Here is a 72,089-nt window from a genome sequence, read left to right as displayed (position 1 = left end):
TGCATTTTTTGATGAACCAACAGAGCAGCTTGATGAAGGGAATGCAGTGGATGTTGTTTATATGGATTTTAAGGAAGCGTTTGACAAGGTACCACATAAAAGGGTGGTTTACAAAATTGAGGTTCGTGGTATAGGAGGGTCAGTGTCCAATTGGATAGAAAATTGGTTGAAGGACAGAAAACAGCGAGTCTTATGAAATGATTCATTGTCAGCCTGGAGGATAGTCGACAGTGGTGTTCCCCAAGGGTCAGTGCTAGAACCACTGCTTTTTTTGCGAAAGATAAATGACTTGGATCTTGGAATATTGAGTAGAATCTCAAAATATCCCGATGACAACAAACTTGGAGGAGTGGCAAACAGTGAGGATGATATGAACTGCCTGCAACAGGACAATGATAGGCTAGCAGAATGGGCAGACAGGTGGCAGATGGAATTTAATAGTGACAATTGTGAGGTGATGTATTTTGGCATAAGGAAGAGGGAGAGGCAATATTTACTTAATGGCACAGTTCTAAAGTGTGTGTTGGAATAGAGGGACTTGGGGTTCATGTGCATCAATCTTTGAAGGTGGCAAGACATATTGCGAGAGTGGTTAGCAAAGCATATGGGATCTTGGGCTTTATAAATAGAGGCATTGAGTACAAAGCAGGGAAGTTATGCTGAACCATTATAAAGCTCTGGTTCGGCCCCAGTTGGAGTGTTGCTTCCAGTTTTGCTTACCACACTTGAGAAAGAATGTGAGGGTCCTTGAGAGGATGCAGAGGAAATTCACCAGAATGGATCCAGGGATGGAGGATTTTACTTACAAGGTTAGGTTGGAAAAGCTAGGGCTGTTCTACCTGTATCAAAGGAGAGTGAGGGGAGAATTGATAGATGTGTTTTCGGCTGTGACAGTTTTAACTAAGTTGGCAAGGAAACATTGTTCCCGTTAACTATTGGTACAAGGAATAGGGGACACAGATTGAAGGTTTTGGACAGGAGGTACAGGGGGAATGTGTGCAAGAACTTTTTTACACAGTGACTGGTGATGATCTGTCACTCGCTGCCCACGAGGGCGGTGGAAATGGAGATAATCGAGGATTACAAAAGAAATTTGAATGGGCACTTGAAGGAAATAATTTTACAGGGCTATGGAGATCGAGCAGACAAGTAATAACTCGTCTCCACTCCTAGTATTTCTAAATCCCACACATTCACTATAATGTGAACAATTATTTCCTGTTGTGTCTCTCTCAGATTTGTAAACTTCACTGTATTGGAGTGAAGTGACATCTACTGGCAAGAAACAAGAACTGCCGTGATGAGATCAGCCATGATTGTATTGAAAGGCAGAGCAGGCTCGAGTGGCTGACTTGCCGACTCCTGCTCCTAGTTCTTATGTTCATAGAATCATACAGCACAGAAGGAGGCCATTCAGCCCCATTGTGCCTCTGCTGACTCTCTCACAAAAAGATGCAATTAGTCCAACCCCCTGCCTATTTCCCCATAATCCTGGAGAATTTCACTTTGAAATATTTGTCCAATTCCTTTATGTCCTCTGGTTACTGACCCCCAGGAAATTGGAAACAGTTTCTTCCTCTCTACCCTATGAAAATCCTTCATGATTCTGAACACCTCCATTAAATCTTCCCTTAACCTTCTCTGCTCTGAAGAGAGCAATCCCAGCTTCACCAGCCTGTCCAGAGAACTGACACCCCGCATCTCTGGGATCATTCTAGTAAATCCCCTCTGAATTGTCTCAGAAGCTTTGATGTCCTTTCTAAAGCCTGGTGCTCAGAACTGGACACATTACTCGAGCTGAGATCGAGCCAGCGACGCCCACATCCCACGAACGAATAAAAAAACGCTCCCCAACCAGTCCCCAATTCTTAAGCAATTAAAGACGCTCCCTGACCAGTCCCCAAATTTTATTCATTTAGAGACGCTCCCTGCCCAGTCCCCAATTCTTATCCATTGATAGACGCGGTTTCGGGAAGCCTCACCGGGAAAAGCTTCACCGCCACCATCCGCAGGGATACAGATGGGATTGTTCCATCTTATTGTGGCCTTGAGGTCCTGCTCCAGCTGTGTGAGCCCGCAAAGGGCGCGGTCTTCCCGCACTTTGTGAATATCCCGCTCCAACTCCGAACCCGCAGCTCCAGATGCTGACAGAGCTGTCTCTACTGCGCCTGCGCGCCCCGCTCCTGTCACAGATCGGGCGGATTCTAGGCCGCTGAGCATTCTGGGTATCACACCTGTCATTAATGCTATTCTTTCAGCTGATCGGTTTTATTACGTACATTTCATGACCTGGTATCGTCGTGAGTGTTTTCGTTTGTACCTGTCAATGCCTGGGAGGATAGAGTCAGCTTCACTTTGTAGCCATCAGTTTCTGGTGTGAGAAAGTGGTGTTTAACTCAGTATATTTCAGTTTTTGGTCTGTGACTGTGGGTATTATTCAGTACCTGTTTGTTTCTGCTATTGCTATGTGAGTTTCACCACATATCTTTCAACAACTTGTATGTGAGCATCAGCTTTTGTCTATATCTATCAGTTTCTGAGAAGTGAGAAAGGGTTTGTTTCTATTCCTATCAGTTTCTGTTACATGCATGTGTCTTTAATCTGCACCTCCTCTGAGTGTGTCTTCTTCTCTGTACTTGTAGGTGAGTATGTGTTTTGCTTTGTATCGCTCAGTCTTTGAAGTGTGAGCCTGGGTTTGCACCTAATTTTCTTTGTACCTTGCAGCTGGGATATGAAAGAAAGATTTTTACACGTTACCTGCCAACTGCTGCAAAGTGACTGTGGGTTTCACACTGTATCTGTCAATTTCTTGTCTGGTAATGCGAAGTTTACTGTGCACCTGTCAGTTTCTAGTCTAGGACTGATTGGTTTTACTCTGTCCCTAGCATTCGCTGGTCTGTTAGTGTGGGGTTTACATTGTACCTGTCAGTTTCTTGTATGTGAGTGTTGATTTCACTCTGAAAAGAATCATAGATCATAGAATAGTTACAGAACAAAAGGAAGCCATTCAGCTCTTTGTGCTTGTGCTGCTTCTCTGCACGAGCAACTCAGCTCATGCCACAGACTCATGTATTCCATGAAAACATGCAATTTTTTTCACTTCAGATAATTATCTTATACCATTTTGAAAGCCATGGTTGAATCAGCCTCCATCACACTCTCAAACAGTGCATATCAGATCTTAACCACTCGCTGTGCAAAAGAAGTTTTTCCTCATGTTGCCTTTGGTTCCTTTGCCATTCACCTTAAATCGGTGTCCTCTGGTTACAGAGCCATGAATAATATTCCCCATTGCTTTCTCAGCACTGATGGATTGTGAAGCAGGAGACAGCCAGAAGTCCCACTGAGCCGCACTGACCCCGAGCTGGGAATGAAATGAGATGAAGTTCAATCTTTCACAGCGAGATGCTGCAGAGAGATAAGATTCCCGAATCAACGTGAGACTTTCTCATACTTTTGCTGAATTTCATTTCAAACACTCCTTGTACTCTCTGCTCATGATGCCGTAAAAAAGGGGAAAACAAAATGGCACTCCAACTCACCACCCTGAAATTAAAAGTTTCATGTTCGACTGACTGAACTGTCACTTCTACTCGGTCTCTTATTGGATGGATGCAACTGTATTCTTCAACGCAGGGGTGGCATTCAAAACCTCCCATGAGTCCACATGTCAGACTGAGTTCCATGTTGCAGACTCAAGCAAAGGAAATCTGCTCAGTTCCAAAACTATCCGTGAGTTGAAGCTCATTACGATCATCATCATCAGAGGTCAGAACTACCTGGTGAAAGAAAACACCCTGAAGAAGTATCCACAATTATTCAAAGGCATCAACAAAGTGAAAAACAAGAAAATTAATGAGTCAATGCAAGCCAAACAACAGAAATGGGAAAGGTTTCCTTTCCATACCAGAACCCAGTTCTGTTGTTTTTTGGAGCCAGGCTTCAGTTAAATTTACAACTTTATATTCCCACTTGGCTCTCTGTACATTTCATTCATTCCAATTTTGTCGACAAGCTCTTTGAATCCAGCCCTCTGGTCCTCAAGCAGGCTCCATATGGAAATCAATTCCGCCTTCTGCAAGGCTGAAACCAATCAATGACCTTAAACTAAAAATGCCAAAGAAGAAGGGCTTGTCCAGGATTTAAACCCAGGATCTCTCACACATTAATTAATCACTCACCCTAAGCAAGAATCATACCCCTAGATCAACATGCCACTGATATCAGAACTTCCTTTTAGCTCCTGTGGAATTTCACTGGCAGCCAAAGCCGATCATCCATTTTTTTTCAGAGCAAAGCAACATCCTGCAAATTCTGAAATTAAAACAGAAAGTGTTGGAAATGTTCAGAAACTCTGGCAGCATCTGTGCTGAGAGAAACACAGTTAACATTTCAGGGCACTCACCTTTTGTTTCAGCCATCCGTTCAGACTGCTTCTGTCCATCCAATCTCACTTTCTATTCTATCCACATTCTAACCATTCACTCCGTTACTACATTTTTCATGAATTCCTCATTTCTTTTATTAATGACAATTTTATATTTCTGGCCTTTGCTTTGGACTCCACCACAAGTGGAATCATGTCTCCATCAACCCAATCAAACCCATTCACTATTTCCTCACATTGCAATGTTTCTTTCACCCTGACAGATGATGGAGTTTATGCTGCTTGATTGCAGTTCTTGCTTCCTGCCAGTAGATGTCACCTCACTCCAGTGCAGTGAAGGTTGCAAATCTGAGAGCACACAACAAGAAGTAACTGTTCACGTGACAGTGAACAGGTCCCTCTATTCCTGCACACTCTTTGGAACTGTGCCATTAAGTATATATTGCCTCTCCCTATTCCTTCTGCTAAAATGCATCACCTCACACTAGTCACTACTAAAATCCATCTGCACCTGTCTGCCCATTCTGCTAGCCTATCACTGTCTTGTTGCAGGTGGTTCATTTCATCCTCACTGTTTGCCACTTCTCCAAGTTTAGTGTTATCGGCATATTTTGAGATTCTACTCTATATTCCAAGATCCAAGTCATTTATCTGTAGCAAATAAAAAGCAGTGGTTCCAGCAGTGACCCTTGGGGAACAGCACTGTCGACAACCTTCCAGTCTCAGAATGAACCATTTATTACGAATTGCTGTTTTCTGTCCTGAAGCCAATTTTCTATCCAATTGGACACTGACCCTCCTATTCCATGAACCTCAATGTTGTTAATCACCCTTTTATGTGTCGTTTCTTAAAATCCACATAAACAACATCCACTGCATGCCCTTCATAAACCTTCTCTGTTAGTTCATCAAAACATGCAGTTAGATTAGTCAAGCATGAACTCCCATGTATAAATCCATGCTCACGCTCCTTAATTAACTCAAACCTCTCCAAGTGACTGTTGATTTTTTTCCCTGATTGTTCTTTCTAAAACCTTACCCACCACTGCTGTTAATCTAACTGGCCTGTAGTTAGCCGGACTGTCCTTACACCCTTTCTTGAATAAGGGTGTCACATTTGCCACTGTTTAATCCTCTGACACCTCCCCCGTATCCAGGGAAGATTGGAAGATTATAGCAAGCCTTTCTGTTATCTGCATCCACATTTCCTTTCGCAATCTGGGATGAAAGCCATCCGGACCAGGTAATTTATCTTCCTGAAGCATAACCAGCCTTTTCAGTACCTCCCTCTCTCAATTTGTACCCTCTCCATTGCCTCTACACTCTCCACTTCTACTGATATTTTGTCAAATTCCACTTCCTTAGTGATCATTGATACAAGGTACTCATTAACTAGATTAACATTGCCCTGCAGCTCTAAGTATATATTACCCTCTTGGTCCCTCATGGGGCCCACTCCACCGCTTACTACCTGCTTATTATTTATAGACTGCTCGAGGATTTTTGGGTTCCCTTTCATGTTGACTGCCATTCTATTCTCGTAGAGATAGGGAATAAGCTAAATAGAGAAGATATAAATATTTCCCATCCTTGGGTGAGGTGGAATTTTTTTATGCTGTGAGTGGTAATGTCCTGACCCACGAGTGTGGTGGAAGTAGAGACAATCAATGATTTGAAAAGGAAATTGGATGGATACTTGAAGCAAAGGAACTTGCAGGAGGAAAGGGATCGAGCAGGTGAGTGGAACTGAGTAGCTGGCTCCGATAATTGCTGCAGTCACTGCGATCCCCCTTAATTTTGTACAAGGTGACAATGTTTGCATCACGCATGTTTTGAGCCCTTGTTGAGCTCGACTATGGTGGGCTCACTGTCCAGTTCCTCCATGACAGGGAAGTCTGGAATGGCACTGAGAGCTACTTCAATGACAATGTTCTCCGTTATGTAGAGTTCAAGGTAATGCTCCACTCACCTTTCCATCTGCTTGTTAGGTTCAGTGATGATCACCCCTGTCTTTGTCTTCAAAAGGTGCTGATTTAGTTACTACTGGGCCCATTGCTTTCTTCATTCCTTCATACATCCCTCTAGCATCCCCGGATTCAGCAGCAGAGTTTTAACCAGTATTGATTGGTGCAGTGCCGAGCAGTCTGCAGAGACTTTTCTCTGGCAGCTCTGAGAGCATCTAGATGTTGTTTGCTGGAGACTTGTTTGTAGTTCATGAGAGCTCTCCTCTTAGTTGCAGTAACTGACTCCATTTCAGTCCGATAAGCCTCAAACCAGTCAGCATTCCTCCCATCTCTTTTTCCATACACAGCGAGTGCAGAGTTATAGATGGTGGCGTGCAGATGATTCCACTTTGACACCACACTGAGACCTTGAGCATTGTTGTCTGAAAGAGCCTGATCGAGGATGTTGAGGAACTCCTGGGTCCTTTCTGGATCAGTGGTTCGGCAAGTGTTGATCAGAAGACGACCTTACTTCTTGGATGGATGAAGCTTCCTTGGCTGAAGCCTGACCTTGTTACACACCAGGGAGTGGTCAGTGTCACAGTCAGCGCTGTGATAGCTGTGAGTGATGAGGACACTGCTGAGGGTGGTATGTCTGGTGATGATAAGGTCTCGCTGGTGCCAATGGCATGATCTCAGATGTCTCCAGGACACCTTGTAGCACAGCTTGACCTGGAAGTAGCTGTTCATCACACAGAATCCATGGTGACAGCATAGCTCCAGCAATCTCTGTCCATTTTCGTTCATCTTGCCAATCCCCTGGTGCTCTATGCCCATTGGCAAAGCTGTGTAGTCAGTATCCAAGCTTGTGTTGAAGTCTCCTAGAAGGTACAGTCCCTCAGTGCTGGGAATTCTACTGATGGCAGTGTCAAGTGTCACATAGAATTGATCCTTGACATCTGGGGTGGAGGTGCGTGTCGGGACATAGATGCACATGAGATTAACTGGGCCCACACTTGTTGATAAGTGAAGAGTAAGAAGTCTCTCTGAGCCTACTGTGGGTGGTTCACTCATCTCAAGTAACGTGTATTTTACTTTGAAACCCACTCCATGCTCACGACTTGCCTCTTGGGCTTTCCCCTGCCAGAAGAAGGTGTAGTGTTTCTCTTTGAGGGATCCACTTTGAACGAGTCTAGTTTCTTGCAGCACAGCAATGTCCACATTGAGCCTTGTGAGTTACTTGTCGATCACAGCTGTCTTGTGTGTGTCATCTACCTGCAGAAGGTTGTCGGTAAGGCCAGGACACATGGTCCTTACATTCCAGCTTGTGATGCGAAGGACTGGTGTCTTCTTTGTTGAGTTTGTTTTTCTTGGTGCATTGATTATCAATCCGTCTGTTCAGAGATGATTCTCTAAGCTTCAAGCACCCATTGAAGTAAGCAGGTCGTGGCAGGACAGCACCTAACTGACTGGGGGCTGCCCAGCTTGGAGTGAATGGTAGCTATCCAATGAGACACTAAGAGCTCTCCCACTGTCCGAAGTAACCCCTGGCGCTCATACTCTGCACCAATTGAATGAGAGCTAACAATCAGTAACTGTTTATTCCCGGGTTGTGCTCATGTTTAACCACAAAGCTGGAGTGTCCTCTCCAGGGCACAGGCCTGGGCAAATAGGATGGAGCCCCTGAGCATCAGGAACGTCTGTCAGCATTGCTGGTATTGTCCAGAGGAAAGGAAAATACCAGTACTGTTTGTTACCAGATCTGATGTCGGAGTTGCTGGAAAGCTGCCTGATAAGTCACAGGTAACCGCCTCCAGGACTCCACTCCGGATTTACTGTCCAGGTTTACTCCCTCAGCCTTCTTATTTATTTATTTAGAGATACAGTACTGAAACAGGCCCTTCCAGCCCACCGAGTCTGTGCCGACCATCAACCACCCATTTATATTAATCCAACATTAATCCCATATTCCTACCACATCCCCTCAATTCCCCGACCACCTACATACACTAGGGGCAGTTTACAATGGCTAATTTACCTATCAATCTGCAAGTCTTTGGCTGTGGGAGAAAACCGGAGCACCCGGCAGAAACCCACGCAGTCACAGGGAGAACTTGCAAACTCTGCACAGGCAGTACCCAGAATCGAACGCGGGTCACTAGAGGTGTGAGGCTGCGGTGTTCACCACTGCGCCACTGTGTCTTCTCAAGATACTAATAGAGAAGTGAGACTTTTTGCCCATATCTGGGGCTCTGTTTCTTGGCATCAGGATGGAACCACACGCCAGTGGGCCTGTATGACATGCACAAGGATATCACACACTGCCCCATCCCTGGGACAGCTCAGAGAGATACCCTGATGATAATGCACCCCACAGGAACATCACAAACAGCACCCTCCCGAGGACAGCTCAGGGTCAGACACTGCACACACTGCAACAACAGTGACATTACTGTATTAGTCCCTCCATTCTGAAAAACAAGCATTCACCCTACTTTATGCTTTCTGCCCCTTATCCACGCTGCCACTGCCCCTTTAATTCCATCTGCTCCAATTTTGTTAACAAGTCTATTTTATGGTACTTTTTCAAACACATTTTTGAAGTCCAGACACACACCATCAACCCCACTACCCTGGTCAACTCTCTCTGAAACTTCATCAAAGAAATTAATTCATTAATTCAGACACAATCTTCTGTTAACCAATCTGTACTGGCTGTCATTTATTAGCCCATGTTCTACCATGTGACAGTTAATTTTCTCCTGGATAATTGTCTCTAAAAGTTTCCCCACCACCGACTTTAGACTAACTGGTCTGTAGTTCCTGGGTTTATCTCTCTTTTTAATCAGGGCTGTAAAATTAGCAACCCTTGCAGACTTATCTTTTAATTCTGGAAAGTCTATTGTGGACAATCTCTTTGGGCATGACTTTAACCAATTAAGGCAACAGGATACTTGATTAATAAGTCCAGAACTTTTATTGAGAGTAAAATAGTACTCAATAATTGAAAGTAAAATTATCTTGAACAAACTTGGGGAATATAACTTTACAGCTCCAGCAGGTGTGCGGACTGGTCGAGCTTGGTCTCAGAGTGTCACGGTCCTCTTTGTCCAGCCTAGATCCCTCATCAGGTGGAGAACTTGGTTGATGATCTGAGCCTTTACCCCTGAGCTCTTCTAGTGTTCCTGCATATTGAAAGCTTTCAAGATCCCTACTTTTAACCCCTGGATTGCCATCACACCACCTTGTAAAATAATAATTGGTCCGAGCATTTGCTAGGTACATTTAATTAGTTCTTAATAATGTCTTCCACTAACTGTCACCTGTCCTCAGAATCTCAGACATGAGTACAATGGAGTGGTTTCACACTGTCTCCCAATCTGATCTGAAACAAGTTTCCTCTTCATTAAATCTAGACTTTTGAAGGTCACGATGGAACATACCATGGGTTTTATCAGGGGTCCGAGAAAGGTCCATTGTTTGAATACATTTAGCTGAAACTGCCCTTTCCCACAAAGACACAGAAACTCACAGCAATTAGATTAAACTAACTTTAAATGAAAACCCATTCTCTCTAAAATGATTATTAATTCATTAATTATAACTCAATCAAGGTTCATTACTTTTAGAATTAGAATTAGAATTAGAACATTACAGCGCAGTACAGGCCCTTCGGCCCTCGATGTTGCGCTGACCTGTGAAACCATCTGACCTACACTATTCCATTTCCATCCATATGTCTATCCAATGACCACTTAAATGCCCTTAAAGTTGGCGAGTCTACTACTGTTGCAGGCAGGGCGTTCCACGCCCTTACTACTCTCTGAGTAAAGAAACTACCTCTGACATCTGTCCTATATCTATTACCCCTCAACTTAAAGCTATGTCCCCTCGTGTTTGCCATCACCATCCGAGGAAAAAGACTCTCACTATCCACCCTATCTAACCCTCTGATTATCTTATATGTCTCTATTAAGTCACCTCTCCTCCTCCTTCTCTCCAACAAAAACAACCTCAAGTCCCTCAGCCTTTTCTCGTAAGACCTTCCCTCCATACCAGGCAACATCCTAGTAAATCTCCTCTGCACCCTTTCCATAGCTTCCACAGCCTTCCTATAATGCGGTGACCAGAACTGCACGCAATACTCCAGGTGCGGTCTCACCAGAGTTTTGTACAGCTGCAGCATGACCTCGTGGCTCCGAAACTCGATCCCCCTACTAATAAAAGCTAACACACCATATGCCTTCTTAACAGCCCTATTAACCTGGGTAGCAACCTTCAGGGATTTATGCACCTGGACACCAAGATCTCTCTGTTCATCTACACTACCAAGAATCTTCTCATTAGCCCAGTACTGTGCATTCCTGTTACTCCTTCCAAAGTGAATCACCTCACACTTTTCCGCATTAAACTCCATTTGCCATCTCTCAGCCCAGCTCTGCAGCCTATCTATGTCCCTCTGTACCCTACAACATCCTTCGGCACTATCCACAACTCCACCGACCTTAGTGTCATCCGCAAATTTACTAACCCACCCTTCTACACCCTCTTCCAGGTCATTTATAAAAATGACAAACAGCAGTGGCCCCAAAACAGATCCTTGCGGTACACCACTAGTAACTAAACTCCAGGATGAACATTTGCCATCAACCACCACCCTCTGTCTTCTTTCAGCTAGCCAATTTCTGATTCAAAGCTCTAAATCACCTTCAACCCCATACTTCTGTATTTTCTGCAATAGCCTACCATGGGGAACCTTATCAAACGCCTTACTGAAATCCATATACACCACATCCACTGCTTTACCCTCATCCACCTGTTTGGTCACCTTCTCGAAAAACTCAATAAGGTTTGTGAGGCACGGCCTACCCGTCACAAAATCGTGCTGACTATTGCTAATGAATTTATTCTTTTCAAGATGATTATAAATCCTGTCTCTTATAACCTTTTCCAACATTTTACCCACAACCGAAGTAAGGCTCACAGTTCTATAATTACCAGGGCTGTCTCTACTCCCCTTCTTGAACAAGGGGACAACATTTGCTATCCTCCAGTCTTCCGGCACTATTCCTGTCGACAATGACGACATCAAGATCAAGGACAAAGGCTCTGCAATCTCCTCCCTAGCTTCCCAGAGAATCCTAGGATAAATCCCATCTGGCCCAGGGGACTTATCTATTTTCACACTTTCCAAAATTGATAACACCTCCTCCTTGTGAACTTCAATCCCATCTAGCCTAGTAGCCTGAATCTCAGTATTCTCCTCGACAACATTTTCTTTCTCTACTGTAAATACTGACGCAAAATATTCATTTAACACTTCCCCTACCTCCTCTGATTCCACACACAACTTCCCACTACTATCCTTGATTGGCCCTAATCTAACTCTAGTCATTCTTTTATTCCTGTTATACCTATAGAAAGCCTTAGGATTTTCCCTGATCCTATCCGCCAATGACTTCTCGTGTCCTCTCCTTGCTCTTCTTAGCTCTCCCTTTAGATCCTTCCTGGCTAGCTTGTAACTCTCAAGCGCCCTAACTGAGCCTTCACATCTCATCCTAACATAAGCCTTCTTCTTCCTCTTGACAAGCGCTTCAACTTCTTTCGTAAACCACGGCTCCCTCGCTCGACAACTACCTCCCTGCCTGACAGGTACATACTTATCAAGGACACGCAATAGCTGCACCTTGAAGAAGCTCCACATTTCGATTGTTCCCATCCTCTGCAGTTTCCTTCCCCATCCTACGCATCCTAAATCTTGCCTAGTCGCATCATAATTTCCTTTCCCCCAGCTATAATTTTTGCCCTGCGGTATATACCTGTCCCTGCCCATCGCTAATGTAAACCTAACCGAATTGTGATCACTATCACCAAAGTGCTCACCTACATCTAAATCTAACACCTGGCCAGGTTCATTACCCAGTACCAAATCCAATCTGGCATCGCCGCTGGTTTTACAATCATCTGTTTCATGATGGGTAGCTACTCATTAATTATACAGGATATAAACGTTAGTACTGAACACAAAATGGTTCCTTTGGTCATGTGTTGATTATAAAATGGCTTTCTTAACGTTGTTAGTTATTACAATGGATACATTATAAAAATGGTCAAGTTAAACTGATATCGAACTACCCAAGCTTACCTGCATCCTCCAGTCCTCTGGCAACATTCCCATATTCAAGAAGAATTGAAAGATTGTGGGTCGAGTCTCTGCTATTTCCACCCTTACTTCCCTCAGCAACCCAGGATGCAGCCCATCCAGACCGGGTGACCTGTAGACAGGTGTGAGCACTGCCAACCTTGTAATTGTCTCCTCTTTATCTATTTTTATCCCGTCCAATTTCTCCACAACCTCCTCCTTTACTGTGACATTTGCACAATCTGCTTGTTTTGTGACAGATGAAATGTACTTAATTAGTACCTCAGCCACACCCTCTGCCTCCACAGGATCTCCTAATTGACCCACCCTTTCATTGACTGTCCATATGTTGGTAAAAGACTTCAGTGTTCCCATTTATGTGACCTGCTAATCTTTTCTCATGCACTCTCTTGCTGATCTCTTTTCCTTTTTCAGCTCTCCTCTGTACTTTCTGTATTTTGCTTGTTTCTGTACTGCATATGAATCCTCACATGATTTCTCTGTTAATGGTTTATGAACTATTTTGTTGAAGGATTTAGTTTTGTAAATTTCTCCCTAGCTCCCCTCATGGTCAGGCAGAAAGTTTAACTGCTGTGTTTTCAAACAGCAACAGCTTTATTTGAAAAGCCATTTTGACAGGATTCCGGGTTTTAATCCAGTCACAAATCTGGTTCTGATGTCTTGTGGCTCCAGCTGTCACATGACCTGTCAGAGGATGACCTCATAATTGACCCAGTCATGGAGCTGTGGGTTGATGTTTAAATTGTTTCAAAATAATTTTCCAGAAGGACAATCAAAATGAATCAATATATAAAAGGTAGATTTTGTGAATTTGTGCTCCCAGTGGAAATTCCTGCAGAGTCTGCTGGTTTTCATATCCCCAATTCCCCACAGGAAGCTCAGTGCTCGGAATCTGTATTCATTACATTAACATTATACAGAATCATTTCATGGGAGACGCAAGTGTGAATTGTAGACAGGTGGGTCAGTTTTAACTTTCAAAGTAACACAGAAGTAAAATACTGCAGATACTGGAAATCTGAAATAAAAACAGAAAATGCTGGAAATACTCAGCAGGTCTGGCAGCATCTGTGGAGAGAGAAACAGAGTTAACGTTTCAGATCTGTGACCTTTCATCAGAACTGGGCTGAAATTGTCTGAGGGACTGCGATTGTGGAATCAATTTCAGGGTCAAAGACATTGTACTTGGTAAGGATAGGAAGATGGAGATTATTCAGTACAGTGCAAAAATACAGATGCTTTTACATTATTTGAATCAACATTGGTTTAAACTTTGTGCTCACGAATTCTATCTTTTGATCAAAATGACACTGATAACAATGGAAAAAGCAACACATACATTTCACGACCACAGGACTTTGTAAAGCCTTTTACAGCCAATGAAGGACTTTCCAAGTGTAGTCACTGTACAGTACAATACAATACCCGACAATAAGGATATTTCACATTCGAGTCACACAAGTGCCAGGCAATGACCATCTCAAACAAGAGAGAATCTAACCATCTCCCCTTGACATTCAATGGCATTACGATTGCTGAATCCCCCCACTATCAACATCCTGGGGGTTACCATTGACCAGAAACTGAATTGCAATAAGCATATAAATATCATGGCTACAAGAGCAGGTCAGACACTAGGAATCCTGTGGCGAGTAACTCACCTCCTGACTCCCCAAAGCCTGTCCACTATCTACAAGGCACAAGTCAGGAGTGTGATGGAATATTCTCCACTTGCCTGGTTAGGTGCAGCTCCAACAACAGTCAAGAAGCTCGACGCCATCCAGGACAAAGCAGCCCACTTGATTGGCACCTCATTCACAAAATTCACTCTCTCCATAACTGACACACAGTGGCAGCAGTGTGTACCATCCACAAGATGCACTGCAGCAACGCAGCAAGCCTCCTTAGACAGCACCTTCCAAACCCGTGACTTCTACCACCTTGAAGGACAAGGGCAGCAGATGCATGGGAACACCACCACCTGCAGGTTCCCCTCTTTGCCATACACCATCCTGGAATTGGAACTGTATCACCGTTCCTTCACTGTGGCTGGGTCAAAATCCTGGAACTCCCTTCCTAACAGCACCACATCGACTGCAGTGGTTCAAGAAGGCAGCTCACCACCACCTTCTCGAGGGAATTAGGGATGGGAAATAAATGCAATAAAATCAATAAAAAGACAATATCCTGTAATCCCCAAAAGTAGAAAATACATATGAAAATGAAAATATAATAAAACACAGTCAGCATGGATTTCACAAAGAAAGACTTGATTAACCTTAACTTTGAAGAATCAACAGCAAGAGTAATACAGCAGATGTAGAAGAGTTTAAGTTAATAAAGCCTCATCCTTTTAAGTGCTTGAACCAACAAATTGTGGGTTAACAAACAAGCACACTAACTGACAGAGCTGGGTGTTGTTCTTTCTAGATTCCCCGAAAGCAGGGTGTCAATGAGTTAAATCTTCAGGTTGCTGCAACCAGAATAGCCATTGTCCACGATCAGTTTTACTGTTACAAATAAAGGGTGGAATATTCATTGTGAATCTATAGAAACAGTCTGGTCCTGCACACTGCAGACACATCCACGTCATCACTAACCAGCTCTCCTATAATTGATGCAGTTATTTGATTTTTCCCCATTAGCTCCATGGAATTAATTTTGAAAGATTTTAAATTCCAAGAAGTTTTGTTAATATTCAGCCCTTGAGAAGAAATCATTCCCTGGCCACAGTGGAGAAAGCATTAAATATAAAATAGTAGACTACCAGGTAACACAGAGAAAGCTGATCAGCGAATCTATAATTACTTACTTTTCTTGCTTTTGCTCTTGCTATTCGGTTTTTCATCCTTTTCAGTTACTGACTGTGGATATTATTGTGATTAAATGTGAAAAGATGCACTGTGTCTCAGCGCCGGTATATTGGCTCTTTCTCTGTACAGTGCTGTACACACTCAGATACTGACAGTGTCTCTCCCTCCCTCAACTTTCCAGCCCTGACGGTGCAGAAAGCGCTGCTCAAAGTTACACATTCTGACTGTTTGCAGTTGATTAGTGAGAGATTATTAACGTATCCTTCTGCAGCGCTGCCTCGGTTAATAACAGCAGATCTAAGCCACATTTCAGATACAGAAACAGATGCATCAATTATTCACTCTTTCCCAGAGTGAGTGAGGCCGGGACAAGCAGCAACATTCCAGCCCCACACTCTGCAATTACCCAGCACCAGCAGAAAGCAGTGAATACAGATTCAATCAGTGGGTTAATGTCCATTACAGGGATGCAAGATTCCACAGCCCAGGATAAACATCCCCATACACCGAGAACAAGCTCAGGAAAACCCGGGGGAGTTAATATCCCAATCACTGAGCATTCCAGTAACATTGAACAAGTTCCTGAACTGAGTGAACCTTTCAAAGTACAGAAGTGATGACGAGGTCAGAAAGGTCTGAACAGTTGAGGTGACTGAGCGGTTTCAGCTTCTCTGTTCAGGTTGCAGCTTTCACTGGAGGCATGTGTTTCAATCCCACTTCTGACAACTAGATTTTCAGTTACTTTGCAGAGCTTCCTTGAAGGTTTGGGGTCGAGTAAATACTGAGGAACTGTTTCTAACTGCTGAATGGTCAATAACCAAAGGTTACAGATTTAAGGTGACTGACAAAACCAGAAGGAACATGAGGAAAAATTCCTTTCTGCAACGTGTGGTTAGGAATTCAGTTATGTGGATAGATTGGAGAAGCTGGGGTTGTTCTCCTTAGAGAGGAGATTTGATAGAGGTGTTCACAATCATGAGGGGCCGTGACAGACCCGATAGAGAGAAACTGTTGGTAGAAGGATTGAGACTCAGGTAAAAGCTGTGGCTCAGTTGGTCACACTCACCTCGAAATCACAAGCTTCTGGGTTCAGAGTTCACAGCTGACACTCCAGTGCAGCACTGAGGGTGTTGAAGGTGCTGCCTTTCAGGTGTGATGTTAAACCAAGACCCGGTCTGCATGTTTCGGTGAATATAAAAGATCCCATGCTGCAATTTCAAACAAGTGAAGAGCAATTCTCCCTGGTGTTGTGATCAATATTTGCCCCTCAATCAGATCAGTTGGTCATTATCACATTGCTGTTTGTGGGTATTAGCTGCTGCATTTCTGACATTACAACAGTGATTACACTTCAAAAGTATTTCATTGTTTACAAAGTGCTTTGATATTTCCAGTGGTCAGGAAAGGTGCTATATAAATGCAAGTCTTTTCTTTCTTTATCACAACACATTGCTGTGTAAAAAATGGTTCTTCATGTCATCTCTGGTTCTTCTGCCAATCACCTGATATCTGTGTCCTCTGCTTACTGACCCTTTTACCACTGGAAACAGTTTCTCCTTATTTAAACTATTGAAGAACTTCATGATTTTGAACAAATGTGTCAAATCTCTTCTGAATTTTCTCTGCTGCAAGGAGAACAACCCCAGCTTCTCCAATCTCTCCACATAACTGAAATCCCTCACCCTGCTACCATTGTGGTAAATCTCTTTTTTATTCTTTCATGGGATGTGGGCACTGCTGACACAATGTGATTCCTGTCAATGGAGCGGCCCGCTGACATCATCGGAGAGCGCCAAGCTGCGCATAGGCACAGCTACATCTTGCCATGATTAAGTGGCACATGCACAGGATGATGTCATGGCTCAGTGCCAACGTCATCGCATATTCACGCCTGGTCCATCTTCGCACATGCACGCTGCAGCGTCATCAGGTATCCAGCCTCTCACTCAGCTGGAGGAAGCAGCTGAATAGGAGACTTTGAGGCTGGAGCTCTCCCCCCTCGGCAACTCGCTCCAGGCCTCGATGCTTCCTCCCCTCAGCCGCTCGCTCTACACCGCACTGCTCCCCTGGCCGATTGTTCCCCGCTCGCGTCACCCAGCTCTCCTGCCACTCGCTCCCAGCCCCCCAACCCCCGCTCCAGCCATTAGCTCAAGTCCGTACCACTTCCTTCCTCTCGGCCACTCACTACTCGCTCCTACGTCACACTTTACAGCCCGCCTTGCTTCTTCGGGCGGCGCGTGGAGACTGGACAAACGTGGGAGCAAGAGGCCGAGAGAAGGGAAGCAGCACGACCTGGAGCTTGCGGCTGGAGGGGAGGGGGTGGGGTGGGGAACGAGCGACCAGAAAATGGGGTGGCGCGATCAGAGGACAATCGGCCAGGGAAGTGGGGGAGAGCAGTGAGGTCTGGAGTGAGCGGCTGTGGAGGGTGGAAGCGGCCAGTGCGAAGGAGGGGGAAAAAGCGAGTTGTGCCACCTAGTGGTTGCGTTGTCAGCAAATGCAGCCTTTATTGTCCATCCTTAATTGCCCTTGAGAAGGTGGTGGTGAGCTGCCTTTTTTGAGCCACTGCAGTCCATGTGTTGTACGTAAACCCACAGTGCTGTTCGGAACGGAGTTCCAGGATGTTGATCCGGTAACAGTGATGGAACGGAGATATAGTTCCCAGTCAGGATGGTGTGTAACTTGGAGGGGAGCTTGCAGATGGTGGTGTTCTCATTCATCCAATGTCCTTCTAGGTGGTCGAGATCGGGGGTTTGGAAGGTGCTGCAGAAGGAGGTTTGGTGAGTTGCTGCAGTGCATCTTGTAGATGGTACACACTGCTGCCACTGTTCACTCGTGGTGGAGCGAGTGAATATTTAAAGTAGTGGATGGAGTGCTGATCAAGTGATCTGCTTTGTCCTGGAAAGTGTTGAGTTTCTTTGGTGTTGTTGGAGCTGCACTCATCCAGGCAAGTGGTGAGTATTGCATCACACTCCTGACTTGTGCCTTGTAGATGGTGGACAGGAGGTGAGTTACTTCCAGCAGAATTACCATCCTCTGACTGATCCAATTCAGTTTCTTCTCAATGGTAATCCCCAGGGTGTTGATAGTGAAGGATTCAGAAATGGTAATGTCATTGAATGTCAAGGGGATATGGTTAGATTCTCTCTTGTTGGAGATGGTCATTGCCTGGCATTTTTGTGGCGTGAATGTTACTTGCCACTTATCAGCCCAAGCCCAATGTTGTCCAGGTCTCTCTACATATGGACACGGACTGCTTCAGTATCTGAGGAGTTGCTAATGTGACTGAACATTTTGCAATCATCAGCAAACATCCCCACTTCTGACCTTATGATGGAGGGAAGGTCATTGATGAAGCAGCTGAAGTTGATTGGGGCCTAGGACGTGACCCTGAGCAACTCCTGAGCGATGTTCTGGGACTGAGATGATTGGCCATCCACAACCATCACCATATTCCTTTGCGCGAGGTATGACTCCAACTAGTGGAGAGTTTCCCCCTGATTGCCATTGTCTTCAATTTTGCAAGGGCTCCTTGATGCCCTTGGCAGGAGCAGTCACTGTTACCTCATATCACCTCCTGAATTCAGCTCTTTTGTCCAGATTTGAGCCAAGGCCATAATGAGGTCAGGAACCGAGTGGCCTTGGCAGAAACCAAAATGAGCATCGGTGAGTAGGTTATTGCTGTGTAAGTGCTGCTTGATAGCACTGTCAACGACACCTTCCATCACTTTACTGATGATCAAGAGGAGGCTGACGGGGCAGTAATTGACCGGGTTGGATTTGTCCTGCTTTTTGTGTACAGGACATACCTGGGCAATTTTCCACATTGCCGGGTAGATGCCAGTGTTGTAACTGTACTGGAACAGCTTGGCTAGCGGTGCGGCTAGTTCTGGAGCACAAATCTTCAGCACTACAGCCGGAATGTTGTCAGTATCCAGTGCCTTCAGCCATTTCTTGATATCATGTGGAGTGAATTGGATGAGCTGAAGATTGTCACCTGTGATGCTGGGGACCTCAGGAGGAGGCCGGGATGGATCATCTACTTGGCACTTCTGGCTGAAGAAGTTTGCAAATGATTCAACCTTGTATTATGCACTGATATGGTGTTCTCCCCGATCATTAAGGATGGGGGCATTTGTGGAGCCTTGTCCTCCTTACCTTCCAGGACCAGAGAGCAGTTGAACCTCTTCCAGCGCGCCGGAGTTTTGAAAAAAAAGGCAAACAGTGATGTCAGAGGAGAGCTGCATGCTGATTGGTTGGTGAGTAGCAGCTCTTAAAAAAAGGGGAAAGTTGTTTTTTTTTGTTGGAAAAAAAAACTCTGGTGTGAAGGTGAGTACTACTAAAGTTTTTTTTTAAGGACTTTGGGTTGAAGTGGGTGGAACAAGGCCTCTAGTATAATTAGTATTTTTTAATTAAGGGAGTAACTCATTAACCTAAGGGTAAGTCATGGCAGGAGAGCTCAGCCCCGTGATATGCTTCTCCTGCGCTATGTGGGAAATCAGGAACGCTTCCAATGTCCCTGATGACCACGTGTGCGGGAAGTGTATCTATCTGCAGCTACTGGCTACCCGCATTAGGGAGCTGGAGCTGCGGGTGGATTCACTGTGGAGCATCCGCGATGCTGAGGAAGTCGTGGACAGCACGTTTAGTGAGGTGGTCGCACCACAGGTAATGGCTGCACAGGCAGAAAAGAGATGGGTGACCACCAGATGGAGTAGTAGGCGCAGGTAGGTAGTACAGGGGTTCCCTGTGGCCATCCCCCTCTCAAACAGATATATCGCTTTGGATACTGTTGGGGGGATGACGTCAGAACCAGATTTGTGACTGGATTAAAACCCGGAATCCTGTCCCAATGGCTTTTCAAATAAAGCTGTTGCTGTTTGAAAACACAGCAGTTAAACTTTCTGCCTGACCATGAGGGGAGCTAGGGAGAAATTTACAAAACTAAATCCTTTTACAAAATAGTTCAAAAACCATTCACTGAGAAATCATGTGAGGACTCATATGCAGTAGAGAATCAAGCAGAATACAGAAAGTGCAGAGGAGAGCTGAAAAAGGAAAAGAGATCAGCAAGCTGTATGAGAAAAGATTAGCAGGTCACATAACTGGGAACACTAAAGTCTTTTCCCAACATATGGACAGTCAATGAAAGGGTGGGTCAATTAGGAGATCCTGTGGAGGCAGAGGGTGTGGCTGAGGCACTAATTAAGTACATTTCATCTGTCACAAAACAAACGGGTGCTGCAAATGTCACAGTAAAGGAGGAGGAAGTGGAGAATTTGGAGGCGATGAAAATAGATGAAGAGGAGACAATTACAAGGTTAGCAGTGCTCACAGTAGAAAAGTCACCCGGTCTGGATGGGCTGCATCCTGGGTTGCTGAGGGAAGTAAGGGTGGAAATAGCGGAGACTCAAACCACAATCTTTCAATCCTCCTTGAATATGGGAATGATGCCAGAGGACTGGAGGATGGAGGTAAGCTTGGGTAGTTCGATCTCAGTTTAACTTGACCATTTTTATCATGTATCCATTGTCATAACGAACAACGTTAAGAAAGCCATTTTATAATGAACACATGACCAAAGGAACCATTTTGTGTTCAGTACTAATGTTTATATCCTGTATAATTAATGAGTAGCTACCCATCCTGAAACAGATGATTGTAAAAGTAATGAACCTTGATTGAGTTATAATTAATGAATCAATAAACATTTTAGAGAGAATGGGTTTTCATTTAAAGTTTGTTCAATCTAATTACTGTGTGTTTCTGTGTCTTTGTGGGAAAGGGCAGTTTCAGCTAAATTTATTCAAACAATGGACCTTTCTAGGACCCCTGATAAAACCCATGGTATGCTACATCGTGACCTTCAAGAGTCTTGATTTAATGAACAGGAAACTTGTTTCAGATCAGATTGGGAGACAGTGTGAAACCACTCCATTGTACTCATATCTGAGATTCTGAGGACAGGTGACTGTTAGTGGAAGACATTATTAAGAACTAATTAAATGTACCTAGCAACAGCTAGGACCAATTATTATTTTACATGGTGGTGTGATGGCCATCCAGGGGTTAAAAGTAGGGATCTTGTAAGGTTTCAGTGTGCAGGAACACTAGAAGATCTCAGGGGTAAAGGCTCAGATCATCAACCAAGTTCTCCACCTGATGAGGGACCTAGACTGGACAAAGAGGACCGTGACACTCTGAGACCAAGCTCGACCAGTCCCCAGAGCTGTAAAGTTATATTCCCCAAGTTTGTTAAGTATAATTTTACTTTCAATTATTAAGTACTATTTTACTCTCAATAAAAGTTCTGGACTTATTAATCAAGTATCCTGTTGCTTTAATTGGTTAAAGTCATGCCCAAAGTGATTGTCTACAATAGACTTTCCAGAATTAAAAGATAAGTCTGCAAGGGTTGTGAATATTACAGCCCTGTTTAAAAAGAGAGATAAACCCAGGAACTACAGACCAATTAGTCTAATGTCGGTGGTGGGGAAACTTTCAGAGACAATTATCCAGGAGGAAATTAACTGTCACTTGGTAGAACATGGGCTAATAAATGACAGCCAGTACAGATTGGTTAACAGAAGATTGTGTCTGAAATAATTAATGAATTAATTTCTTTGATGAAGTTTCAGAGAGAGTTGACGAGGGTGGTGAGGTTAATGGTCCGTGTCTGGACATCAAAATTGTGTTTGAAAAGATACCATAAACTAGACTTGGGGCAGCACAATGGCACAGTGGTTGGCACTGCAACCTCACAGCTCTCGCAACCCAGGTTCAGTTCTGGGTACTGCCTGTGCAGAGTTTGCAAGTTCTCCCTGTGACTGTGTGTGTTTCTGCTGGGTGCTCTGGTTTCCTCCCACAAGCAAAGACTGCAGGTTGATAGGTAAATTGGCTGTTGTAAATTGCTCCTAGTGTAGGTAAGAGAATGGTGGGGATGTGGTAGGGAATATGGGATTATGGTGTAGGATTACTATAAATGGGTGGTGGTTGGTCAGCACAGACTCAGTGGGCCGTAGGGCCTGTTTCAGTTTTGCATCTCTCTATGACTTGCTAACAAAATTCAAGCAGATGGGATTAAAGAGGCAGTGGCAGTGTGGATCCAAAATTGGCTGCAGGGTAAAAAGTAGGGTGAATGCTTGTTTTTCAGAATGGAGGGAGTTATACAGTAATGTCCTTGTTGTTGCAATATGTTCAATGTCAGACCCCGAGCTGTCCGAGGGATGGGGCAATTTGTGACATTCCTGTGGTTGCAATATTTGCAGTGTCTGACTTTGATCTGTCACAGGGACGTGGCATTTATGAGGTCCCTGTGGGGTGCTGTTTGTTTGGTGTATCACACTGACCTGTCCCAGAGAGCGGGAAGGTTGTGATGTCCTTGTGGGTTGCAATCTGTTCAGTGTCTGACTCTGATCTGGACCAGAGATGGGGCAGTGTGTGATATCCTTGTGCATGTCATACAGGCCCACTGGTGTGTGGTTCCATCCTGATGCCAAGAAACAGAGCCCCATCTCTGGGCAAAAAGTCTCACTTCTCAAGGGGTGTCTCGAGAAGACACAGTGGCGCAGTGGTTAGCACCGCAGCCTCACATCTCTAGTGACCCGCGTTCGATTCTAGGTACTGCCTGTGCAGAGTTTACAAGTTCTCCCTGTGACTGCGTGGGTTTCTGCCGGGTGCTCTGGTTTCCTCCCACAGCCAAAGACTTGCAGGTTGATAGGTAAATTGGCCATTGTAAATTGCCCCTAGTGTAGGTAGGTGGTAGGGGAATTGAGGGGATGTGGTAGGAATATGGGATTAATGTAGGATTAGTATAAATGGGTGGTTGATGGTCGGTACAGACTCGGTGGGCTGGAAGGACCTGTTTCAGTACTGTATCTCTAAATAAATAAATAAGAAGGCTGAGGCAGTAAACCTGGACAGTAAATCCGGAGTGGAGTCCTGGAGGCGGTTACCTGTGACTTATCAGGCAGTTTTCCAGCAACTCCTACAGCAGAGCTGGTAACAAACAGTACTGGTTTTTCCTTTCCTTTGGACAATACAAGCAATGCTGAGAGGGGGTCCTGATGCTCAGGGTCTCCATACTGTTTGCCCAGGCCTGTGCCCTAGAGAGGACACTCCAGCTTCGTGGTTAAACATGAGCACAACCCGGGAATAAACAGTTACTGATTATAAGCTCTCATTCAATTGGTGTAGAGTATGAGCGCCAGGGGTTACTTCGGACAGTGGGAGAGCTCTTAGTGTCTCATTGGATAGCTACCATTCACTCCAAGCTGGGTAGCCCCCAGTCAGTTAGGTGCTGTGAAGCCACGACCTGCTTGCTTCAATGGGTGCTTGGAGCTTAGAGAGTCATCTCTCAACAGGCGGATTGATAATCTATGCACCAAGAAAAACAAACTAAACAAAGAAGACACCAGTCCTTCGCATCACAAGCTGGAATGTGAGGACCATGTGTCCTGGCCTTACCGACAACCTTCTGCAGGTTGATGACACACACAAGACAGCTGTGATCGACAAGGAACTCACAATGCTCAATGTGGACATTGCTGTGCTGCAAGAAACTAGACTCGTTCAAAGTGGATCCCTCAAAGAGAAACACTACACCTTCTTCTGGCAGGGGAAAGCCCAAGAGGCAACTCGTGAGCATGGAGTGGGTTTCAAAGTAAAATACACGCCACTTGAGATGAGTGAACCACCCACAGTAGGCTCAGAGAGACTTCTTACTCTTCACTTGTCAACAAGCGTGGGCCCAGTTAATCTCATGTGCATCTATGTCCCGACACTCACCTCCACCCCAGATGTCAAGGATCAATTCTATGTGACACTTGACACTGCCATCAGTAGAATTCCCAGCACTGAGGGACTGTACCTTCTAGGAGACTTCAACACAAGCTTGGGTACTGACTACACAGCTTTGCCAATGTGCATAGAGCACCAGGGGATTGGCAAGATGAACGAAAATGGACAGAGGTTGCTGGAGCTATGCTGTCACCATGGATTTTGTGTGATGAACAGCTACTTCCAGGTCAAGCTGTGCTACAAGGTGTCCTGGAGACATCCGAGATCATGCCATTGGCACCAGCTAGACCTTATCATCACCAGTGCAAACACCCTCAGCAGTGTCCTCATCACTCGCAGCTATCACAGCGCTGACTGTGACACTGATCACTCCCTGGTGTGTAACAAGGTCAGGCTTCAGCCAAGGAAGCTTCATCCATCCATGATGAAAGCTCGTCTTCTGATCAACACTTGCCGAACCACTGATCCAGAAAGGACCCAGGAGTTCATCAACATCCTCGATCAGGCTCTTTCAGACAACAATGCTCAAGGCCTCAGTGCAGTGTCAAAGTGGAATCATCTGCACACCACCATCTATAACTCTGCACTCACTGTGTATAGGAAAAGAGATGGGAGGAATGCTGACTGGTTTGAGGCTTATTGGACTGAAATGGAGTCAGTTACTGTAACTAAGAGGAGAGCCCTCATGAACTACAAACAAGTCCCCAGCAAACAACATCTAAACGCTCTCAGAGCTGCCAGAAACAAGTCTCTGCAGACTGCTCGGCACTGCACCAATCAATACTGGTTAAAACTCTGATGAATCCGGGGATGCTAGAGGGATGTATGAAGGAATTAAGAAAGCAATGGGCCCAGTAGTAACTAAATCAGCACCTTTTGAAGACAAAGAGAGGGGTGATCATCACTGAACCTAACAAGCAGATGGAAAGGTGAGTGGAGCATTACCTTGAACTCTACATAACGGAGAACATTGTCATTGAAGTAGCTCTCAGTGCCATTCCAGACTTCCCTGTCATGGAGGAACTGGACAGTGAGTCCTCCATAGTCGAGCTCAACAAGGGCTCAAAACATGCGTGATGCAAACATTGTCACCTTGTACAAAATTAAGGGGGATCGCAGTGACTGCAGCAATTATCGGAGCCAGCTACTCAGTTCCACTCACCTGCTCGATCCCTTTCCTCCTGCAAGTTCCTTTGCTTCAGGTATCCATCCAATTTCCTTTTCAAATCATTGATTGTCTCTACTTCCACCACACTCGTGGGTCAGGACATTACCACTCACAGCATAAATAAATTCCACCTCACCCAAGGATGGGAAATATTTATATCTTCTATATTTAGCTTATTCTCTATCTCTACGAGAATAGAATGGCAGTCAACATGAAAGGGAACCCAAAAATCTTCGAGCAGTATATAAATAATAAGCAGTGGTGAAGTGGGCCCCATGAGGGACAAAGAGGGTAATATATACTTAGAGCTGCAGGGCAATGTTAATCTAGTTAATAAGTACCTTGTATCAATGATCACTAAGGAAGTGGAATTTGACAAAATATCAGTAGAAGTGGAGAGTGTAGAGGCAATGGAGAGGGTACAAATTGAGAGAGGGAGGTACTAAAAAGGCTGGTTATGCTTCAGGAAGATAAATTACCTGGTCCGGATGGCTTTCATCCCAGATTGCGAAAGGAAATGTGGATGCAGATAACAGAAAGGCTTTCTATAATCTTCCAATCTTCCCTGAATACGGGGGAGGTGTCAGAGGATTAAACAGTTGCAAATGTGACACCCTTATTCAAGAAAGGGTGAAAGGACAGTCCGGCTAACTACAGGCCAGTTAGATTAACAGCAGTGGTGGGTAAGGTTTCAGAAAGAACAATCAGGGAAAAAATCAACAGTCACTTGGAGAGGTTTGAGTTAATTAAGGAGAGTGAGCATGGATTTATAAATGGGAGTTCATGCTTGACTAATCTAACTGCATTTTTTGATGAACTAACAGAGAAGGTTTATGAAGGGCATGCAGTGGATGTTGTTTATATGGATTTTAAGAAACAACACATAAAAGGGTGATTAACAACATTGAGGTTCATGGAATAGGAGGGTCAGTGTCCAATTGGATAGAAAATTGGCTTAAGGACAGAAAACAGCAAGTCGTAATAAATGATTCATTCTCAGACTGGAAGGTTGTCGACAGTGCTGTTCCCCAAGGGTCACTGCTGGAACCACTGCTTTTTACTTGCGACAGATAAATGACTTGGATCTTGGAATATAGAGTAGAATCTCAAAATATGCCGATAACACCAAACTTGGAGAAGTGGCAAACAGTGAGGATGAAATGAACCACCTGCAACAAGACAGTGATAGGCTAGCAGAATGGGCAGACAGGTGCAGATGGATTTTAATAGTGACTAGTGTGAGGTGATGCATTTTAGCAGAAGGAATAGGGAGAGGCAATATATACTTAATGGCACAGTTCTAAAGAGTGTGCAGGAATAGAGGGACCTGTTCACTGAACAATGAACAACGTGAACAATTACTTCTTGTGTGCTCTCAGATTTGTCACCTTCACTGGACTGGAGTGAGGTGACATCTACTGGCAGGAAGCAAGAACTGCAATCAAGCAGCAGAAATTCCATCGTCTGTCAGGGTGAAAGAAACATTGCAATGTGAGGAAATAGTGAATGGGTTTGATTGGGTTGATGGAGGCATGATTCCACTTGTGGTGGAGTCCAAAGCAAAGGCCAGAAATATAAAATTGTCATTGTTAAAAGATATAAGGAATTCATGATAAATGTATTTTGGTAGTGAGTGGGTGGAATCCAGATAAAATAGAAAGTGAGATTGGGTGGACAGAAGCAGTGTGAAAGGATGGCTCAAACAAAAGGTAAACGCCCTGAAAGGTGAACTCTGTTTCTCTCTCCACAGATGCTGCCAGAGTTTCTGAACATTTCCAACACTTTCTGTTTTTATTTCAGAATTTGCAAGATGTTGCTTTGCTCTGAAAAAAAAAATGGATGGTCGGCTTTGGCTGCCAGTGAAATTCCACAGGAACTAAAAGGAAGTGGCATGTTGATCTAGGGGTATGATTCTTGCTTAGGGTGAGTGATTAATTAATGTGTGAGAGATCCTGGGTTCAAATCCTGGACATGCCCTTCTTCTTTGGCATTTTTAGTTTAAGGTCGTCGATTGGTTTCAGCCTTGCAGAAGGCGGAATTGATTTCCATATGGAGCCTGCTTGAGGACCAGAGAGCTGGATTCAAAGAGCTTGATTAACTAAATGTACAGATAGCCAAGTGGGAATATAAAGTTTTTGCAGTAATTGTGACCTGACTCCAAAAACAACAGGACTGGGTTCTGGACTGGAATGGAATCGAATTCTTCAGTGTTTCTGCTGTTTGGCTTGCATTGACTCATCGATTTTCTTGTTTTTCACTTTGTCGATGCCTTTGAATAATTGTGGATCCTTCTTCAGATTGTCTTCTTTCACCAGGTAGTTCTGACCTCTGATGATGATGATCGTAATGAGCTTCAACTCACTGATAGTTTTGGAACTGAACAGATTTCCTTTGCTTGAGTCTATAACATGGAACTCAGTCTGACATGTGGACCCATGGGAGGATTTGAATGCCACCCCTGCGTTGGAGAATACAGTTGCATCCATCCAATAAGAGAGCGAGTAGAAGTGACAGTTCAGACAGTCAAACATTAAACTTTTAATTTCAGGGTGGTGAGTTTGAGTGCCATTTTGATTTTCCCTTTTTTGAGGCTTCATTAGCAGAGAGTACAAGGAGTGTTTGAAATGAAATTCAGCAAAAGTATGAGAAAGTCTCACTTTGATTCGGGACTCTTATCTCTCTGCAGCATCTCGCTGTGAAAGATTGAACTTCATCTCATTTCATTCCCAGCTCGGGGTCAGTGCGGCTCAGTGGGACTTCTGGCTGTCTCCTGCTTCACAATCCATCAGTGCTGAGAAAGCAATGGGGAATATTATTCACGGCTCTGTAACCTGAGGACACCGATTTAAGGTGAATGGCAAAAGAACCAAAGGCAACATGAGGAAAAACTTCTTTTGCACAGCGAGTGGTTAAGATCTGATATGCACTGCTTGAGAGTGTGATGGAGGCTGATTCAACCATGGCTTTCAAAATGGTATAAGATAATTATCTGAAGTGGAAAAATTGCATGTTTTCATGGAATACATGAGTCTGTGGCATGAGCTGAGTTGCTCGTGCATAGAAGCAGCACAAGCACAATGAGCTGAATGGCTTCCTTTTGTTCTGTAACTATTCTATGATCTATGATTCTTTTCAGAGTGAAATCAACACTCACATACAAGAAACTGACAGGTACACTGTAAACTTCGCATTACCAGACAAGAAATTGACAGATACAGTGTGAAACCCACAGTCACTTAGCAGCAGTTGGCAGGTAACGTGTAAAAATCTTTCTTTCATATCCCAACTGCAAGGTACAAAGGAAATTAGGTACAAACCCAGGCTCACACTTCAAAGACTGAGAGATACAAAGCAAAACACATATTCACCTACAAGTACAGAGACGAAGACACACTCAGAGGAGGTGCAGATTAAAGACACATGCATGTAACAGAAACTGATAGGGATAGAATCAAACCCTTTCTCACTTCTCAGAAACTGATAGATATAGACAAAAGCTGATGCTCACATACAAGTTGTTGAAAGATATGTGGTGAAACTCACAGAGCAATAGCAGAAACAAACAGGTACTGAATAATACCCACAGTCACAGACCAAAAACTGAAATATACTGAGTTAAACACCACTTTCTCACACCAGAAACTCATGGCTACAAAGTGAAGCTGACTCTATCCTCCCAGGCACTGACAGGTGCAAAAGAAAACACTCACGACGATTCCAGGACATGAAATGTACGGAATAAAACCTTTCAGCTGAAAGAATAGCATTAATGACAGGTGTGATACCCAGAATGCTCAGCGGCCTAGAATCCGCCCTATCTGTGACAGGAGCGGGGCGCGCAGGCGCGGTAGAGACAGCTCTGTCAGCAGCAAGAGCTGCGGGTTCGGAGTTGGAGCGGGATATTCACAAAGTGCGAGAAGACTTTGTTGGCTCACACAGCTGGAGCAGGGCCTCAGGGCCACAATAAGATGGAACAATCCCATCTGTATCCCTGCGGATGGCGGTGGTGAAGCTTTTCCCGGTGAGGCTTCCCGAAACGGCGTCTTTCAATGGATAAGAATTGGGGACTGGGCAGGGAGCGTCTCTAAATGAATAAAATTAGGGTACTGGTCAGGGAGCGTCTGTAAATGGATAAGAATTGGGGACTGGGCAGGGAGCGTCTCTAAATGAATAAAATTAGGGTACTGGTCAGGGAGCGTCTGTAAATGGATAAGAATTGGGGACTGGGCAGGGAGCGTCTGCAAATGGATAAGAATTGGGGGACTGGGCAGGGAGCGTCTCTAAATGAATAAGATTTGGGTACTGGTCAGGAAGCGTCTGCAAATCGATAAGAATTGGGGACTGGGCAGGGAGTGTCTATAATTGAATAAGAGTTGGAGACTGGACAGGGAGCGTTTCTAAATGAATAAGATTTGGGGACTGGGCAGGGAGCGTCGATAAATGCTTAAGAATTGGGGACTGGTTCGGGAGCGTTTTTTTATTCATTCGTGGGATGTGGGCGTCGCTGGCTCGATCTCAGCTCGAGTAATGTGTCCAGTTCTGGGCACCAGGCTTTAGAAAGGACATCAAAGCTTCTGAGACAGTTCAGAGGAGATTTACTAGAATGATACCAGAGATGAGGGGTGTCAGTTCTCTGGACAGGCTGGTGAAGCTGGGATTGTTCTCCTCAGAGTAGAGAAGGTTAAGGGAAGATTTAATAGAGGTGTTCAGAATCATGAAGGATTTTCATAGGGTAGAGAGGGAGAAACTGTTTCCACTGTCCTGGGGGTCAGTAACCAGAGGACACAGATTTAAAATAATTGGCCAAAGATGTCAAGGGGAGGTGAGGAGAGATCTTTTTACCCAGTAACTGATTCGGATTTGGAATGAATTGTCTGACAGGGTGGTGGAAACAGATTCAATTATAACTTTCATAAAGGAATTGGACAAATATTTCAAAGTGAAATTCTCCAGGATTATGGGGAAATAGGCAGGGGGTTGGACTAATTGCATCTTTTTGTCAGAGAGTCAGCAGAGGCACAATGGGGCCGAATGGCCTCCTTCTGTGCTGTATGATTCTATGAACATAAGAACGAGGAGCCGGAGTCGGCAAGTCAGCCACTCGAGCCTGCTCTGCCATTCAATACAATCATGGCTGATCTCATCACGGCAGTTCTTGTTTCTTGCCAGTAGATGTCACTTCACTCCAATACAGTGAAGTTTACAAATCTGAGAGAGACACAACAGGAAAGAATTGTTCACATTATAGTGAATGTGTGGAATTTAGAAATACTAGGAGTGGAGACGAGTTATTACTTGTCTGCTCGATCCCCATAGCCCTGTAAAATATTTCCTTCAAGTGCCCATTCAAATTCCTTTTGTAATCCTCGATTGTCTCCATTTCTACCGCCCTCGTGGGCAACGAGTTACAGATCATCACCAATCAGTGTAAAAAAGTTCTTGCGCACATTCCCCCTGTACCTCCTGTCCAAAACCTTCAATCTGTGTCCCCTAGTCCTTGTACCAATAGTTAACGGGAACAATGTTTCCTTGCCCAGTTATTTAAAACTGTCATAGCCGAAAACACATCTATCAATTCTCCCCTCACTCTCCTTTGATGCAGGTAGAACAACCCTAGCTTTTCCAATCTAACCTTGTAACAAAAATCCTCCATCCCTGGATCCATTCTGGTGAATTTCCTCTGCATCCTCTCAAGGACCCTCACATTCTTTCTGAAGTGTGGTAAGCAAAACTGGAAGCAACACTCCAACTGGGGCCTAACCAGAGCTTTATAATGGTTCAGCATAACTTCCCTGCTTTGTACTCAATGCCTCTTTTTTTCAAGCCCAAGATCCCATATGCTTTGCTAACCACTCTCGCAATATGTCTTGCCACCTTCAAAGATTGATGCACATGAACCCCAAGTCCCTCTATTCCAACACACACTTTAGAACTGTGCCATTAAGTAAATATTGCCTCTCCCTATTCCTTATGCCAAAATACATCACCTCACACTTGTCACTATTAAATTCCATCTGCCACCTGTCTGCCCATTCTGCTAGCCTATCATTGTCCTGTTGCAGGCAGTTCATATCATCCTCACTATTTGCCACTCCTCCAAGTTTGTTGTCATTGGGATATTTTGAGATTTTACTCAATATTCCAAGATCCAAGTCATTTATCTTGAGCAAAAAAAGCAGTGGTTCTAGCACTGACCCTTGGGGAACACCACTGTCGACTATCCTCCAGTCTGACAAAGAATCATTTAATAAGACTCCCTGTTTTCTGTCCTTAAACCAATTTTCTATCCAATTGGACACTGACCCTCCTAGACCACGAACCTCAAATTTGTAAACCCCACTTTTATGTGGTACCTTGTCAAACGCTTCCTTAAAATCCATATAAACAACATCCACTGCATTCCCTTCATCAAGCTGCTCTGTTAGTTCATCAAAAAATGCAGTTAGATTAGTCAAGCATGAACTCCCATTTATAAATCCATGCTCACTCTGCTTAATTAACTCGAACCTCTCCAAGTGACTGTTGATTTTTTACCCTGATTATTCTTTCTAAAACCTTACCCACCGCTGCTGTTAATCTAACTAGCCAGTAGTTACCCGGACTGTCCTTACAGCCTTTCTTGAATAAGGGCGTCGCATTTGCCACTGTTTACTCCTGGCACTTCCCCCGTGTCCAGGGAAGATTGGAAGATTATGGCAAACTCTTCCATTATCTGCATCCGCATTTCCTTTCGCAACCTGGGATGCCAGCCATCCAGACCAGGTGATTTATCTACCCTAAGCACAGCCAGCCTTTTTAGTACCTCCCTCTCTCAATTTGTACCCTCTCCATTGACTCTACTCTCTTCACTTCGACTGATATTTTGTCCAATTCCACTTCCTTAGTGATCACTGATACAAAGTACTCATTAAGTAGATTAACATTGCCCTGCACCTCTAAGCTTATATTATCCTTTTTGTCCCTAATAGGCCCGACTCAACCTCTTACTACCCACTTATCATTTACATGCTGCTCGAAGATTTTTGGGTTTCCTTTCATGTTGACTGCCAGTCTATTCTCATAGAAATAGAGAATAAGCAAATATAGAAGATGTAAGTATTTCCCATCCTTGATGAGGTGGAACTTTCTTATGTTGTGGGTGGTAATGACTTGGCCCACGAGTGTGGTGGAAGCAGAGACAATCAATGATTTGAAAAGGAAATTGGATGGATACTTGAAGGAAAGAAACTTGCAGGAGGAAAGGGATCGAGCTGGTGAGTGGAACTGACGAGATTGCTCTGGGGAGAGCCAGCATGGACGTGATAGGCCAAACGACCACCTTCTGTGCTGCAAATGACTCTGTGTTGTTTCTCAAATTCAATCCACTGGTGCTTGGTAAATAATTTCAAAGTAAATTGTGCAACTGGAAAATCAGAACCAAGGCAAGGGACGCATAAGGAAGCAAAATTGATGAAACCCGGGATTGAACCAGGAACCTTTCGATCTTCAGTTTAACGCTCTCCCAACTGAGCTATTTCAGCCCCACATTAACAGTGGTTTGTTGTGCTTGTTTTGGAAGAAAATACATACATTCAAGTTTTCCAAAAGATTAAAGAACACAACATGTGAGTAATATTCCCCATTGCTTTCTCAGTACTGATGGATTGTGAAGCGGGAGACAGCCAGAAGTGCCACTGAGCCACACAGACCCCGAGCTGAGAATGAAATGAGATCAAATTCAATCTTTCATAGTGAGATGCTGCTGAGAGGTTAGAGTCCTGAATCAAAGCGAGACTTGCTCATTTCAAACACTCCCTGTACTCTCTGCTCATGAAGCCTTAAAAAAGGGAAAAACAGAATGTCACTCAAACTCACACCCTGCCATTAAAAGTCTCATATTCGACTGACAGAACTGTCACTTCTACTCGGTCTCTTATTGGATGGATGCAACTCCAACGCAGGGATGGCATTCAAATCCTCCCATGGGTCCACATGTCAGACTGAGTTCCATGTTGTAGACTCAAGCAAAGGAAATCTGCTCACTTCCAAAACTATCAGCGAATTGAAGCTGATTACAATCAACATCATCAGAGGTCAGAACGACCTGGTGAAAGAAGACACCCTGAAGAAGGATCCACAATTATTCAAAGGCATCGACAAAGTGAAAAACAAGAAAATCGATGAGTCAATGCAAGCCAAACAACAGAAACACTGAAGAATTCCATTCCATTCCAGTCCAGAACCCAGTCCTGTTGTTTTTGGAGTCAGGTCACAATTCCAGCAACAACTTTATATTCCCACTTGGCTATCTGTACATTTAGTTAATTACAATTTTGTCGACAAGCTCTTTGAATCCAGTTGTCTTGTCCTCAAGCCAGCTCCGTATGGAAGTCAATTCCACCTTCTGCTAGGCTGAAACCAATAGATAACCTTAATCTAAAAATGCCAGCAGACCAGGGCTCATCCGGGACTTGAACCCAGGATCTCTCGCATGTTAATTAACCATACTCCCGAAGCGAGAATCATGCCCCTAGACCAATGAGCCACTGACAGGTCAGGCTTTATTAGCTGCTGTGGAATTTCACTGGAACCCCCCAGCCAATCATCCATTTTTTTTTCAGATCAAAGCAACATCCTGCAAATGCTGAAATAAAAACAGAAAGTGCTGGAAATGTGCAGCAGCTCTGGCAGCATCTGTGCTGTGAGAAACACAGTTAACGTTTCAGGGCACTCACCTTTTGTTTCAGCCATCCTGTCAGACTGCTTCTGTCCATCCAATCTCACTTTCTATTCTATCCACATTCTAACCATTCACTACGTTACTACATTTTTCATGAATTCCTCATTTCTTTTATTAATGACAATTTTGTATTTCTGGCCTTTGCTTCAGACACCACCACAAGTGGAATCATGTCTCCATCTACCCAATCAAACCACTTCGCTGTATCCTCACATTGCAATGTTTCTTTAACCCTGATTGACTGTGGAGTTTCTGCTGCTTCATTGCAGTTCTTGCTTCCCGCCAGTAGATGTCACCTCACTCCAATACAGTGAAGTTTACAAATCTGAGAGAGACACAACAGGAAATAATTGTTCACATGATAGTGAATGTGTGGGATTTAGAAATACTAGGAGTGGAGACGAGTTATTATTGCACTCTGCTATTACATCTTTTATAATGGACTCCAGCATTTTCCCCACGACTGATGTCAGGCTAACCGGTATATAATTCGCTGTTTTCTTTCTGCCTCTTTTTTTAAATAGTGGAGTTACATTAACTACCGTCCAATCCATTGGAACTGTTCCAGAGTCGATAGAATTTTGAAAAAAGACCAGAAATGCATCTGCTATTTCAAGGGCCACTTCCTTAAGTACTCTGGGATGCAGATTATCAGGCCTTGGGGATTTATCGGCCTTCAATCCCATCAATTTCCCAAACATTCCCTACTAATACTGATTTCATACAGTTCCTCCTTCTCACTAGACCCTATGTTCCACAACATTTCTGGGAGATAATTTGTATCCTCCTTTGTGAAGACAGATCCAAAGTATGTATTTAATTGGTCTGCCATTTCTTTGTTCCCCATTATAAATTCCCCCGTTTCTGACTGTAAGGGGCCCACATTTGTCTTCACTAATCTTTTTCTCTACACATATCTATAGAAGCTTTTACAGTCAGTTTTTATGTTCTCTGCTAGCTTACTCTCATACTCTATTTCCCCCTTCTTAATCAATCCTTTTGTCCTCCTCTGCTAAATTCCAAACTGCTCACAATCTTCAGGTTTGCTGCTTGTTCTGACCATTTTATATTTCTCCTCCTTGGATCTAATACTTTCCTTAATTTCTTTTGTAAGCCACAGTTGAGCCACCCTTCCTGTTTTACTTTTGCACAGACAGGAATGAACAATTGTTGTAATTCATCCATGCGCTCTTTAAATGCTAGCCATTGCCTATCCACTGTCAACCCTTTAAGTAACGTTCCCCAATCTATCATAGCCAACTCCCGCCTCATACCTTCATAGTTTTCTTTGTTTAGATTCAGGACCCGAGTCTCGGAATCAACTCTCTCACTCTCCATCTTAATGAAGAATTTTATCAAATTATGGGCGCACTTCCCCAAGGGACCCCACACAACAAGATTGTTAACTAATCCTTTCTCATTACACAATACCCAGTCCAGGATGGCCTGTTCTCTAGAGGTGTTATACACCTCTATCAATTCTCCACTCAATCTCCTTTGAGAAAGGCAGAATAATCCTAGCTTTTCCAACCTAACCTTGTAACTAAAATCCCCCATCCCTGGATCCATTCTGGTAAATCGCCTCTGCGTCCTCTCAAGGACCCTCACATTCTTTCTAAAGTCTGCTGAGCAGATCTGGAAGCAACACTCCAATTGGGGCCTAACCAGAGTTTTATAATGGTTCAGCATAACTTCCCTGCTTTTGTACTCAATGCCTCTGTTTATAAAGCCCAAGATCCCATATGCTTTGCGAACCACTCTCGCAATATGACTTGCCTCCTTCAAAGATTGATGCACATGAACCCCAAGTCCCTCTATTCCAGAACACTCTTTAGAACTGTGCCATTAAGTATATATTGCCTCTCCCTATTCCTTATGCCAAAATACATCACCTCACACTTGTCACTATTAAATTCCATCTGCCACCTGTCTGCCCATTCTGCTAGCCTATCACTGTCCTGTTGCAGGCAGTTCATATCATCTTCACTGTTTGCCGCTCCTCCAGGTTTGGTGTCATCGGCATATTTTGAGATTCTACTCTGTATTCCAAGATCCAAGTCACTTACCTTGAGCAAAAAAAGCAGTGGTTCTAGCACTGACCCTTGGGGAACACCACTGTCGACTATCCTCCAGTCTGACAAAGAACCATTTAATAAGACTCGCTGTTTTCTGTCCTTAAACCAATTTTCTATCCAATTGGACACTGAGCCTCCTATACCACGAACCTCCCTTTTATGTGGTACCTTGTCAAACGCTTCCTTAAAATCCATATAAACAACATCCACTGCATTCCCTTCATCAAGCTGCTCTGTTAGTTCATCAAAAAATGCAGTTAGATTAGTCAAGCATGAACTCCCATTTATAAATCCATGCTCACTCTCCTTAATTAACTCGAACCTCTCCAAGTGACTGTTGATTTTTTACCCTGATTATTCTTTCTAAAACCTTACCCACCACTGCTGTTAATCTAACTAGCCTGTAGTTACCCGGACTGTCCTTACACCCTTTCTTGAACAAGGGTGTCGCATTTGCCACTGTTTAATCCTCTGGCACCTCCCCCGTATCCAGGGAAGATTGGAAGATTATAGCAAGCCCTTCCGTTATCTGCATCCGCATTTCCTTTCGCAACCTGGGATGTGAGCCATCCGGACCAGGTGATTTATCTTCCCTAAGCACAGCCAGCCTTTTTAGTACCTCCCTCTCCTAATTTGTACTCTCTCCATTGACTCTACTTTCTTCACTTCGACTGATATTTTGTCAAATTCCACTTCCTCAGTGATCACTGATGCAAAGTACTCATTAAGTAGATTAACATTGCCCTGCACCTCTAAGCTTATATTATCCTTTTTGTCCCTAATAGGCCCGACTCAACCTCTTACTACCCACTTATCATTTACATGCTGCTCGAAGATTTTTGGGTTTCCTTTCATGTTGACTGCCAGTCTATTCTCATAGAAATAGAGAATAAGCAAATATAGAAGATGTAAGTATTTCCCATCCTTGATGAGGTGGAATTTTTTATGTTGTGGGTGGTAATGTCTTGGCCCACGAGTGTGGTGGAAGCAGAGACAATCAATGATTTGAAAAGGAAATTGGATGGATACTTGAAGGAAAGAAACTTGCAGGAGGAAAGGGATCGAGCTGGTGAGTGGAACTGACTAGATTGCTCCGGGGAGAGCCAGCATGGACGTGATAGGCCAAATGACCACCTTCTATGTTGTAAATGACTCTGTGTTGTTTCTCAAATTCAATCCACTGGTGCTTGGGAAATAATCTCAAAGTAAATTGTGCAACTGGAAAATCAGAACCAAGGCAAGGGACGCATAAGGAAGCGAAATTGCTGAAACCCGGGATTGAACCAGGGACCTTTAGATCTTCAGTCTAACGCTCTCCCAACTGAGCTATTTCAGCCCTACATTAACAGCGGCTTGGTGTCCTTGTTTTGGAAGAAAATACATACATTCAAGTTTTCCAAAAAATTAAAGAACACAACATGTGAGTAATATTCCCCATTGCTTTCTCAGTACTGATGGATTGTGAAGCGGGAGACAGCCAGAGGTCCCAGTGATCCACACTGACCCCGAGCTGAGAATGAAATGAGATCAAATTCAATCTTTCATCGTGAGATGCTGCTGAGAGGTAAGAGTCCTGAATCAAAGCGAGACTTGCTCATTTCAAACACTCCCTGTACTCTCTGCTCATGAAGCCTTAAAAAAGGGAAAAACAGAATGGCACTCAAACTCACAACCCTGCCATTAAAAGTCTCATATTCGACTGACAGAACTGTCACTTCGACTCGGTCTCTTATTGGATGGATGCAACTCCAACGCAGGGGTGGCATTCAAATCCTCCCATGGGTCCACATGTCAGACTGAGTTCCATGTTGTAGACTCAAGCAAAGGAAATCTGCTCACTTCCAAAACTATCAGCGAATTGAAGCTGATTACAATCAACATCATCGGAGGTCAGAACTACCTGGTGAAAGAAGACACCCTGAAGAAGGATCCACAATTATTCAAAGGCATCAACAAAGTGAAAAACAAGAAAATCGATGAGTCAATGCAAGCCAAACAACAGAAACACTGAAGAATTCTATTCCATTCCAGTCCAGAACCCAGTCCTGTTGTTTTTGGAGTCAGGTCACAATTACAGCAACAACTTTATATTCCCACTTGGCTATCTGTACATTTAGTTAATTGCAATTTTGTCGACAAGCTCTTTGAATCCAGTTGTCTGGTCCTCATGCCAGCTCTGTTTGGAAGTCAATTCCACCTTCTGCAAGGCTGAAACCAATAGATAACCTTAATCTAAAAATGCCAGCAGGCCAGGGCTCATCTAGGATTAGAACTCTGGATTTCTTACATGTTAATCAACCACATTCCCTAAGCGAGAATCATACCCCTAGACCAACGAGCCACTGACCAGTCAGGTTTCTTTAGCTGCTGTGGAATTTCACTGGAACCCCCCAGCCAATCATCCATTTTTTTTTCAGATCAAAGCAACATCCTGCAAATGCTGAAATAAAAACAGAAAGTGCTGGAAATGTGCAGCAGCTCTGGCAGCATCTGTGCTGAGAGAAACACAGTTAACGTTTCAGGGCACTCACCTTTTGTTTCAGCCATCCTTTCAGACTGCTTCTGTCCATCCAATCTCACTTTCTATTCTATCCACATTCTAACCATTCACTACGTTACTACATTTTTCATGAATTCCTCATTTCTTTTATTAATGACAATTTTGTATTTCTGGCCTTTGCTTCAGATACCACCACAAGTGGAATCATGTCTCCATCTACCCAATCAAACCACTTCGCTGTATCCTCACATTGCAATGTTTCTTTAACCCTGACAGACTGTGGAGTTTCTGCTGCTTGATTGCAGTTCTTGCTTCCCGCCAGTAGATGTCACCTCACTCCAATACAGTGAAGTTTACAAATCTGAGAGAGACACAACAGGAAATAATTGTTCACATTATAGTGAATGTGTGGGATTTAGAAATACTAGCAGTGGAGACGAGTTATTATTGCACTCTGCTATTACATCTTTTATAATGGACTCCAGCATTTTCCCCACGACTGATGTCAGGCTAACCGGTATATAATTCGCTGTTTTCTTTCTGCCTCTTTTTTTAAATAGTGGAGTTACATTAACTACCGTCCAATCCATTGGAACTGTTCCAGAGTCTACAGAATTTTGAAAAAAGACCAGAAATGCATCTGCTATTTCAAGGGCCACTTCCTTAAGTACTCTGGGATGCAGATTATCAGGCCTTGGGGATTTATCGGCCTTCAATCCCATCAATTTCCCAAACATTCCCTACTAATACAGATTTCATACAGTTCCTCCTTCTCATTAGACCCTATGTTCCCCAACATTTCTGGGAGGTAATTTGTATCGTCCTTTGTGAAGACAGAACCAAAGTATGTATTTAATTGGTCTGCCATTTCTTTGTTCCCCATTATAAATTCCCCCGTTTCTGACTGTAAGGGACCCACATTTATCTTCACTAATCTTTTTCTCGACACATATCTAGAGAAGCTTTCACAGTCAGTTTTTATGTTCTCTGCTAGCTTACTGTCATACTCTATTTCCCCCTTCTTAATCAATCCTTTTGTCCTCCTCTGCTAAATTCCAAACTGCTCACAATCTTCAGGTTTGCTGCTTGTTCTGGCCATTTTATATTTCTCCTCCTTGGATCTAATACTTCCCTTAATTTCTTTTGTAAGCCACAGTTGAGCCACCCTTCCTGTTTTACTTTTGCACAGACAGGAATGAACAATTGTTGTAATTCATCCATGCGCTCTTTAAATGCTAGCCATTGCCTATCCACTGTCAACCCTTTAAGTAACGTTCCCCAATCTATCATCGCCAACTCCCCCCTCATACCTTCATAGTTTCCTTTGTTTAGATTCAGGACCCTAGTCTCGGAATCATCTCTCACTCTCCATCTTAATGGAGAATTTTATCATATTATGGGCGCACTTCCCCAAGGGACCCCACACAACAAGATTGTTAACTAATCCTTTCTCATTACACAATACCCAGTCTAGGATGGCCTGTTCTCTCGAGGTGTTATACACCTCTATCAATTCTCCACTCAATCTCCTTTGATATAGGCAGAATAATCCTAGCTTTTCCAACCTAACCTTGTAACTAAAATCCCCCATCCCTGGATCCATTCTGGTAAATCGCCTCTGCATCCTCTCAAGGACCCTCACATTCTTTCTAAAGTTTGCTGAGCAGAACTGGAAGCAACACTCCAATTGAGGCCTAACCAGAGTTTTATAATGGTTCAGCATAACGTCCCTGCTTTTGTACTCAATGCCTCTATTTATAAAGCCCAAGATCCCATATGCTTTCCTAACCACTCTCGCAATATGTCTTGCCACCTTCAAAGATCGGTGCACATGAACCCCAAGTCCCTCTATTCCAGCACACTCTTTATAACTGTGCCATTAAGTATATATTGCCTCTCCCTATTCCTTATGCCAAAATACATCACCTCACACTTGTCACTATTAAATTCCATCTGCCACCTGTCTGCCCATTCTGCTAGCCTATCACTGTCCTGTTGCAGGCAGTTCATATCATCCTCACTGTTTGCCGCTCCTCCAAGTTTGGTGTCATCGGCATATTTTGAGATTCTACTCTGTATTCCAAGATCCAAGTCACTTACCTTTAGCAAAAAAAGCAGTGGTTCTGGCACTGACCCTTGGGGAACACCACTGTCGACTATCCTCCGGTCTGACAAAGAACCATTTAATATGACTCGCTGTTTTCAGTCTTTAAAACAATTTACTATCCAAATGGACACTGACCCTCCTAATCCATGAACCCCAATTTTGTTAACCACCCTTTTATGTGGTACTTTATAAAATGCTTTCGTAACATCCATATAAACAACATCCACTGCATTCCCTTCATCAGTATTCTCAGATAGTTTATCAACAAATGCAGTTAGATTCGTCAAGCATGAACTCCCATTGATAAATCCATGCCTACTCTCCTGAATTAACTCAAACCTCTCCAAAGGACTTGATTTTTTTCCCTGACCTGTTGATCTCATGCTGATAGCAAGCTCACCATAGAGCATGTATTTGGCAATGTGACCGTCATCCATTTGGCCCAGTCAACAGAGTCACCGCTGACTCAAGAGGGCAAACATGCTGCGGATCCCTGCACGCTGGTGTACTTCCGCATTCGGCACTCTGTCCTGCCAGGAGATGCCCAGTATCCATCTGAGGCAGTGGAGGTGGAAGCTGTTCAGCCGCTTTTTTTGGCTTGTATAAGTTGTTGATGCTTCTCTACTATAAAGGAGGGTGCTGAGAACACAAGCCTGGTACACGTGGAGCTTTGTATTTTCGGTCAGTTTGCTGTCGGTTCACACTTGTCTTCTCAACTTTGACATGACAGCTGCAGCATTGGCAATCCTGGTGCTGATTTCAGCATCAAGGGACAGATTGCTGGTGATTGTTGATTGAAGGTATGTGAAGCTGTTGACAACCTCCAAAGTGAGGTTGTCGATGTTGATGGAAAGTGGAGTCTCTACGTCCTGGCCCGTAACTTTCATCTTCCTGATGCTGATTGTCAGTCCAAACTCTTTGCAGGCCAGGGAGAACCGATCTACAAGCTGCTGTGACTGAACTTCATTATGGGATGTCAGCACAGCATCATCAGCAAATAGCAACTCACAGACTAGGAATTTACCCACTTTGGTCTTGGCGCACAGTCTTGCCAAGTTGAACAGCTTGTCGTCAGCTCTGATGTGCAGGTGAACACCTATATCTGAGTAATTGAAAGTGTACAATAGCAGCATGGAGAAGAATATGCCAATTATAAAGGATGTGATAACTAGACAGTTCGAAAATGATGACATGATTGGGCAGAGTCAACATAGATTTATGAAAAGGAAAACAGGTTTGAAAAACCTGTTGAGATTTTTGAGGATGTTACCTATAGAAAAGATAAAGGAGAACCAGTGGATGTGTGGTATTTGCATTTTCCTTTGGTAAGGTCCCACACAGGAGGTGAGTAAACAAAATTAGAGCACATAGGCTTGGGGATAATATACTGATATGGATTGAGAATTGGTTAACAGACCGAAAACAGAGAGCAGGAATAACGGGTCCTTCTCAGGATGGCAGGCTGTTACTATTGGGGTACTGCAAGGATCAGTGTTGGAGCCACAGCTGTTAACAACCTATATAAATGATTTGGATGTGGGGATTAAATGTAATATTTCCAAGTTTGCAGATGACACAAAGCTCGGTGAAGTGTGAGTTGTGAGGAGGATGCAGAGAGGCTTCCAGGGGACCTGGAGAGGCTAAGTGAATGGGCAAGAACATGGAATATAATGTGAATAAGTGTGAAGTTATTCACTTTGGTAGAATAAACAGAAAGACAGAGTATTTCTTAAATGGTGAGAGGTTGGGAAGTGTCGATGTCCAAAGGGACCTGGGTGTCCTTGTTCCTGAGACACTAAAAGCTCTTGTGCAGGTGCAGCATCAATTAGGAAGGCAAATGGTATGTTGTACCCACACGAGGGGTCATGAGTACAGGAGTAAAGATGTCTTGCTGCAATTGTCTAGAGCCTTGGTGAATCCGCACTGGAGTATTGTGTCCAGTTTAGTCTCCTCATCTTATGAAGGATACACTTGCCATAGAGGGGGTGAAACAGAGGGTCAACAGACTAATCTTTTTTTTGCATTTATTTCATTTCATCTCAGTTTGTTCAGTTTGCTTACCTACTGTTTTTTTTCAGGTTTGTACTTCCTGCTGTTCAATATTCAGTCCATTAACACCTAATCTGGACTAATGCTTTGTCTTTCAACACACCATTAACATATTGTTTGCCTTTGCTGCATGACCTTTTGGTCAGCTATGTGGCCTTGTCCAATCTACACCGTCTCCTTTGTTATCTCTTGCCCCACCCCCACCCCACTTGCTTATAACCTGTGACTTTTCTAATATATGTCAGTTCCGAAGATGGGTCACTGACCTGAAACGTTAACTCTGCTTCTCTTTTCACAGATGCTGCCAGACCTGCTGAGTGGTTCCAGCATTTCTTGTTTTTATGTCACCAGACTAATCCCTGGGATGGTGGGATTGTTTTATGAGGAAACTGGGCCTGTATTCCTTAAAGTTTCGAAGAATGAGAGGTGATCTGATTGAAACTGACAAAATTCTTACAGGGCGTGACAGTGTGGATGTAGACAGGATGTTTGCCCTGGTTGGTGAGTCTAAAACCAAAGGACATCGTCTCAGAATAAGGAGTAGGCCATTTAAAACTGAGATGGGTGGAATTTCTTCACTCAGACGGTGGTGAATCATTGGAATACTGTGCCCCAGAGGGCTGTGGCAGCTCAATCATTGAGCATGTTCAAGACAGAAATTGATAGAAATCTTGATACTCATGACATCAAGGGATATGGGGATAGCATGGGAAAGGGGCTTTGAGGTAGGTGATCAGCCATGATCGAATTGAATGACAGAGCAGGCTCGACGGGCTGAATAGCTTACTCCTATGTTCCTCTGTTCCTAAGAGAGTTGGCGCCAGCGCGCAGCCCTGCTTTACCCCACTGCTGATCTTGAAAGCGTCTGATGTTGCTCCATTGTAACTGATGGAACTGTGCATGTTCTCGTGGAAAGAAGAGATGATGCCCAAGAGGTCAGGAGGGCAGCCGATGTTCCATTGCAGTTTGAAGAGGCCGTCTCTGCTGACCAGATCAAAGGCCTTAGTGATGTTAATAAAAATGTGTGAGGCTCTGTGGCGCAATGGATAGCGTGTTGGACTTCTAAATAATGATTAAGACGATATTCAAAGGTTGTGGGTTCAAGTCCCACCAGAGTCAGATTTTGGACCAGAAACAGAGGAGCACAACGGAACAACAAATGAAGAAATGCGCCAAAAGCACAGACTCGGAGACAGAGCGAGAGAGAGAGGAGCACGGCAGGAGCAGAGCAGGGGAAAAAAATCGAGGAGTGATGTCACAATGGAGAGTGAGAGCAGGGAAACAGAGAGCCGCTGGGGTGAGGATACAGGATTTGGTTCTTTCTTCGGTGCAGTGGAAGGAGCTGTTTGGTGAGGATCTGGTAAGCTGTGACATCACAGGCAAGCAGGTAGTTGATTGTTTTGGAAGAACCGACCTGCTTGATGCGCATCTGGTAAGTGATTAAGATCCATTTTAGTCCTAACGTTTAAAATAGTAAACAAACTAGTGGTAAGTTTAATAAAATATGCAATAAAATGAATAATTGAATAAAATATTTAAGTAGTTAATTGAAACACGTTAAGGATGACAGGACAGGTGATGTGTCACAGCTGCAGCATGTGGGAGTTCCTGGATGCCAGTGTGATCCAGGGCAAACACGTCTGCAGTAAGTGTTTGCGGCTCAAAGAGGGAGAAAAAAGGAATGTAGTGGTAGTAGGGGACAGTATAGTAAGGTGGATTGACTCTGTTCTCTGCAGCAAAAGCAAGAGTCCAGACGGCTGTGTTGCCTGCCGGTGCCAGGATTCAGGACATCTGCTCAGGGCTGGAGCGAAACATACAATGGGAGGGGGAGGATCCAGTCGTCGTGGTCCATGTCGGTACCAGCGACATAGGCAGGACAAGGATAGAGGTTCTGCAAAGTCAGTATGAGGAATTAGGCACCAAATTAAGAAGCAGAACCTCAAAGTTAATCATCTCTGGATTATTACCTGAGCCATGTGCAAATTGGCATAGGACAAATAAGATTAGAGAAAGTAATGTGCGGCTGAAAGACTGGTGTGGTAGTAGTGGGTTCTGGTTCATGGGGCATTGGCACCAGTACTGTGGAAAGAGGTGGCTGTACCGTTGGGACGGTCTACACCTGAACCGTGCTGGTGCCGGTGTTCTAGCGAGCCACATAACGAGGGAAGTAGAGACGGTTTTAAACCGAATAGTGGAGGCAAGGGATCAAATTTGGGAAGATATGGTGAATCAAGGAGGAGAGACAAGGCAAGAGAGAAAGGTATAAATATGGGAAATGATAAACAGACTGTGACAGGAAGGGACAGAATGTACAAATCTAAGAGTAAATCGACAGATAAGGCTAGAGGTGACAAAAATAATAAAAGGACAAAACTAAATGCTCTGTATCTGAATGCATGGAGCATTTGAAACAAAACAGATGAACTGGGAGCACAAATAGAATAAATAAGTACGATCTGATAGTCATTACAGAGACATGGCTGCAGGGCGACATAGATTGGGATGTGAATATTGGAGGTGACATGGCATTTTGGAAGGACAGGAATCTAGGAAAAGGTGGCGGGGTAGCTCTGTTAATTAATGATGGTATTAGCGTAATAGAGAGGGATGACCTGAGTTCTGGAGATCAGGATGCAGAAGCAGTTTGAGTACAAATGAGAAATCATAAAGGCAAGAAGTCACTTGTGGGAGTGGTGTCCAGGCCACCTAACATTAACCACACTGTCGGATGGGATATAAAAGAAGAAATAATGGCAGCTTGTCAGAAAGGTACTGTGATAATTATGGGGGATTTTAATCTACATATAGATTGGAAAATTCAGATGGGCAGAGGTAGCCTAGATGAGGAATACATAGAATGTTTTGGGGATAATTTCTTGGAACAATACATTCTGGAGCCAACCAGAGAGCAGGCTATACTAGACCTGGCATTGTGCAACGAGATAGGATTAATTAATGACCTCATAGTTAAGGTGCCCCTAGGTAGTAGCGATTATAATATGATTGAATTTTACATTCAGTTTGAGGGAGAGGAGAGTGGGTCCCAGACTAGTATTTTAAATTTAAATAAGGGCAATTATAAGGTCATGAAAGCAGAGCTAGCTGAAGTGAACTGGCAAATTAGGTTAAGGGATAAGTCAATAGAGATGCAGTGGCAGACATTTAAGGGGATATTTCAGAATACACAGAATAGATACATTTCAACGAGAAAGAAAAGTTCCAAAGGTGGGACTCACCATCCATGGTTCACGAAAACAGTTCAAGATACTATCAAACTTAAAGAAAAAGCCTATAATTGTGCAAAGGTGGGAGGCAGGTCAGAAGATTGGACAGAATATAAAAAAAACAGCAAAGAATGACTAAAAGATTGATAAGGAAGGTAAAATTAGAGTATGAGAGAAAGCTCGCAAGAAATTTCAAGACAACTAGTAAGAGTTTCGATAGATATTTTAAAAAGAAAAGAGTTAACAAAGCGACTGTTGGTCCAATAGAAAGTGTGTCTGGGGAATTAATAATGGATAATTAAGAGATGGCAGATGAATTGAACAGATACTTTGCATCTACTTTGATACTATTGAGTATACAAATAACATCCCAGTATTAGCCGTATATCAGGAAATTGAAGGGATGGAGGAACTCAAGAAAATTACAATCACCAGGGAAGTGGTACTAAACAAATTGTTAGAGCTGCGGGTTGACAAGTCGCCAGGTCCTGAATTGGCTAGTGAGATAGTTGATGCGCTGGTTTTAATATTCCAAAATTCCCTAGATTCGGGAAGGTTCCGTTAGATTGGAAAAGAGTGAATGTAATTCATTTATTCAAAAAGGGAGGGAGACAGAAAGCAGGAAACGACAGGCCAGTTAGCTTAACATTTGTCTGAGGGAAAATGTTTGGAGCTATTACAGAGGATGTTATAGCAGGGCATTTAGAAAAAATTAAGGTAATCAGGCAGAGTCGACATGGTTTTTTGAAAGGGAAATCATGTTTAACCAATTTATTGGAGTTCTTTGAGGGAGTTACATGTGCTGTGGATAAAGGGGAACCAGTGGATGTATTGTATTTCGATTTCCAGAAGGATAAGGTGCCATATCAAAGGTTATTGCAGAAAATAAAAGCTCATGGTGTCGGGGGTAACATATTGGCATGGATAGAAGATTGGCTAGCTGACAGGAAACAGAGAGTCAGCATAAATGGGTCATTTTCTGGTTGGCAAGAAGTAACGAGTGGTGTGCCACAGGGATCTGTGCTGGGGCCTCAACTTTTTACAATTTATATAAATGACTTAGATGAAGGGACCGAAGGTATTGCTGCTAAATTTGCTGATCACAAAGATAGGTAGGAAAGTAGGTTGTGAAGAGGACATAAGGGGGCTACAAAGGGATATAGATAGGTTAAGTGATTGGGCAAAGACCTGGCAAATGGAGTATAATGTGGGAAAGTCGGAAATTGTCCACTATGGCAGGAAGAATAAAAAAGCATATTATCTAAATGGTGAGAGATTGCAGAGCTCTGAGATGCAGAGGGATCTGGGTGTCCGAGGGCATGAATTGCAAAAGGTTAGTATGCAGGTCCAGCACGTAATTAGGAAAGCTAATAGAATGTTATCATTTATCACCATGGGAATTGAATACAATAGTAGGGAGGTTATGCTTCAGCTATACAGGACATTGGTGAGACCTCTTCTGCAGTACTGAGTACTGTACTGGTCTCCTTATTTGCGGAAGGATGTAAATGCATTGGAGGTAGTACAGAGAAAGTTTACGAGACTAATACATGGAATGGGTGGGCTGTCTTACGAGGAAAGATTGGACAAGCTAGGCTTGTCTCCGCCAGAGTTTAGAAGAGAAAGAGGCGACATGATTTGTTATTTAATTTATTAATTAACAAATTAGCTATCCTCCAGTCTTCCGGTACCTCACCCGTGGCTAACGATGATACAAAAATCTCTGCCAGCGCCCCAGCAATCTCCTCCCTTGCTTCCCATAGCATCCTAGGATACATCTGATCAGGCCCTGGGGATTTATCCACCTTAATGCGCTTCAAAACCTCCAACACCTCCTCCTTTGTAATGTTGATATGCTGCAGGATATCGCTGTTCCCTCCCTTGAACTCACTAGCTTCCATGACCTTCTCCACGGTAAATACAGACGAGAAATATTCATTTAAGACCTCGCCCATTTCGCGTGGCTTCACACATAGATTGCCACACTGATCCTTAAGGGGACCTACTCTCTCCCTAGCTACCCTTTTACTCTTAATACACTTATAGAATCTTTTAGGATTCTCCTTTATCTTATCTGCCAGGGAAATCTCATGGCCCCTTTTCGCCCTCCTAATTTCCTTCTTAAGTATACTCCTATATCCCCTATACTTCTCGAGAGACTAGCTCGATCCCAGCTGCCTATACCTGACGTATGCCTCCTTCTTTGTCCTGACCAGACCCTCAATATCCCTCGTCAACCAAGGTTCCCTAAACTTGCCAGCCTTGCCCTTCCATCTAACAGGAACATGCTGGGCCTGAACTCTTCCTATCTCACTTTTAAAAGCCTCCCACTTGCCAGACGTCCCTTTACCTGTAAACAGCCTCTCCCATTCAACTTTTGAGAGTTCCTGTCTGATGCCATGGAAATTAGCCTTCCCCCAATTTAGGATTTCAACCTGAGGACCAGTCCTATTCTTTTTCATAACTATCTTGAAGCTAATAGAGTTATGGTCACTGGTCCCAAAGTGCTCCCCCACTGCCATATCAACCACCTGCCCATTCTCATTTCCTAAGAGGAGATCGAGTGTAGCCCCTTCTCTAGTCGGGCCATCCACGTACTGCTTCAGAAAACTATCCTGGACTCACTTAACAAATTCTTCCCCATCTGATCCCTTAGCACTAAGGCAGTCCCAGTCAATATTAGGGAAGTTAAAATCACCTACTATTACAACCCTATAATTCCTGTACCTATCTGTGATTTCCCTACATATATGCTCCTCCACTTCCCTCTGACTATTGGGGGGCCTATAGTATAATCCCATCAAAGGGATCACCCTTTTATTATTTCTAAGTTCTACCAGTATGGCCTCACTGGACATTCACCCCGGGATATCCTCTCTAAGTACTGCCGTGATGTCCTCCCTAATCAATAGTGCAACTCCCCCTCCTCTCTTACCTCCACCTCTGTCACGCCGGAAGGATTGGTACCGCGGAACATTGAGCTGCCAGTCCTGCCCATCCCTCAACCACATTTCCGTAATAGCTACAATCCCACAATCCCATGTACCGATCCATGCTCTGAGTTCATCTGCCTTACCTGTAAGGATACTTGCATTAAAGTAAATGCAGTTTAGCCCACCACACCTTCCACGCTCCCTGTCCTGCCCCTGCCTGGCCTGCCTACTGGACTTGCTTGCTTTAACCTCTCCATTTGCCTCAACTATCTCATCGGAGAGACTACTACTTTGGGTCCCACCCCCGCTGCAAGACTAGTTTCAACCCCCCCGTGTATTACTATAAAATCTCCCTACAAGGATATTGGTCCCCTTCCAGTTCAGATGCAACCCGTCCCTCTTGTACAGGTCACCTCTGCACCAGAAGAGACCCCAATGATCCAAGTACCTGAAGCCCTCCCGCCTTCGCCAGTCTTCAGCAATGCATTCATTTGCCTAATCCTCCTATTCCTACCCGCACTAGCACGTGTCACAGGGAGTAATCCTGAGATTACAACCCTAGAGGTCCTGCTCTTTAACCTTCTGCCTAACTCCCCATATTCACTTTGCAGAACCTCATCTCTCTTCCTGCCTATGTCGTTCGTACCAATATGGACCACGATCTCTGGCTGCACACCCTCCCCTTTCAGAATTTCCGGCAGCTGCTCCGAAACATCCTTGACCCTAGTATTAGGGAGGCAACATACCATCCTGGAGTCTCGTTTGCGGCCACAGAAACGCCTATCTGCACCCCTTATGATAGAATCCCCTATCACAATAGCTCTTCCACCCCTTTTCCTCCCCTGCTGTGCAGCAGAGCCCTCCGTGGTGCCACGGACCGCGCTGTTGCTCTTTTCCCCTGGGAGGTCTTCCCCCCAACAGTAACCAAAGCGGTGTATCTGTTTGAGAGGGGGATGGCCACAGGGCACTCCTGCACTACCTGCCTGCTCCTACTATTCCATCTGGTGGTCACCCATCCCTTTTCTGCCTGTGCATCCATTACCTGCGGTGCGACCACCTCACTAAACATGCTATCCATGACGCCCTCAGCTTCGTGGACGCTCCACAGTGAAACCACCCGCAGGTCCAGCTCCATAATGCGAGTAGCCAGTAGCTGCAGCTGGATACACTTCCTGCACACATGGTCATCATGGAGACTGGGAGGGTTCCTGAATCCCCACATAGCGCAGGAGGAGCATATCACGGGGCTGAGCTCTCCTGCCATGACTTACCCTTAGATTAATTAGTTACTCCCTTAATTAAAAAATACTAATGACACTAGGGGCATTGTTCTACCCACTACAATCTAAAGTCCTTCATAAGCTACACTGAATAAAAAAAACACTTTAGTAGTACTCATCTTATCAGCAGAGGTTTTTTTTTCAAGTAAAAAAACTTTGCCCTTTTCTTTAAGATATTTAAATACACTAACAGCAGTGACTCACCAACCAATCACCTTGCAGCTCTCCTCTGACATCACAGTTGGCTTCTTTTTTTTCAAAACTCCAGCACACTGGAAGATCTCCACTCCACTCCTGGAAGGTAAGAGACTGGGCCTCGATCCTCGGATTGGATTTATAGGCTCCGCTCTCAACGTTCTCCTCATATCGGTCCATATAGGTCTGCTCCGCTCCTCTCCGCTCCCGGAAGGTAATTCACCAGCTTTTGCAGAAAAGTCGGTCTTAAGCTGTTGCAGTACCTGTTAGAAAGATAGTCTAAGCTATTCTGAAGTCATCTTCCAATGTCATCTACATGGAAGCAGGATTTTAAAGGATAAGATGTAGTTTTTAAAAGTCACTTCAATCTTGCTCAAGAGTCTTTTCAAAGAAGCCAAGTAAATCTTGATAAAAAGTCATGTACATTTAGAGATCTTTTAAAAGCACTTCAATCTTGTTAATAAAAAGTCAGATGTAAATTTAAGAACTCTGATCAGGCTATGCTAAAAAGTTACATACAATTAAGAAACAAAATACAACATTTAAAATGTCTGAACTCCTTTCTGAAAGTTGACCCCTGCTGCTGCCGGTGTCTTCCTGGAATAGTGGAGCTGTTGTGTCAACAGAAAAGTCCTTCCCGAGCAGCCCTGAGCCTGTTGGTACCGGCTTTAATCCAACCCAGGTAAAAATCAGGGTACATTGTGAGCAATGAGCCCAAATTGCTGAACTACAGGTCCCTGTCACTTTAAAGAGTGGGCTGGTGCGATTATGATCAGAGGCTCCTTCTAAGCACATTTCTCACCACCACAACTTCCAGATGCTGGTGTTAGTGTGTGCATGTACCAGCAGTTGCAGTGCTGTTCAGACCCTCAATAGCAGTGAAAGTCTCAGAGTTCACCGCTATTGGGGCTGTAAAATCCAGGCCAATATCTCACAGTCCTGTTAGATTTGCTCTCCCTCTGTACAAAATCAAACTCCACACATTGTCTTTCACTCACTCCTGTTTCCAGCCCTGACGGTGCAGAAATCCCCTCTCAAAGGTACACAATCCAGTTGATTTCTGATCAAATACCTCCTTCCTCATTCAATAGAGGAAACAGAGACATGAACAGGAGTCAGGTGCAAGAAAGTTTCACCAACAGAGCAAAGAAAGGCACCAACAAAAGTCACCCCGACTTTCCAAATCATTTCACTGGAATATTCTTTCACTTGTTTTGTCGGATGACTGCAATAAATCTGAAAATGAGCACCATGAGGTTTGTGTTCACTAGTCACTTGTTCTCCTGTGTTTGTCTGTCAGGTTTGTAATTCAGTTTGTATTGGATATTGAAGAGAATCTCTTTTCAAGATGATTGCACATCGTACTGTGTTTAAAGCAACCAACTTGGAAAATGGCAGAAAATGAATGTTTCAATACCTGTGTGACCAGATTCTTCCAATGCTTTTCAACAGCTAGATTGATGATGCTTGCAATCTGTATCCTGTGGAGAATGGGAGAGGAGAATAAAAACATGGTGCATGAACAGGACAGACTGTGTAAAATAGGAGCACAGAAATACTGCCACCTCATTGAAAGTTAATGAGATTTATTCGAAGTCAGACACCTGTCCACAATGAACAAGTGAATACATTAATTGTCCACTTTCAATCTAAATGGGACTGAGGTTCCAACAGAGAAGTTTTCTGGAAAATACCTGCTGCAGTTTTAAAATTGATGAACTGGAACATCTTATACTAACTTTCAAATAACTGGAGTGATTGTATCGTTCTCATAGTGGAGAGAAGGAGTTGTTTATAAATATAAGCAGAAAAACACATTTGTGGATTGGTGAATGAGCTTTATCTTTCTGAAATGTATTTGTCCATTGGTTGCAGGTCACTGGAAATTCTTTTTTACATTTCAATTGTAGCAGCAGCAGTTAGCAGCAAAATGTCTGATTAATCAGAATAGTGGGTCTGGGAAACACTTAAACAGCCGAGACCCTGTAAAACAGAACTCCAAGTAATATTTTAAATAAGGCACTGAACTGACAGAGCGGTAAAGGCCTGCTCAGGTCAGTAAAAAAAACCCGACACGAACCTGACAGAACCACATTGGACCCGAGCCTGACCCGGCCCGAGTATCTCCATTTATTCCCACGCCCAAACTAACCCGAGCCTTACCCGACCACTGGAATGTTCACTTTATCTACCTCCCGATTCCGAATCTACAGGAAGCTGCAGCATGAGCGCAATGACGTCATAGAGATGCTCACTTGCTCACTGCGCAGACTCAGAGTTTCCCTCCTTAATGACCCGGACTCCCGGCTTTGGTTGGCTTTTCAACTTTTGACACTTATTAAACTCAACTTCCCAGCAAAGTTAAATGTAATACTTACTGTGTGTGTCCAACACGGACTCAGACCAACCTGGACCCAGCCTGACCTGAACCTGACCCAACCTGACCCGAGCCCGAAAGCCAGAACCGGAAGAGCGACCCGACATGACCCGAACCCGACACAGGTCGTCGGGTTCAGGTCGGATTGCAGGCCTTTACAGAGTGGAGGTCAGATGAGGATTGAATTAATTTCAATCACTGAATCTAAACAAGAAGTAAATCTGTCAGGAATGGAACACTTTGCTTTATCTGTGAGCTTGTGGCACAACGGTAGCGCGTCTGACTCCAGATCAGAAGGTTGCGTGTTCAAATCACGTCAGGCTCAGTTGTGTTTTACAGCAGCTCAAGTTCCTGGATTTTATATCAGAAGAGAGTTCGATTTATTGGAATGTTCAGTGAATGGTTGAATTTCAAGATCAACTTTAATAGATTAAAGTCCTGATTTCTGGTTCCGTTCCATTTCCATGCTCAGTTCTTATTTCACACTGTTTTATATCAGAACAATGTTTCAGGGATGTGATGTGTCCATTGTTTGTACAATTGCTCTGTCACCCAGTGTGAGAAATAAAACACAAACCGCCCAGCGTGCGGCTCAAACCCATACCTGGCCCTGTCTATAGGCCACTTAGTTCAGTTGGTTAGGACGCAGTGTTGATAACAACAAGGCTGTGGATTTGATCCCCATGTGCGCTGTCACATGGTCAGTTAATAATTTGACACATTTTTGTTACACTTAAAATCCAACTTTTAGATACAAACAAGTTTACATCAAATGTCAGAGGAAACTTATTTTGAATAACATCCATTGTATCTTTGTCACTGGTCTGGAGTAACACAGAATTCTTTCCAATTATCTTCCGTTTGCTGATAAACGTTGAACTCGTGGCCTGTTCTCATTAATGGTCACGAGCAACAAAAACAGACAGAGCAAGTCTGACCACCGAGAGATGTGGAAAAGGCTTCAGTTTGGGACAAATGCAGCAAATCAAATGTTCACCCGGCCCCGAGAGAGTCAAAAACTGGGGGAAAGGACACAGGGAGATAGAGAATAAGCTACAGCAGACAATGTAAATATTTCCCATCCTTGATATCTCTCTATTCCAATCCAACCTTCAGAGTTGGGTAAATAATTTCAGTGTAAATTGTGCAGCTCAAGAGTCAAAACCAAAGGGTGATGCAGAATAAAGGAGAACTGCCAAAACCCCAGATTGAACCAGGGATCTTCAGTCTAACACACTCCCAACTGAGCTATTTCAGTCTCACAGGCTTGGGATGATAAGTGGCAAGTAACATTCGCACCACACAAGTGCCAGGCAATGAATATCTCCAACAAGAGAGAATCTAACCATCTCCCCTTGACATTCAATAGCATTACAATCACTGAATCCCCCACCATCAACATCATGGAGGTTACCATGGGTAACCATACAAATAACGTGACTACAAGAGCAGGTCAGAGGCTTGGAATCCTGAGGTGAGTAATTACAGTGCAGCTGTTGGCTCCACCCCAGGGGCTGAATTTGTTCTGTAAACCATGAAGCAGCTTCCTCTCAAATCCCAGGTTTATTAATAAATCCTCTTACAAAAGCCCCAAAGTGTGATATATTCCTCTCACTCATCCATGACTCCTGACTCCCCAAAGCCTGTCCACCATCCACAAGGCACAAGTCAAGAGTGTGATGGAATATTCTCCACTTGCCTGGATGGGTGCAATTCCAACTCAAGAATCTCAACACCGCCAGGACAAAGCAGACCGCTTGATTGGCACCCCATCTGCAAACATTCACTCCCTCCACCATCGACGCACAGTTGCAGAGTGTGTACCTCTACAAAATCCACTGCAGCAATGCACCACAACTCCTTAGACAGCACCTTCCAAACCAGTGACCTTTAGCACCTAGAAGGGCAAGGGCAGCAAATACAGGGGATACCACCACATGCAAGTTCCCCTCCAAGCCACACACCATCCTGACTTGGAACTATAACGCCGTTCCTTCACTGTCGCTGGGTCAAAATCCTGGAACTCCCTTTCTCACAGCACTGTGGGTGTACCTACCCCACATGGACTGCAATGGTTCAAGAAGGCAGCTCACCACCACCTTCTCATGGGCAATAAATGCTGGCCTAGCCAGCGATGCCCACATCGCATGAATGAATGAATAAAAAAGTGAAGTATCCCTTGTGTCATTGTTTTGGTAGAAAATATAACCCTGGTGGAATTGCCCCTCCCAATCACACCTCACTTCATAGAACATAGAAAATGGAGACAATTTATGGCACAGACTGAAACCATTTAGCAATCGTGTCTGTGCCAGCTGAAAAAGAGCGATCCAGCCCAATCCCACTTTCCAGGTCTTGGGAATGGGATCTGAACAGATCTCAGAGCTCACATTATGTGAATGTTCTGTTGAAGTGTTGGTGAGCTGATATACCAGGGGAGATTCACACTGTTAGACACAGTGTGAAATACATTCAAGTATTTATAAAACATTACAACATGTGAGTAATATTCCCCATTGATTTCTCAGCACTGATGGATTGTGAAGTGGGAGACAGCCAGAAGTCCCAGTGATCCACACTGACCATGAGCTGAGAATGAAATGAGATAAAGTTCAATCTTCAGCAGCGAGATGCTGCAGAGAGGTAAGAGTCCTGAATCAAGGAGAGACTTTCTCATACTGCTGTTGAATCTCATTTCAAACACTCCTTGAACTCTCTGCCGAGGAATTCAGAGCTGGAGAATGGCTGTAAAATCAGCCTAAAACGGAAATAAAAGACACCCACCGTGGGGCTCAAACTCAAAAACTTGAGATTCAGAGTTTCATGCCTTCATCGACTGAGCTCACCAGGCCTGAGACAGTGTCCCCATCCTGTCTGTTATTGGACGGTGCAGCTGTTGGCTCCACCCCAGGGACTGAATTTGTTCTGTAAACCATGAACCAGCTTCCTCTCAAATCCCAGGTTTATCAGTAAATCCTCTTAAAAAGCCCCAGAGTGTGATATATTCCTCTCACTCAACCAGAATAAAAGTTACATCTTTTGCTCTTTTTACCTTCCAAACATTGACTTCTATTTTTCTCAGCATTTATTTCTCTCTCTTTTTTATATTGTGCATTTCCTAATAAACATTTCATTTCAATTATTTATGAGGGATGAAATGAACAGAAGAGATTTTCTGCAATGGTACCAGGGGTGTGGGACAGAGTGAGTGGTTCGGATCTGGAATACACTGCCTGAGAGTGTGCTGGAGGCAGATTCAATCGTGGCTTTCAAAAGGGAATTGGATAAACACCTGAATAGAGAAAATTTGCAGGGTTACAATGAAAGGGCAGAGGAGTGGAATTAGCTGATTTGCTCTTGCAAAGAGCTGTCATGGACATGATGGACTGAATGGTCTCCTTCTGTACTGTAACCATTTGATTCCTTGATTCTAACTCTGTCAAAGTTGTTCTGAACTTGCTCTGCTCCAAGGAGAACAACCCCAGCTTTTCCAGTCTCTGCACATAACTGAAGTTATGAGGAACCATGGGGAACCCACTGTAAACCTTCCTCCAGACAGAAATACAACTGTTCACCACCACACTGTGACCCAGCTGTTCACAATATATATCAATGATTCGGAGGTGGGAACCAAATGTCGTATTTCCAAGTTCGCAGATGACACAAAACGAGGTGGGAATGTGTGTTGTGAGAAAGATGCAAAGCAGCTTCAAGGGGATTTGGACAGACTTAGTGAGTGGACAAGAAAGTGGCACATGGAATATAATGTGTAAAAATGTGAGGTTATCCACTTTGGTAGGAGAAACAGATGTGCAGATTATTTCTTAAATGGTAAGAGATTAGAAAGTGTAGATGTACAAAGGGGCCTGGGTGTCCTTGTCAATAAGTGACTGAAAGCTAACATGCAGGTGCAGCAAGCAATTCAGAAGACGAATGATATGTTAGCCTCTATCACAAGACGATTTGAGTACAGGAGTAGTGAAATCTTGCTTCAATTGTATATAACCTTGGTTGGACTGCACTTTGGAATACTGTGTGCAGTTTTGGTCCCCTTACCTTAGGAAGGATATCATTGCCATCGAGGGAGTGCATTGAAGGTTCACCAGACTTGTTCCCGGGATGGCAGGACTGTCCTATGAAGAGAGATTGGGGAAACTGGGACTGTATTCTCTAGAGTTTCAAAGAATGAGAGGTGATCTCATTGAAACTTACAAAATATTTAAAGGGATAGACAGGGTAGATGAAGTTTTTCCTCCGGTTGAGGAATCTAGAACCAGGGGACACAATTTCAACATAAGGGGAAAGCCACTTAGGACAGAGACCAGGAGAAATTTCTTTACTCAGAGGGTTGTGAATCTTTGGAATTCTCTACACCAGAGAGCTGTGGAAGCTCAGTCATTGAGTATGTTTAAAGCAGAGATTGACAGATTTCTAAATACAAATGACATAAGGGATATGGAGATAGTGTGGGAAAAAGGCATTGAAGTGGATGATCAGTCATCATCATATTGAATGGCGGGGTGGTCTCGATGGGCTGAATGGCCTACTCCTGCTTCTATGTTCCTATCAGTCTGCTAACTTCATATGCATGCTGTCATTGTCCCTTTTATTACATGGGCTTCAGTTTTACTGGCAGTCTGGTATGTGACATCATCAAGAAGGTTTTCAATAAGTTAAATAAGGAGAAATTGTTTCCAGTGGCAAAAGGGTCAGTAACCAGAGGATGTATTTATCAGTTAATTGAGAAAAGAACCAGAGGCGAAATGAGGAATGATTTTTTATACAGTGATGTGTTGTGATCTGGAATGCACTGTCTGATCAGGACTTGAAAGCAGATTCAGTCGTAACTTTGAAAAGCAATTGGGATAAATACTGGAAGGAAAAATGTACAGATTACAGGAAAAAGCTGAGCAGCAGTTCTAATTGGATAACATAACCAAAGAGACAGCACTGACACAATGGACAATATGGTCTCCTTCTTTGGGTATCATTCTATGGTTTTATGAACATAATGTTGATACAATTCGCTGAGTTGGAAGGGAAGTGAACCCAGATTCCGGGTATTCTGAACACCAGACCCAAACCAACTGAACAAGCCTGTTGTTTAATCTCTGTTTTTCACACCAGCTTCTCCTCGCTCTTTCTGTGTTTCCTGCCTGGTCTGTTCCTCTGACCTTCATTCCTGACACTCTATTGAGAATGGCCAACTCACTGCACCTCTCACTCACACCATCACTCCACCCCTTCACCCACTTCCAAACCTCTCTGTTGAACAGTACCTCACATCTGCTCCTCTGCTCCATTAATATAACAGGAAAACATTTTCAAACAGACATTTCCAGACAGTGAACGTTCCAGTAAGACAAGGTAAAGAGCAGATTCATTCACTTTAAACACAGAGAGAGCAGCTCTCCCTGTTCAGTCTAAGGAGCAGATGTAGTTTCACTCCCATTAGTCTTAGAGACATGGGCCAGAATTTTAAGGGACCGTTGGAGACGGGAATGGAGGCTGGGGAGGGGGAGGGGGGGTGTATAAAATAGGGATGGAAGACGTCGGACCGGATTTTTCTGTCGGCGGCTGACATGGAGGGCAGACTTCGCACATCCACACGGCAAGAAGGCATTTAAAGTACTTCTGAGTCCAATTGTCAGCAATTTTATTCACTGGATCCAATTGAACTAATAGCACACGGGAACCACGGGGCTTCAGAGCCTCACCTGGTTAAAGGAGGTGACTGGGAGGTGGGAGCTGTGTGTTGGCTTCACTGGGAAGCTATCGGGTGAGGCAGCGTAACTTGGCAGTAAGGGTGGAGGGGGAAAGGGCATCGGGAAACACTGTCAGGAGTGGGGGCCAATGTGCCAGCTCTGCAGGGGGAGCCACACCAGGGTACCATTGGGGCAGTGCCACCTCATTGAGGGTGACAAGTGAGGTAAATGTGGCTGGGTGTTGTTTACTGTGAAGGCCTTGCACTCAGGGAGGGGCAACCTGTCATGGGCCTCATTCAAGGCTCACATTGAGGAGGAGGAGGAGTAGAGAGGAAGGGAGGGAGGCGCAGGCACCAGCAGGGGCACCACAGCAGCTTGGGGGCCCACAGGAAGGCCAGCCTCGAACAGGAGGCTGGAGAAGGAGGCAGAGGAACACGTCAGCTGAGGTTCAACTACCTGCAGATGTCCGAGTGACAGTGTCTCCACAGACTGCGCCTCTGCACGGAGGTCGTCACTGATCTCTCTGCCATGATGCAGCTGTGCCCCATGGGACTTGGTGGGCACCTGATACCAGTGTCACTGAAGGTCACTGTGCCACTGAACTTCTGCACCAGCAGATCATTGCAGGGATCCACTGGAGATATGTGTGGAATCTCACAGTCTGTGGTGAATCAGTGCATCAAGGAGGTCACCAATGTCCTGTTCAGGAGGGCCGGTGACTATGTGCACATCGATCCAAACAGTCAAGCTGAGAGGACTATAGGATTCGGGGCCATCACTGGATTCCCCCAGGTGTAGGGTGTCACCCCATGTGACCATCAAGGCTCCTGCAGACCAGCCAGCAGCCTTCAACAGGAAGGGCTTCCACTTGCTCAGTGTGCAATTGGTCTGCAACCACTGCAAATGGATCCCATAGGTGTGTGCTCAAATCCCGGGAAGCAGCCACAATGCCTGCATACCAAGGCACTCCCAGGTGCCAGAACCTTTCCGCGGCCCCATCCGCTTTCAGAGATGGATCCTTGGAGACAAGGGCTACCCACTGAGGACATGACTACTGACGTCTGTGAGGAACCCACGCACGGATGCAGAGGAGAGGTACAACACCTGCTGCGGGTCAACCCGAGCGACCATCAAGGAGGCCATTGGTCTCCTGAAGATGAGATTCAGGTGCCTAGATCGATCCAGTGGAGCCCTTCAGTATGTCCCGGCGAGGGTCTCACATATCGTGGTGGTTTGCTGTGCACAGCACAATCTGGCATCACAGAGGGGTGAGGTGTTGACAAGTAAGGATATCGTGGAGTGTGATGTCTCCTCTGATGATGAGGATGTGGAGGAGGATGCTGCCCAAGCAGTGCCTGATGAAGAACCTCAGGCACAGCAGGAAAGGGGCAATGAGATACACACAAGGGAGACATGAGACACCCTTATACATTCAAGTTTCCTTTGAGCCTTACCACCCTCTGGAACCACAGCAATAAAGTCTTAGCCTTAAGCAGCCCTGTTGTCGCCTGCTTCCTTCTGCACTGCAGCGTCCAGGTACACATCGCACAGTGACAAGACCGAAGCTTTGTGAACTCAGGGCTTGGTCCCTCACTTCCAGCCCCTTGGGAGGAAGGGTTTAAATGAAGTCCCAAAGGGCATCAACAATAGGAAGGAGACATAGTGAGAGAACATCATTTCTTTCTTCCGTGTGACATCAAATGCAACCCTATCCATCTGGAATGCACATTCACCATGAACCCAAATGAATCTAGGTGCTCTTCTGAAATCTTTTCCGCATGCTCCTACGTGGTGCACCCCCTGCTCTGTCAGCTGAGGTGGAGACAGGCTGCTGACCTTGCTGCCCCATGGCTTGGGATGACATTGGTGGCCGTCCTCTTGCTGCCTGAGGCCTGGAGGGCCCCGGCACACTGAGGGCCTCCTGCACAGGTACAGGGACCCCCCCTCTGTCATCGAGGGTGACGGAGGCAGGCACTGGCATCACTTGTGTCACTGGCAGAGGGGCTTTGGAGCTACTGTCCACACCAGGAGCACCCTGAGAGGAGACCCCAGATGTAGCAGCCAGCTGCTCCTCCCCCTTATCAGACACACTTGTACCTCGCTGCTGACCTGAGAGGGACGTGGACCTGGTGAAGAGTTCAGGTGCCTCGTCCCCCCTCTCGCCTTGTCACCGCTGGATGGAGCTCATGGACAAAGCGATGGAGTGCAGGTCTGCACACATCTCCGGCAGCCACTGATTGGTCGGCTGGATCTGGCTCTCCATCAGAGTCACCAATCTCTCAAGGAAGGAAGCCAGACACACCCCCATCAGAGACAGTGCAGCATGCAGCATGTCATCCGAACTTGGGTACACATAACCTCCGGCAACTCTGCCAGATGTTGCCTGACCTCGTGCTGCAGCTGCAGCATTTCCCGTGTTGCTGGTGACACCAGAGGCACGTCATCAGCCTGGGACTCAGCATGGGCCTGGCCTCCCACAGACTTCCAACTGCCAGTGGCCTCGGCTGTCACAGCCTCCGTCAGCTGCCCGGGCCTGTCTGTGACGTGCTCACCAGCTTGTGTGCCCAAATCTAACAGCGAGTGGATACCCACCGAGTGAGGGTTTCTGTGCTGGTGGAGGGTGCAGGGGAATGATGTGACGGTGCACCCTCTGAGGCTCCCTCCTCCTCCTCAGAGGTGTCTGGCTGTCCCCCAGTCTCTCCAGCTCTTCGCTCTTGTCGTTCATCCTAGCCTGCATGTGAAAACAGGGACATTGAAGGGTTAGGGTCTGCCCATCGTGACATTCCAACCACCCCTACTGTGCAGCTCCATTGATGCAGTGGTGAACAGATGAGCAGTGTGGCTCCTTTGCAGCGGATGCACCCTTGTGCCCCAGGAGATGTTCACTCACTCTCTTCGGTAGGTGTCCCTGTCTCTCCAGCAGCTATGGAGCAGCTGCTTTGCTGCCCGGCCTGTTCCATGGCCTCCTCCTCCATCGGGATGAGGACATGGAGATAAGGCATCCACTGCCAGTCTTGACATGCTCTTTCCGATTGTGGGCTGTCTTCTATTGCAGCCACTATGATCAACAAAGTTCGTCTCCCAGCGGGGACAAGCCCAACATCTCTGATGGTGATAATCCAGCAGTCCATGATGTGGACACACATATTCCTCCTGCATGTGGCCCCTCTCGAGGGACTGTGTGAGTTTATACAATGACTGATGTGCACCTCCCACCGAGATGCAGCCAAGCCTCAGGCAGCGTGTCCTGCTGCCCTTCCCCAATACACATGACTGGGTGGTCACTCCCTTTCCACCAAACTCTCCCTCTCACTCTGCCATGCGCAATGTCCAAAGGGTCCAAAGTGTTTTGAGTTTGTGCCTGAGCAGCCTGGATCCGGTCATTGACCCACTTCGTGCACTGGATCCATGTCTTGGAGTTGACCCCACGGCTGCTGACTTCACCTACTATCTCAAAGCAGCTATGCTTGGTCAGGTGGACAGGTCTCCACCTCCCATCCCTGGGGAAGAGGATCTTCCACCTATCTGTTGTCACCTGGAGGCGAACCTGCAGGAAGGCATCGCCAAACCATTGGACCATGGTCACTGCAGGCTCGCATTCAGCTCCTTACCTATCAGGCAGCAGAGACAGCAGAACGGGTCCTGGGGCATCAGTGACAGCAGAACGGGTCCTGGGCAGCAGAGGCAGCAGAACAGGTCCTGGGGCAGCAGATGCAGCAGAACTGGTCCTGGGGCAGCAGAGGCAGCAGAACAGGTCCTGGGGCAGCAGATGCAGCAGAACTGGTCCTGGGGCAGCAGAGGCAACAGAACAGGTTCTGGGGCAGCAGAGGCAGCAGAACGGGTCCTGGGGCAGCAGAACGGGTCCTGGAGCAGCAGAGGCAGCAGAACGGGTCCTGAAGCAGCAGAACGGGTCCTGGGGCATCAGAGGTAGCAGATCGGGTCTTGGGGCAGCAGAACGGGTCCTGGGGCAGCAGATGCAGCAGAACGGGTCCTGGAGCAGCAGAGGCAGCAGAACGGGACCTGGGGCATCAGAGGCAGCAGAACGGGTCTTGGGGCAGCAGAACGGGTCCTGGGACAGCAGAGGCAGCAGAACGGATCCTGGGACAGCAGAGGCAGCAGAACAGGTCCTGGGGCAGTAGAGGGCTCTCAGGAAGACACTCCTTTAAACCAGGCAGCAGTGAATGCAGGTCTGGCAGTCCTTTCAATATGGTGCCAGCACCTGCCGTTGTGACAGATGTCGGTGCCATCGGTGCCTCGTTCCCTACCTCTGGTCCTTGTTGACATGGGCCCCACGCCTCCCCTTCATTAATTGGTCGGCTGCTCCGTGATCGGGGTCGGCCGGCCACATTTCACTCGTGTGGTGACGGCACCCACTCACGGTGTCTCTGCCGAGAGCCGCACCGTTAGTTTAAAATTCAGCCCATGGGGTCAAGAGTGGAAAATCTCCCCTCTGATTCTCTCTACTTAAACTGATGGAGACACCAAATTAAAACTGATGAAACCAGGGATTGTATCCTGGTTCTTCAATCTAGTGTTCTCCCAACTGAGCTATTCCATCCTCACTGTGAACTCTCATCTTCATTGGAGACAAATATAACTCCAGGTGGAATTTCCCCACCCGTTCATTCCTCACTTCAGGGGAATGGGACCCGACCAGATCGCGGAACTCAGATTATGTTAATGTTCTGCTCTTGATATCTTCATATTATCTTGCGTTTGAGACTCTTTTAATCAGGTTCACGGACAAATTCTTCCATCATCCCTTCTCCCACATTCTCTCTCTCTCATTCATTCTTTATTCCTCACAGTCCAGAAGGGGTTAGGAATCAGAGCTCACCCCCAAACCCTCTGCACACAGACCTCTGTCTGTTACCCTGTTTGATCCAAGAGACCAGTCAATAAATTACACTCTTTATAAACACAGAAAGCTGCCTCACAGTGTTGGACAGAGATAAATACACTGAAGTCTTTTGAAAAAAGTTCATCTTACGGGTTGTTACTGAGCCCACAGAGCAGGACGGGCCCAGGCTCCAGCCCCAGCCTGTGCTGTGTTAGCTGATGCCACCTGGTGTGATACTGAGCCACATGGAGCAGGAAAGGGCCTGGTTGTATTCATGGCCTGTGTTGAGTTAACTGATCCCACTCAGTGTGGTAGGAGCCACACAGAACAGAATGGGCCCAGGCTCCTTCCTCAGCCTGAGGGATGATAGTTCTTCTCACACGTTGTTGTACAGAGCCCCACACAGAACAGGGAAATCTCAGGCTCCATCCCCGGCCTGTGGTATTTTACTTCATCGCACCTGGTATGGTACGGAGTCCCAAGAGCAGGAAAGGTCCAGCTTCCATCTCCAGCCTGTGCTGAATTAGCTGATCTGACCTGGTTGGCACTGAACCGCAATCGGGGAAGGATGGGCCGAGGCTCCATGGCCTGTGGTGTGTTAGTTATTCTCATTTGGTGAGGTACTGAGCACCATATAGAGCAGGATGGGCCTGTGCTCAGTGAGCTGATCTCACCTTGTGTGGTCCTGAGACCCACACACAAAGCAGGACAGGCCTAGGCCTCATCCCCGGCCTGTGTTCAATTAGCAGATCTCAGCCAAAAGATTTTGATAAGGTTCCACACAAGACGCTTCTCTATAAGATTAAAGTCCCTGGTATCAGTGGTAATATATTGATCTGGATTGGGAACTGACTGGCAGATGTAGGCAGAAAGTAGTTCCAGATGGATCTGGATCTGTTTGGAGACCAGTTACCAGTGGTGTCCCACAGGGATCGGTGTTGGGTCTGTTGCTCTTTACTATTTTTATTAATGATCTGGATGTAGGTGCAGGGCGCACCATCTGTAAATTTACAGATGATTTGAAGATCTGTGCGAGTGTTCAGACTGTAGACGATACTCGACTGTTTCAGGCTGATCTTAATGTGTTTGGAGATTGGGTTCATGACTGGCAAATGATGTTTAATTTGGGTAAGTGCAGTGTTATTCATGTGGACAGGGCGAATGCTCAACATTCATACACCCTTCAGGGAAAAACATTAAAGTAGGTGGAAAAAAGAAAATAATTTTGAGCAGAGATCTGGATGTTCTAGTGCACAGATCTCTAAAGTTACAGCAGCAATGCTGTGAAGTGATAGTTGGAGCAAATAGAGGGTTGGGCTGCATTCAGAGGACAATTGAGTATAAAATGAGGCATATTCTTTCATGGGATGTGAGCGACACTGGCAAGGCCAGAATTTGTTACCCATCCCTAATTGTCATTGACAAGGTGGCGGTGAGCTCCCTTCTTGAATTGCTGCACTCCTTGTGGTGTAGGTACACCCACAGTGCTGTTAGGAAGGGAGATCCAGGATTTTGACCCAACATCAGTGAATGAACAGCGATATATTTGCAGATCAGATGGTGTGTGACTTGGAGGGGAGCTTGCACATGGTGGTGTTTCCATGCATCTGCAGCCCTTGTCCTTCAAGGTGGTGGAGGTCTTCGGTTTGGAAGGTGCTGTCTGCGGAGCCTTGGTGAGTTGCAGCAGTGCATCTGGTAGATGGTACACACTACTGCCACTGTGCGTCAGTGGTGAAGGGAGTGAATGTTTAAGGTGGTGAATGGGGTGACAATCAAGGCGGCTGCTTTGTCCTGAACAGTGTCGAGTTTCTAGAGTATTGTTGGTGCTGCACTCATCCTGGTTTGTGCCTTGTAGATGGTTGACAAGTTCTGGAGAGTCAAAAATCACAAAATTATTACAGTGCAGAAGGAGGCCATTCGGCCCATTGTGTCTGCATAGAATCATAGAACATAGAAAGTTTACAGCACAGGCAGGTCAAAAAACGAGCCACCCAGCTGAATCCCATTGACCAGCATTTGGACCGTAGCCCTGCAGGTTCAGGTACTTGAGGTGCACATCCAGACTCCTTTGAAATGAGTTGAGGGTTTCTGCCTCAGCTACCCTTACAGGCAGTGAGTTCCAGACTCCCACAGCCCTCTGGGTGAAAAAACCTTTCCTCATCTCCCCTCTAATTGTTCAACACATCACTTTAAATCTATGCCCTCTAGTCACTGACCTCCCTACTAAGGTAAATAGACCCTTCCCATCCATTCTATCCAGACCCCTCACAATTTTGTACATTTCAATCAAATCTCCCCTCAGCCTCTTCTATTCCAAGGAGAACAACCCCAGTCTATCCAATCTTTCCTCATAGCTGCATTTTCCCAGTCCTGGCAACATCCTCGTAAATCTCCTCTGTAACCTCTCTGGTGCAATTACATCCTTTCTGGAATGAGGTGACCAGAACTGCACACAGAACTCAAGTTGTGGCCTAACTAATGATATATACAGTTCCAGCATAACCTCCCTGCTCTGATATTCTATACATCGGCTAATAAAGGAAAGGATTCCATAAGCCTTCTCAACCAACTTATCAACCTATCCTGCTACTTTCAGGGATTTGTGGACATTCACTTCAAGGTCCCTCACTTCCTCTACACCTCTCAGCATTCACCCATTAATTGTGTATTCCTTTGCTGTGTTTGACCTCACCAAAGGCATCACCTCACACTTCTCCAAGTTGAGTTCCATTTGCCACTTTTCTGCCCACCTGACCAGTCCATTTCTCCAGCTCTCCTAATGAGCATTTCACCACGTGCCTTGAGCTGAGTTACTCATCACAGAATTCCCACTATCTGATTTACTCTTGTAGCCAGAGTATGTATATGAATGGTCCAGTTAAGCTTTTGTCAATGGTAACCCCCAGGATGTTGATGGTGGGGGGATTCAGCGATGGTAATGCTGTTGAACGTCAAGGGGAGATGGTTACATTCTCTCTTGTTGGAGATGGTCATTGCCTGGTACTTATGTGGTGTGAATGTTACTTGCCACTTAGCAGCCCAAGTCTGAATGTTGTCCAGGTCTTGCTGCTTCTGGACACGGACTCCTTCAGTATCTGAGATGTCCCGAATTTGTCCTTTTATGAAACCTTGGTCAGGACTCACTTGGAATATTGTATCCAGTCTTGGTCTCCTCACATGATGGGTGATATTGAGGCTTTGGAAAGGGTACAGAGGAGAGACATTCGACGAATTCCCAGTATAAGACATCTTGGTTATCAAGTTAGACTAAAAGAGTTGGGACCCTACACCTTAGAGAAACCTAGACTGAGGGGTGATCCGATTGAGGTTCATAAATAATGAAGGGTCCAATTCAGCATGGGAGAGGAGTCATAACTTTATATTGGAAAAGGCCAGATGGCACCCGGATCACATTAAATTTCATTTTCAGTGGTGGGTTAATGTACCAGGATGGCTGAGTGGTTAAGGCGTTGGACTTAAGGTCCAATAGACATGTGTCTGTGTGGGTTCAAACCCCACTCCTGGTATCTGTGCTTACAAAATGTTACTTATTCTTTCCCTGACTTTTGCCTTGCACCATCATCTCTTCTGTCATTTAATCACTCTTGCCTTCCAACTGATCACAACTTCCTATTATTTGATCTGCCCCAGCACCGTTCCTTGGCTCTGCGCTTGCTTATAAACTGGTAAATCTTTAACTTAATCTCCTCTGTACCCTGACAATGACCTTCTCATCCTTCCTGGATTGTGGTTCCTCACAGGATCCGCTGCCTCTCCGACTCCCCTCCAGGTAACTGAAGGCCCTGAGCCTTGGTCTTGCTTTATACGCTAGCTGGTAGTTGATTCCTTGCAGGTCTGCCACCACTCAGGAGAAGCTCAAGACCCAGATCAAGCGAAGTATCAAGAGGAATGTGAACAAAGGCTCCCTGGTGCAGAGCAAGGGACAGGGAGCCTCCGGCTCCTTCAAACTCAGCAAGAAGGAAAACCCAGGGAAAAGTGGGAAAGAAGGTGAAGAAACCAGCAGACAAGAAATCTTTAGTGAAGAAACCAGCAGACAAGAAATCTTCAGTGAAGAAACCAGCAGACAAGAAATCTTTAGTGAAGAAACCAGCAGACAAGAAAGTGACAACAAAGAAAGTAACAGCCAAGAAAACGAGCAGCAAGGCGGCGGCAACGCTAAATAAGGCGGTGAAGAAAGCAGTGCTTCAGAAAAAGTCTCCTGCGAAGAAGGTCAAAAAAGGCAAGAGTGCGGCGGGCGGAAAGGCGCTGAAGAAAGTGCAGACATGGAAGAGCAAGGTCAAGCCGAAAGCAGCGAAGTCTCAGAAAGCAGGGTCTGGAAAGAAGTGAAAGCGCGGGAAACTTGTAAACATCTGAACACAAAGGCTCTTCTCAGAGCCACCCACATCTCTCAGGAAAGAGCTGATCCCCTGATCAAATGATCCCTGTCCCGGCCCCGCCTGCAGATTCCACATGGAAATGATTTGGAGTAAATCCAGGATCCCTGGTGACTCCCCTCCACCCAGCCTTTTCCCCACTCTCTGTAATAAAACAGAGGGATATCCGGCCCTCACTCTAACTGGGGATGTGTTCGGTGCAGTCTCAGTTCACAAATTCAGGGGGAGAGTCTGTAAGACAGTAACACTGGCGGAGAAACCCCACCTCACAACTCAAACCCCAACACATGAGTTTCTCCAATTCAGCTGGAGTCGGGTGACAACAGGAGCTGGGATAGGCTGTGATCGGGAATGTTAGGAATGGATTTGTTCAGGGAGGAATGTACCTGGAATCTCCAAATATAATAGTTCCTTATTTCCCCAGATGACACATTCTGCAGTGAGAGTGAAAAGTCTCTTCACTGCTTCACATTTACTAATTGTTTGGTTCGAGATGAATAATGAGTCAGAGAGTAATGACAGGATCTGAAGCTTCTCTCACACCAGCCCTTGAATGACTCAGTGTGAAGTGTCCAATGTGTGAAGCTACTGCCAGGGTTTGTCAATCTGAACAGTTTCAGCTCAGTTCCTGGGGGCCTGAAATTCCAACAGTTTGACTCTGTCTCTGATTGCTCACCCGCTTCTCAATCCAATTCTTAACCAATCGGAGTGTCACATAAATTAAATAGAAGTTCTCATTGGCTGAAATTTTCCAATTGGAAAAAGCCCGGCAATTCCAGAGCAGGAAGGAATTGAAGTGATGGAAAATTTCAATTTTCAGGCAACAATTTTAAAACCTCTCATTTTATGTTCTGTATTACTGTATTTACCGTCACAAAATCCTGACGCGATTTTAGGAATCGTTTTCATTTTTAAATCTGTCAACTGTAAGCGGCGGGAGGAAGGTCCAGTTCAGCAATTTAAAACGGGACAAATATCAGCTTCCTCTCTGTAAAAGGAACAAATTAGCGACTAACCGCTTCTCACAGGCTTCTCGGGGACTGACAGAAACGAGCGGTTTCTGATCCTTTCTCCTGAAAGAGGCGGATAATGCTGCAGGGAGCAATGAACTGCCCTTCACTTTCTGGCTGCTAATACACCCCTGACTTTAAACAGTTCAAACAGCGACTGATGCTTCTGCCGGAAAATGAGCAGATTCACCAGAATGATCCCGGTCCATCATGGCCAAAGACATCCAGCTGGCCCGCCGCATCCGCGGGGAATGCACCTAAAACCCAGCTTCAGTAACAAGTGTAACAAGGGCTCTTTTCAGAGCCACCAAATCAGCAAAGGAAAGAGCTGCCATCTCTGTTCATCATCAAACCCATTAGATTGGAGGGGCGGTCACATGGTTTCTGTTTTGTCACATCACTTTCCCGAAAGGCCTGTAGGACTGAGAGCTAATCTGGAATTTAGAAAGCAGCATTACCGGAGACTCATTGCTGCTCAGCACAATCTCAACCCCGCTCCTGGGATCCGTTAGCTGGCATTGGGGAAAAGAAATGGATCCCAGTTTTATTTGGAAGGCATTAATGGAGCCGGGTCCGTTCACATGAGGGTTATTTACAAACATTACCCAATGAGTTCACTAATATTTGAATCCATTGGAGATCAGTACACAGGATATGTAAGGCAGCTCGGTCACTCTGACTGAAACCGCCAGTTCCCCGGGGCTGCAGACCCTGACACTGCGGGGAGAGAATCCCCGACTCTATCCTGCCGCCGGGGGAAACAGACAGCTCTGTGTCCGGAGAATAGGGAGGGCCGGGGGGAAGGCACATATTAAAGCGCTGCAATGGACTCAGCTCCTGTGTGTGCACAACTCTCACTGATTCCGTCCTCTGGGAACAGTGCGGTCTAAACAGATCAGGTTAGGAGAGAAACACACAGCCCGAGAATGGCCTCTTCCTTCCTGCATTTACTCTGTTCCGGGAGCAGATTCTCATTGAGAAGCGGCGCTCAGATCACCAGAGAGAAAAAAAAACACAATTCAAACTGTCCAAATGAAAAACAGAGAATTAACCCGGACACTTCCATTATTAAATTAATTCATCAGCTCCGAACCAGTTCCCGTTAATGTACCGGGATAATCTCGGGATTTATCAAATCGAAGGCAGCGGGATTTATTAAATTGTTGATTCTGACACCCTGTAGTTCAGTTCTTCACTTAACTGGAGGGGGAGATGTGTGAGCAGAGAAACAGAGCGAAATCCAGAGAGGGAACTGAAAACTTTTTTTTTATTTCCAAAATATACTTTATTCATAAAAATCTGTAAAAATTACATTGCCAAACAGTTTCCAAACAGCACCAAAAAATACAAACATTGCAAGGGAGATCAGTTTCCTTCAATACTCTCATGAGTTTCTTCCCAGCCCTTCCGTTTCACAATTGTCATGTCAATTACAGTTTTACATTTACAGCAATTGAGAATATTAACGATACAGTTCGAGGGGTTTCCCATTGATCCAGCCCCTCAGTCCAGCTTGGTGGGGGAACCTTACACTGTGGTCTTTCCCCATTGAGCCTTTGCTGCGGCTGCCCCAAGCTTTAGTGCGTCCCTCAGCACGTAGTCCTGGACCTTGGAATGTGCCAGTCTGCAACATTCGGTGGTGGACAACTCTTTGCGCTGGAAGACCAGCAAGTTTCGGGCAGACCAAAGGGCGTCTTTCACCGAATTGATAGTCCTCCAGCAGCAGTTGATGTTTGTCTCGGTGTGCGTCCCTGGGAACAGCCCGTAGAGCACAGACTCCTGTGTTACAGAGCTGCTTGGGATGAACCTTGACAAAACCCACTGCATCTCTTTCCACACCTGCTTTGCAAAGGCACATTCCAGGAGGAGGTGGGCGGCCGTCTCTTCCCCACTGAAAACACACCTGGACAGATGTGAAACAGGTCAATCCACTGTTCCAATAACTCCATCTCTGACTCCCTCCTGACAGTAACCAGCCCTTTCACAGAGACTGTGGGTGGCTCTGAAAAGAGCCTTTGGGTTATTAGATGACATTTTGGCCGCTTTACTTTTTCTGGGAGCTCTGAACGCTGGTTTTCTTGGGCAGCAGCACGGCCTGGATATTAGGCAGCACCCCGCCCTGTGCGATGATCACTCCTCCCAGCAACTTGTTGAGCTCCTCGTCGTTGCGGACAGCCAGCTGCAGGTGTCTGGGGATGATGCGGCTCTTCTTGTTGTCCCGGGCCGCGTTACCGGCTAGCTCGAGGATTTCAGCGGTCAGATACTCGAGCACAGTAGCCAGACAGACCGGGGCTCCGGCACCCACACGCTCAGCATAGTTGCCCTTTCTCAGGTGCCTGTGAACACGGCCCACCGGGAACTGCAGTCCAGCCCGGGAGGAGCGAGACTTGGCCTTGGACCGAGCTTTCCCGCTGGTCTTTCCTCTTCCAGACATTTCCACAATCTCACAAATACTTTCCACAAAGAATGAATAATTTCCTTCGCATTAATAATATCCTGTAGGCGGTCAGGATGGCCGAGCGGTCTAAGGCGCTGCGTTCAGGTCGCAGTCTCCATTGGAGGCGTGGGTTCGAATCCCACTTCTGACACGTTGTGTTTTGACTGAACTGGAGGAGTTTGGGAGCAGCGGTAAAAAGCAAAGAAAAAGCAGGAAAGAACATGGACGAACAAAATAACAATGGACCCAAAGATGCTGCAACAAATCATTAGAGAAAGAGGCAACTAAGCAAACAGCAGGGCACATAAAAGATCAAAAATGTAACCTTTGTATCGGGGTGCAAGATGTTGCCAATATCCTTAATGAATACATTACTGTCTTCTCAAATGAGAGGGTGATGCAGATATTGTTATGAAGGAGGAGGAGTGTGAAGTATTGGACGTGATAACTTAAGGAGAGAGGAAGTCTTAATGGGATGAGCATCCTTGAATGTGGATAAATCACCAGGACCAGATGAAATGTACCCCAGGCTGTTGAATGAAGCCAGGGAAGAAATAGTGGAAGGTCTGACCATCATTTTCCAATCCCTCACTGGATACAGGTGTGGTGCCAGAGGATTGGAGGTCTTGTAACGTTGCAATAAAAGCAAAATACGAGGCAGATCAAGCATGGCTGATCCTTTCGAGTAGAGAAACAGGGCTGAATTCCCTGAACCAGTGCTACAGCTTTCAGAATAGAAGGAGCCTATACAAACCTGATGGGTTCCACTTAAACAAAAGAGCTGGAGGTGTTGACGGTCAGAACAGATAAAATGTGGAGGAGTGTTTGAAGCAGATGCTGTGTGGTTACTGTAGTTGTACTATGGAGTTATTTCAAGGAGGTGATTCTGAATGTAATGGATCAACGTGGACCCGTCCAAGGCAAAGGTTCTAAGCTTCCCTGTGGTCCAGCCTGGTTGAATGGAACTGAAGCAA

At 45.1% G+C, this 72,089-nt stretch overlaps 5 non-coding genes across 5 annotated transcripts; 4 read left to right on the top strand and 1 right to left on the bottom strand.

Moving 5' to 3' along the window:
• Positions 1-37,327: 37,327 nt before the first annotated feature.
• trnaf-gaa (transfer RNA phenylalanine (anticodon GAA)) lies at positions 37,328-37,400 on the bottom strand. The gene has a single exon. It is a non-coding gene; the product is annotated as a tRNA-Phe (tRNA).
• A 6,348-nt stretch (positions 37,401-43,748) lies between these two features.
• On the top strand, positions 43,749-43,839 carry trnar-ucu (transfer RNA arginine (anticodon UCU)). Its single transcript is given in 2 exon segments — positions 43,749-43,785; positions 43,804-43,839. It is a non-coding gene; the product is annotated as a tRNA-Arg (tRNA).
• A 9,143-nt stretch (positions 43,840-52,982) lies between these two features.
• Positions 52,983-53,054, top strand: trnaw-cca (transfer RNA tryptophan (anticodon CCA)). The gene has a single exon. It is a non-coding gene; the product is annotated as a tRNA-Trp (tRNA).
• Positions 53,055-66,718: 13,664 nt separating this feature from the next.
• On the top strand, positions 66,719-66,801 carry trnal-uaa (transfer RNA leucine (anticodon UAA)). Its single transcript has one exon. It is a non-coding gene; the product is annotated as a tRNA-Leu (tRNA).
• A 4,382-nt stretch (positions 66,802-71,183) lies between these two features.
• On the top strand, positions 71,184-71,266 carry trnal-cag (transfer RNA leucine (anticodon CAG)). Its single transcript has one exon. It is a non-coding gene; the product is annotated as a tRNA-Leu (tRNA).
• Positions 71,267-72,089: the final 823 nt, after the last annotated feature.

Source organism: Heterodontus francisci, chromosome 35 (genome assembly GCF_036365525.1).
Source record: "Heterodontus francisci isolate sHetFra1 chromosome 35, sHetFra1.hap1, whole genome shotgun sequence".
Lineage (NCBI taxonomy): Eukaryota > Metazoa > Chordata > Chondrichthyes > Heterodontiformes > Heterodontidae > Heterodontus > Heterodontus francisci.
Note: the sequence above shows the minus strand (reverse complement) of the source record. Positions and strands in the feature narration are given on the sequence as shown.